Source organism: Python bivittatus, unplaced genomic scaffold (genome assembly GCF_059951505.1).
Source record: "Python bivittatus isolate LINGU-HERP-01145 unplaced genomic scaffold, Pbiv_v1 ctg000330_np1212, whole genome shotgun sequence".
NCBI classification, from domain to species: domain Eukaryota; kingdom Metazoa; phylum Chordata; class Lepidosauria; order Squamata; family Pythonidae; genus Python; species Python bivittatus.
In genome coordinates this window covers 53,140,891-53,201,838 of record NW_028277058.1, presented here as the reverse complement: position 1 = coordinate 53,201,838, position 60,948 = coordinate 53,140,891, and the positions used below count along the sequence as shown (strand labels likewise).

Below are 60,948 nucleotides of genomic sequence, written 5' to 3'. Positions count from 1 at the left end.
CCTGGGAAAGGCACATCTTCCTTCTGGAAATCCCAATGGGATTTTCCAGTGTGTAAATGTAGGGACATCCTTCTCATTTGCCTGCAGATAATGACTATATGTCAGAATCATAATTAGAATTAATTTATAATCCAGATAATTCCTGTCCGTTTTTTTCTGTAGCCGTTTTGGGTTCCCAGTGGCTTTCAAACTGGTGAATAATCTGTGTGCACGTAATAGTGGTGGATTCATCTTGCGCCTACAACTAAGCACAGTGCCAATGCGGAATTAAAGCAGCCACCCTATTATAACATGGATGCAAAAATAAAAATAAACGTGCTTCATTGTAAGGGAAACAATTTTGCAGATGTGGAGATTCACTCAGGTATGACACACCGGCCCTCCCCGCTGGCTAGCAATGATGGAAGTTGTACTCCGTCCAACCTCTCTGGAGGGCACGAAATTGGGGAAGGTGATTAATTTATGAAAACACACATTTCTTGGGGAAGGTTTATGCTACAGATTTCCATGCTTCTAGGTGTGGAAATGTGGGAACGTAAGAGAAAACAGCAGGGAAAACTCTACAACAATTAAAACTGGAGAGGCAGGTGAAAAATTACTAGAATTGTTTATATTTGTGACGAAGGTTGGGCATCCCTTCTTTATATATTTCTTTTCTTTTTCTTTGCTGTTTTCCTCCCTCCCTCCGTCCCCTTTCTTGATGTTTTTCCTATTTTTTCCCCCTTTGCACCTTTTACTCCTTTTTTCTCATTTTTCTATCTTTCATCTAGTTTCTATTCGTTTTTACTAGTGCAATGACATCTTTAATAACATTATTTGGGGGGGGGGGGACAATTAAAACCAGAGAGGGACGGCAAAGGTGAAGCTCCTCGATGCACCTGAGTTTTATGTTGTAGCATTTCAAGACCATATGGCGTGATTATATGCGCGCGCGCTCCAAATATCGATGCTGAGGAGAAGGCCGGTGCCCGCGCGGAGGAGGAAGGAGGCAAAAGGGGCGCGCGCGACGCCCGTCTCCAGCCACGCCGGCGCTGGGCGAGCCCCGGCGCTGCTTGGCCGGGGGAGGCAGCCCCTCGCGCGCCCGTTGTGACGTCGCAGAAGCCCTGCGGGCTGCCCGCTGGCGCCACAGAGGGCAGCCCCCTCCTCGCTTTCGACTGGCCGCAGCAAGAGGGGCAGGCGGGCAGGGGAGCCGCTGGGAAGGTCCGGGAGCGGGTGAGCCGGGCGGCGCGCTGGGAGCTGCTGAGACCATCGCAGTAAGGAACAGGCGCATGGGCCATGCGGAGGAGGCAGCGGCGGCACCATGGAGAATAAATATCCTTGGCTCGCGAGGAAAGGGGAGAGGACAGCTGGGGGGCGGCGCTGCGCGCAGCCCTGGAGGGCCCTTCCCCAACCCGGCGCCCTCCAGCCGGGCAGGGACTGCCCTCCCCAGATTCCCCATCTGCTTGGCCCTTGGTCGGACTGGCGAGGAATTCTGGGGGCGGCGGTCCCGGGCCGTGTGGTGGGCCCCAGGTTGAGCAAGGATGCACCAGGCATTCTTGGAAAGTAAATGTCCTCTCCCTCTTTCCTTATTATTAGTCGTAGCAGTAGTAATAATACTCGTAGTATTTTCTCCTGCTTTCTAACTGTCATCTTGGGGAGAATCTCAGAAATCTGTAAGTATCTTCGTGGAATGATGAAAAAAAAACCATCAGGGAATAAAATAGTGTAATTTATAGAGCAATAGTTGATCAGAATAGTAAGCACTTATCTATCTAGTCCAATGTTTCTCAACCTTGGGTAAGTTTCAGAATTCTCAGCCAAGAGTGTGCTGGATGGGGAATTCTGGGAACAGAAGGTTCCCCATCTGGATGCTACCAAGGTTGGGAAACACTGATCTGGCCACTAGAAGATGAACCTGGAGTAACAGCCCTTAGTAACTAACTCCTTGCAAAGAAAAAGACAACTCTATCTAGCTTTTTCTCCCAAAAACCTGCAGCTGAGAACTTTTCTCTGTTCTCTGCTTCCTTCACACTAAGGATCTTTCCTTCCCAGTCCAAAAGACACCCATTTCCAAGCTATCTTGAGTGCCTTCTGGATGGAAAGGTGGAATGTTACTGATTTTACATCAGTTTAGAAGCACCCAGTTCACATTCAGGTATATATCCCTGTGAAAAGGAAGAAGCAAAAATAAGAGTATTTTTATGCAGTTATCTCCCAGATCCACATAATCTTTGGCTATTGGATCTTCCTAATTAGGTCAACTGGGATGTCATCTGGAATAGGAAGCTCTTCATCTTTCCTGCTTTGCTAGGGGAGCAACTCGTTGTTGCTTGGACTTTGAAACTCTCTTCCAAGTAAACAGATGATATTCCAGTTGACCTAATTAGGAAGTAAAAGGAATTGAGGTCGGTTCTGGATCTTTGGAATAATTTCTCTGTAGAGATCAGACTGGCCCCCTCCCTGATGCCATTCTGGTAGGATGTTGAATAGCCCTCTGAAAATGCTCTAGCTAGTTATATTTGGCCATCTTCTTATCTTTTATTTTTCATATTTCTGTTCATCTAGATTTTTTATATGTTTTTTTGTTTTTACTCTGAATTTTAATGCTTACTGTGGATGTTTTAATGTTTTTCATACCTTATAAACTTAGATGGAAGCAGGATATAAATGGAATAAATGAATAAATAATTGTGGATTTTCTGCTGGAGGACTTTTTTTAATGGGCAATACATTAAGGAGTCCAGAACAAAGTCCTGCACTATACGGAACACCATTTTCTCTGGCCAATTATACATTTAACCCTCTTGCTGAGGATTCCCACTTTTTGTTTATTGTGTGATCTCTTCCAACAATTCTCCCATTTCTTTGCAACAAGGAAAGCTTCAGCTGAATATCATGGCTGTCTAACTCCTATATATATCTCTGCGTATACACTCGTTGTGTATGCCTGAACACTGGGAATTGGGCAACATATAAACTTAATATATTATTACCCTTAATACAGGGGAATTGTTTATTTATTTTTCTGTAAATGTCTTCAGGGAGGTTGGGGAAGTCACTTTTCCATGGGGAAAAAAACTCTCTGATAGTGATACTTCAGTTAGAATGTTACTCTACAAAATTATTTCAGTCTTCTAGAGCGGAGTCTAAATGAAATAGATGGATGCAAGTAATTTAAGTGCATTTGGTCATAGAAATCTTAATAGTAAAAATCATGGGATTGTCTCTTACATATTTTCTGGATTAAGATGGTCAATGTTGTTGAAAATTCCCTTAATTCGCTTTCCTGTACATGGTTCATGGACCTCATCTTTGATGAATTTAGGGGAGGCAAGATTAATATAGAAAAGACCTTAAAGTTGCTCAATAAATTTGAAGTCTCTTATGATTATGTTCATGTGAAAAAAGTGTTCAAGGTGAGAAAAATGTGATTTTATTCTTTTTAAATGTGTAGTAAAATTATGATCAAAACAGATTTATCAGGTGCTAAATGAACAAAACTTCTAGATTAAAGTTTTCTGTCAGTATGGAAATGTATTGCTGATGGGTAATGTCCCCATTTTACTATTTAGAAAACAATGTAGATGAAACCTGGTTAGGTTTGTACAGAGAAGCATTTGTTATACGTAGTTCAGGTTGAGGTATTTTTGATGCAATTGCGTTGTGTCATTCCTGCTCATTGTAATTTTCCTATGTTTTTCCACTGCATCTCTCCCTCTCTTCCTCTCCCCCACCCCTTGAAGAATTAATTCATTGAAATGCATCCTTAATCATGGCGAGCCCTGCCATCAAGAAATTCTTGCCTTGGCCTGGGACAATTAGGAAAAAAAAGAGGGATTGGGCAAGCTCTCTGTTTTTCATTAATTGTTTATATTAAGCCAGCAAATAAAATCTTTATTATGGTCATAGAGTAGCATAATTCTTATAGATTTGCTCTCCAGCTGTATGAGGTAAATGAAGCTAGGTCATTGGCAGTGTTATGAGTTTAAACACGTATCCTAATTATGTCAGTTCTTCTCATTTTCCTGCTTTCTTGCATATTTCGGCTTGACGTCAGATTCATGGTGGCTTATCTCCAAATGAAAGGCAGCTTCCCCAGAGTTATTCACCACACATGTTATTACTTAGACTTATTTGGAACCCTTTCTTTTTTTTTGTAGAAAAATGACAAACAGAAGTCTGGACTTATTACCATGGAGGATTTCAGAGCAATTTATCGAACACTCCTGCACAGACCTGAACTCATTGAACTCTTCAGCAGCTACTCGCCAAACAAAAAAGTTCTAAAACCAGCAAACCTAGCTGATTTTCTTAAAAAGGAACAATTTGAACTCAATGCTAATGAAGGAAGGGCTGTTTCACTCATTAATCAATATGAACCCATTGACGAAGGTACCCTAAAGTTCTAAAGTTATGATTTAATTAGTGCAACTTCATTTTCTGAGGAAGCTATGAATGTTGAAAATACAAATAGTACAAACAATTGTCATGCTTCTTTAAAAAAAGTACTATTGTGTTAGAAGAAGTCATTAATGGTCTGTGGTTGCAATTGTGCCTTTGGTATATACATTTATTTAATAGAAGATCAGAATTGTCATTTTTTGTAGCCACCACCTTTGAAGTGAAGTATAAACATTTAAAATATGTAAAGTCTTTAAAACAGTATCTATTGTATTTTAAACATGCTTTTATGAATTTAAATTGTATTAATTTATTAAATTGTTTATGTGCTAATTCACCATGTCCTGAAAAGATGAACAGAAAGCACAGCTTATAAATATGTTTTCTAATTCTCTATTGAAAAATAATTATTCTGTGTATAGGATGAGAAACCATTACAACTAATTTGGTCTTTTTTCAAATGTATTGACTTTGCATTTCTTCTTTTATCACTTTGTCTATTTTAAAGCAAAACACTGGTTTATTATACATTGTACTGTATGTATGCGTGCTTCATGTTAGTAAATGTTTCATTCAGATATCAAATGAAATCATACAGGTATCACCAAGTCATAGTAGATTATGAGATTAATCTTTTGAAATATTTTTCTGCAGCAGCCGAGACTGATAATTTTACAGTTCAGATTGCAATAGAGGCAAATGGTAAATTGGAAGCAAAAAACCCCCCACACACAATACACCTCAGTGTTTTTGATTAGTAGCACAATCTTATGTTTGTCTATTAAACTCAGTAGGACATACCTCTGAGTAGACATGCATATGAATGTACTTGAAACTATAATATTCTAGTAAACCTGTATGAAATACAGCTAATATCTTGTATAAATGATTTCTCTTTGCTCTCCTCAAGGAATGTACTGTCACCTAGTTAAAAATAACTACCTGATTTATAATAAATAAATAAAACAGTTTTTCTTGGTCAGGGCATTCCAGCTTTCCGTTATTACCAGAGAACCTGATTAATCGGAATAACATTTGGCCTTTCACCACACCTTAAGGAATGATGGCTTTGCAAAATAACCCTAACAGAGTCTAGATGAATGTTTCAATATTACTAAGCTGATCATCAATAAACACAAACAAAAATGGTGTAAAACATTCCTCGACCCTGTTTTGAGACTCAAACTGTTTTTCTCTGGTTTTTGTACATTAGGCCCTTTAAACTTTCTGCAAGATTTTGTGATTTGGCACATCGATAACTTGACTGTCTTCCAGTAATGCTTCATCTAAAAGTTAATCAGTAATTGTAATGTGACTATGTGTTAATTTAAAGCGTTAAGACCAAGTTATATAATCCTTGGATCTTTAAAAATATTCATTCTATTTTTTTATTATGGGTTGGCCTAATAATATCATTTTTAAAAAATTTTTTATCACCAGTGTCATAAAAAGTTTGGATTTTCATGTAATATGATTATTATTAGAAATATACACAAAATATTCACAATGCTGTTTTTTACAGTTTTTACAAAATTGCATGTAATTTTACGGAATTGTATTTATGTAATTGCATGAATTAACTGATTCCTGTTCCCTCTTTGGGGGCTTGTATATTTATGTCATCATAATGTATAGAAATGGTAATAATGAAATAAAGGTATAAACTGGTGTAAAGTTAACTCCTCCTTTACAACTAATTCTTGTTACTGTAATTTTCTGTGGCATTTTTAACTTGGTAAATGAGCACATTTTTTTTTTTTTTTGGCTATTTCTGTTACATTGGGTGGAAGTTTTAATCTATGTTTCTGTTATTCTAAACTCCTGCCAGTCCAATTCTCTTGTTGCACTGAATGTCATGTTCCCAACCTTTATCGTGGCTTAATAAAAAAAAGTCAATACGTAATCATTAGTGCCACTGGTTACCATAACTATTCTTGATGTAAAGATCTGTTGCAACACTAGGCTGTGACATCCAGATTAGTCCCAGAAACATGTCATAAAATCCGCACTTCATTCTTAGTTCTGGCTTTGGATAAGTGAACATTATCCTCAAAAGAACTCACACATTATCAGAATCAATTGTTAGATATAAGAAAGCAACAAGGAGGATTCGGGATAGCACTGTTTCATGTGTACATCTTGTATTTAAAATTAAGTTTGCTAGATTCCCTGTTAGAAATGGCATTCATGGCCATTCTCATATCCAGGTTTAGCAGCTATATCATGTTTTTTTAATGTACATGCTACAAGAAGCAGGCAGCAATCACAGTTGTCTTCGTTATATACAATGCTTTATACCTGCTGAATAAAACATGACTCAACTGATTATGAGGTATATCACAATTACACACTGGGTGCTCTTCTGCAAATTGTTACTTGGCCATACTTTTTCCAATGGAAATGAAAGTAGGTCAGAAGAATCAACTGTTGCAATGGAAAATGTTGAGTTTTTCATCAATAGGATTGTTTTACACAAATACCCATATGAAAACACAGTAAAATCATTTCGTTAGAGCTTAGGTAAATAAATAAATTAAAAAAAAACCTTATATGGTTTATAAAGCTGTTTTCAATTCATAATTAGAAGTCCAGACAACGATTGGATTTCTCACATTCATTGATTTTAGTGGGAGGATATACTTAGCTCTCTACCTGAAATCTCTATGACCTTTATGGCTTAAAAGTGGTTCTGCTTAGCTCTAGTTATGCTGAGCTTTTTCTGCTAATGATAAAGATTGAAAATGACTTCTGTCCATTTGAAAAATTAAGTTGCTTACTGGGAAAGCTCATAGAGATAAGAATAACAAGGGAACCTAGGAGGTTGAAGGCCATAGTTTATGGCCTTCAACCTCCTAGGTTCCCTTGTTATTCTTTCTTACCCAACAGAATATTGGAAGGAAATTATGCAAAGAACATGGGGCTTTTTTTTGTCCATCAGCAGGATAACTCTCTGCAAACATAGAACGGGACCAGATGTGGTGGAGGAAGCTGGAAAAAGGAAGACTGATTTTGAAAATGGTCCGGATGTGGCTGTGGAGAATAACATTCCAGAAAAAGAATTCCCCAATGCAGGGGCTTGGAATGTTGCTCTGTTTTAAGCCCTCTTCCTTCCCAATCACATTTGTAGGCTGCCCAGCACTTCCCAGTGCACAATAATCACACAAGCACAACATGCTGGTTACATACAGATACCTTCTATAGCCACTGCTAGTAAAAGGATTGGGACTGGGAAGAATTATGGAAGCCATACCTTTCATTCTTTCCCTACTTTGTTAAACTTCACAACAGTGCCTTCAGACATTGCAAGAGTTATATGAAAACCTACCAACCTAAAATGCCATCCTGGGCTTCTCTCCAAATATATAGCTATAGAAAGGTGGGGCAACATCAGTCTAGGACCAATAAGATCAGTCTTTCCCACCTAATTCTCACCTTGATTTTGGCTAGGTTACAATTTTAAGGGGAAGCTGTATTTATTACATTAACTCCTTCCAGCCATCCCATAGTACACCAAGCCCTTATATGTGTAGCATGAAGCCATGGATAAATGTAAATAGATAGGTAAAGTCCAAAGAACAGAAGAGACTAACACTAACTTCTTAATAATTTTATCACCAACAGGTGATAAAAAAAATCCAAAGGCTCTATGGGTACTGTATTTTGTTCCTCTGTGATGAATAGATCTAATATATAAATAAAAATAATAAATAAATAACATTCAAAAGTAAAATGAACAAGTACTTCCTAAACTAAAAAAAACACTGTACAGATAATCCCCAGGTCAAGAATGCCTGGTTTACAGATGACCCGTAGTTAAGAACAGAGCCTATTGTAGCAAAACTTGACTTAAATACACAATGGTTCAAGTTCATTACACGATACTACTTATACAATATTATACAATAATACTGTTCTGGCTTACATACAGATTCAGCTTAAGGACAGACCTTGGAAACAGAACTCATTCTTAAACTGGGGACTACCTGTACCTCCAAATGCCTTGCAAACCAACCTTCTCCAGTTTGGTAAACTGACTTAAGCTACCTTTTTAACTGTTTTATAGTGTATGCATTTATCATTGTACATCATCTACTGTTGTTGTGACTGAGGCGGCTTATAAATTAATTAAATAAGTAAATCCTGCAGTGCTGTCACCTATTGGTCATTTGGATTTATACAGCTCATGTATGGTAGTCCTTGGATTTCTTGATCTAATAAGTGTAAGGTATAGAGTAGGGTTCCTCCACCTCAGCAACTTTAAGATGGGTGGACCTCAACTCCCAGAATTGTTTCCCATGCTGGCTGGGGAATTCTGGGAGTTGAAATCCACCCATCTTAAAGTTGCTGAGGTTGAGGAACCCTTGTATAGAGGACTGTTTGTCAACCTTGGCAACTTTAAGATGGGTGGACTTGGGGAATTTTGGGAGTTGAAGTCCACCCATCTTAAAGTTGCCAAGGTTGACTAACACTGGTGTAGAGAGTCACAATTGTCTCCAGAGTTGAAACCCTGTCTATGGCCCTTAGTGGAAACTGAAAGATCTTCTAGTATAAAACAATTTAGAAGGTGGTTTAAGCCAATTTACCAAACTGGAGAAGGTTGGTTTACATGGCATTTGGAGATTCAGCTTGGAATATTGTATGTTTTGATGAAGTGCATATCGAAGCGAGAGAAAGAGAGAGGTAGAAACTTTTACTTAAGATTACTGACTAACTCTCTCTCTCTCTCTCTCTTGTAATTTGGCCAGAAAGTCTTATGCTAGACCCAATAATGAAAAAGTTAGAGCTTCTAGAAAGGTTAACAGAGATATTTCGCATAGTGAAATATTTCATGTTCACATGAGGTGTAAAACTTTACTTCTATAGCCAGAAAATCATATAACTTTCTTATTCCAGATATTGCAGACTCTGAGATGAGAATGATTATTTCCTTGGAGATTAGGTTAGGTTCTTTCCGCTGTATGTGCTGGAGATAGTTCTTCTCGTTCTATCACAAAATCACCTAGATCAGAGTTTTTCAACCAGAACTTGATGGGATTCATGAAAGAAAAAAAAGCAATCTCCCCACACCCCTAAAATTAACTCAGACACACCAGGCACATCCATAACATTTTTTTCTAAGATAGAGCAGAAAGGACAGTAATGAAGGCCATAATCTTCACCTACAAAAAACACCCTGGCTGTGCTGAGTTCTCCTGCAAAAAATACACCCCAGCTGCTATTTGGCCCCTGTCCTCCTTGCCTTCTGCAAATTCAGCCCTGCCTCCCTCTCTTTCCCTGGAGCAAGGCCAAATGGATGGATGGTTTGGGGTAGGCAGGGACTTCCCTCTTGGGTGGTGACTCCCAATCAGCCCTTTCATTATGGATAGACAGCAATTGACACCGTGGTTTTTTTGTTTTTTGTTTTGGTTATTGCTAATTTGCTATTGTGAGTTTTGCAATTTGAACAGGGGCTCTGGGGATTTTTTTTTTTTTTTTAAAGGAACAAGTTCCAGTGCCTGAAAAACTTTGAAAATCCCTGACCTAGATAACGGCCACATACAAAATAGAAATCCTTGATGAAGGCATAAATTGCTGACTCCAAATGTGCAAAAATCTTATTGAGATTAATTTCAACACTTTTCCCCCCACCCCTCACAACAGAGCATTTGGCATACTTTACCATTTGCTTTAGTCTGCTGCATTCACGTTTTCAAGTTTTATCAGCTCCAAAAGTGCTTATAATTGCTACTACTCAGGCTAGCAGTTACAAGCACTCCTAAAGTAGATACTTTTGTGTAGCCTTACCCAACCTAACAGACTCCAAATGGGTGGATTATACCCCTATAATTCCCAGCCATTACTTGTTTGCTGTACCTATTATGGGAATTGGTTTCGCCTGTATGGAAACTGGTAGGGTGGAGCATGGTAACCCATAAAGTTTCCTACTACACAATTTGCTACCCGTAGCAATATGATTCTTTCTTACCTGCATGCTGATAAGACTAACCATAATACCAGGATTATGGTGGCAGTGAAGAAAAATTCAGAAAGCCTTGTGGAGCTTAGAATGAAATGCAGGAAGAACGGAAGAAGGAAAAGAAAATGGAAGGGGTGGTGGTGGTAAATAAGAATATGGTATTTTACTATCTCAGTTGCACGCAGGCAATCAGATCTGGACTTCAAAAACCTGAATAACCATAGATGGTAGCAAAGTGGACAGAGAATGCTACGTCTTTGTTGCGATCTACTGATTGTCTGGATTTTTATGCAGACCAGATCTGGTAGCCATAATTAAAAATGTTTGGGATGATGAAGATGATGATGATGATGGTTTACCCAAATACTTCACCTGATTTCCTTTTGAAAGGCCTCACATATTATCAAGAGTGGAAAATCAAGTTAAGAGGTTTAAATGTTCTATAACTGCAAAGAAGTAAACTCACAGAGTAACCCTATTACTTTGGCTTTCAGATTGGAAGGGAAGGTAGAGAAACGTTGCCCCATTCTGTTTTTTCTTTTAAAGGACTTTTCTTCCATTGAAGCCGATGGGAGGAATTGATCTATATTAGCTTTAGGTGAAGTGTGGCTTCTTTATCAGCATGGGGATAGACTGGAGGCTATGGAATGCAGCCGGTTTTGGGATTTTAAGGGAAATTATTTTAAGGGATATTAAACTTTTAGGGAAAAAGGATCTAGGGAGAAAAAGATCTAGTTCTAAGGCTGACAGGTTGCTGAGAATAAGGTTGGGTACCTGTAACGTGTCAAACCACGTCTTTCTCTCTTTTTGCCTTAGCTTGCTATAGGGATCTAATAATTATGATTCGTCAGCTGTGATTTCTGATTCAGTATATTGTTTAGACACAAACAACTATGTTTTCTTCAGCGGTCCATGCTTATTCAAATCATGGCTTAGTGCAATGTGTGAATCTAGTTTCTGAAGTCTCACACCTTAATTGGAAATCTTGTTGATGTTTCCCAAGTTCCCCTAGCTGATCTGAAATCAGAAGTCTGGTAGTAGCTTTTCAGACTAATAATTTTTATTAAGAGGCATAAGCTTTGGAGAGCTACAGTTCACTTGATTAGATTGCAATGGAGTGGCTGAAACTAATGTAGGATTTAAATTGAGAGGAAGAGAGGAAGACAGGCTGGTTATGCAGATACAGGTTACATGTCAGAGAGATTATCAATTAAAAATTGTAATGTGTTAAAAATCCATTGTGTTCATTATTAGTCTGAAAAGGTGCTACTAGACTCCTGATTTTGGGCTATCATAGTCTAATACTGCTCTCTTTCTACAATGCCTACTTGTCAGCCTTGCATAGTACTGATAGTCCTCGACTTACGACGGCAATTGGGACCAGAATTTCAGTCGCTAAGCGATCCAGTCGTAAAGTGCAACTGCATCGATTAGTGATGGCAATCCCTGGAGTCCTGGTTCCATTGTTAACTGAATCCCACAATCGTTAGACAAGGCAACTTCCTGCCGGCTTCCCACAACTAAATCAGTGGGGAAGTTGGCAGGAAGTTGCAAGTCCCAGGCTCACAGGCAGATACGTGGCTGCTGCTGGGTGAGGGAGGAAGCAAGTGGGTGGGGGGAGGTGTGGGGGAAGGTTGGGAAGGGTATGCAAGAGGCACTGTGTGGGTCAGGGAGGGTGCACAGGAGTGCGCGAGAGGTGCTGCACGGGTTGGGGGTGCACAGGGGTGTGGCATGGGTCAGAGTGCACAGGGGTGCACAAGTGGCTGGCACAGTGCAAATGCAGAGGGGCTGGGGGAGGGTATGCAGGTAGGGGAGACTTACCCCAGCAACTTGTGATCTTTCCTGCTGGCTTTCCCTTTGACTTTCTGGGGAAGCTGGCATGGAAGGTTGCAAATGATGATCATGTGATTGTAGGGGTTCTGGGACAGCCACAACTTTGAGGACCGGTTGTAAATCTCCTTTTTCAAAACCGTCATAACTTCAAACAGTCACTGACTGAATGCTCACAAGTCGAGGACTACCTGTAGTCCAAACAAGAAGCACCCCCAGAAGTACTAGCTCTAACTTTATTGTAAGGTTACCTTAATAGAATCTTGCAAGTCTAAAAGTACATCTCTCCCACCTTGCCTTTACAGTCCAAGAAACTAGGGAGGGTCCCTTCTGAGATGTTTACCACACCCCCATTTCTTCTGCAGACTCAGCTGCCACTTGCATGACCGTTGTCTAGTCTGTGGCTCTTCCTTTTGTTTCCCAAGGTTATTCCCTCATACCATTACACTAATTGACCTAGAACAGGAGTTAAATTTAAAATAATCTAAGTGGGTTTGTACAATACTCTTAAAGTGGCTATTAAAATAACCACTTTTCTGGGTTCACACATTAGAACCAAATGGACGTAGCATGGATTTATACAACCCTGTGGGATGATACCCCCCAGAGATTCGTACTGCTTTTGACTTTCTGCAAATTGCTAAAGTCCTGGTTGTTCTTTGAGGCCTTGGGTTAGACTGGTGGTTAAGCCCCTTTGATTTGATTTTTGCTGTTTGACTTTTTGGTTCTGTCTTCTGGTCAACTGTCTTCTGTTTTCTTGATATGCTTTGTTTCCTTTTAATTTTTTATTTGTAAGCCACCCAGAGTTGCTATGGAGATGGACAGCCTTGACCTTGAAATAAATTTTAAAAAGCATGCTAGGCCACCCAAAAAGAAAATCAGTGTTAGATAAATCAAGCTTCACATGTTGTACAAATGCAGCTGTTACTGGGTGGCAGAGTTAGAATATTCTCTTTGCCCTAGAAGCTTTCTGACCACTATGGCCAATGGCAAGAGGGAGATTGTGAGATGGGTCTTTAGCAGTTGTCCTTGTGGCTGTATCTCATCTACCCTATTGTTAAGTGAGTCTTTGGGTTTAAGAAACTACAAGGAAAGTCCTCCTTCTCTCTCTTTCTTGTGCTTCCCTCTGTTCAAGATGTAGTTTAGGTAGGAGGACTTCTCCATGCTCTTTTATTTCAAATGCAATGAATGCCTATTAGCATTCATTGATAGCTGGGATGAGTCTGTACTGTGCGTCCAAGACAACTGTATTACAAGCATTTCCTTTTTAAGTGGATAAATAGTAGAGAAGACACGTGGTTCAAGGTTGCACTGTTGGATTCTTAGTGTTCTCTGAGTTGTGGTTGGGCTGTGGTTTCTTCTTTGATGGTTCCTTGATTAGAGTCTTGTTTCTTCCTTGATTGTTTCTTCTGCTTATCAGGACATTGGGTACTAGGGAGGTTGTGCTTCCAGACAAGCATGAAACAGCACCAGGAAAACAATGATGTTACCTAGCCTAGAAATGAACTCTCTGCAGGAAAACAACCAAGGTCAGAGAACTTAAATGGTGCTGCCTAATTACTTGGTAACCTTTTAGCACTCTGCATTTGCTCAGGAGCACATGTCTAATAAGAACTCCTGCTGATTTCAGATCTCCAACACTGGTCTTTAACTGGGCAGGCTATGCAAGTTCTGCAAGTGCAATGGATAAAAATGGACTCTAGGTAGCTTTCCATTTTAGGACTCCCATTCGCCTTGATCCCTGCACACACGATCGGCAGGAGACTTCATCAAGGATTCGGCCAGTTCTAGGATGGTTTTGCTAGGAAGATGGTAGTGGGATGCTACTGTAGGAGCAGATTGAGGTAAGTGTTAGAGCTGTGTAGTGCTTCAGATGCAGGGGTGTGAATGTAACACTATACACACATATTTACATTAGACTACCCTCTGGGAAAAGACAAAGCTGCTTTAAAGAGTTGCAGACAAATGCTACATTTGCATTTCCAGCAGACTTTGAAGCTCATTTTTGGACTTTTGAAGCAAATTCTTGAAGCACTGCACAGCCCTAATAACCTAGATATAAAAGATATATTTCTCCTTTGTTGTCTCGCTTTATTAAAATGTAGCAGGGAAGGATAGTTTTCATATCAGTATACATTTTCACTTGCGGCTTCTGAGCTGTCGGCTACATCAACCCTGATTCTAAAACGTGGGCTCAGTGTGACTCGTAAGCTGGGACAATTGTTTTCCAGCTGAGTAATAGGGTTTGGAGTGATTCTGCTTTCCTCGCTGTCTGAATTTTATTTATAGACAAAATAAATCACTGCAATTGGTGTAATGGGTGGAACCTTGGATGGTAGCCTTGAATAAGTCAATATTATGTGTCGCATACACTTTTATTATTACAAACTTAATGCAGAACCCAAAATATCCTAAGCTTTTTGCAAAAAAAATAAAATAAAATAAAATAAAAAATTGGATAAATGGTTCACAGCCAAAGAAGCTTCAAGAGACATGAATCAGAAGGAATTGAAGGCAATGAGGGTCATGAACGTAAGAGGGTACTTGGGTTTAAAAGACAATTCTGGCTTCCAATATAGTGTTGTAGCACAATTGTATAATGGAGGGAATCAATAAAATGTTTAAAAAGCAGGGGAGGGACGGAGATGGGGAAGAGAAGCTTTCCCATAATGGATGTATTCCATGGTGTTGAGAGTATCTTGGCTTTTGAAGCTATTCTGTCACTTGCAGTCACAAACTATTTTCATGGAGGGATGCATAAGAAGGGAATACATTTTGAAATGTATCTCAGTAAGAGGGAAAAACATACTAAGTTGGTTCAAGGAGGTGAAGGTGGAAAGGGTAGTGATAAAAAACATCTTGAGCATAACAGATAAAAGAATAGTCCAGATTGGAATTTGGAAAGAAATGGCTAGGAACAGAAAGTATTTACAGCCACAACATTTTCTTTTCATACTTTTACTTATCTCAGTACTTTTCATCCTTTTCTTCTTTCTGTTCCTAGCATTGGTAAAAAGAGCTTTAGACAGGAGCAATGCAATGGTGACTGATGAAAAATATTTATCATAGAAACACTTCCTATCTGTTTAGCTAATCCAATTAAGCATTTGTCTTATATTAATTGTTAAAAATAATTGTAAAGTTGTTATGACGCTATTGGCACACAACCCCATAGAGAGGTCTCCATTCAGGTTTAAAGGTGGGGGAAAAAAGAGACTAGGAAACTATTCAGTGATATCCATGGGAGAGGTGGTCAAAAAAGGCAAAAAGCCACATGTACAGAAGGGGCAGGCTTTCATCATGATGACACACCCACCATCTTGTCTCTTTTGCCCCCTCCACCCCCTGCAGAAGCTGCTCTTTGTTAAGCCCATGTAGCTGGGCAAGAAGCTAGAAGTACAGAGACTTCAGAAAGGTCTCTTTAATGCTGTTCAGGGGTAAATAGAAAATCTTGGAAATTGCATGAAGAATATCCCAGCCTCATTTATACCGAGTTAATTAAGGCAGAATGTCTTTGAATGATTGGAAACGCTTCTTCTCACTTGGGCTAAGTTCCCATTTGCGAGCTAAGCTGCCAACTGACTCACCTTTAATCAGCTGATTATTTATCTCTACTCTCGCTTCCATTCCTTCCCAGCCTCCTCACAATCTCTTAGAAGTGTAACCCAGCAGAACTGAAGTAGTGAGGATGTCACCTTTATCCTCATTAGAATAACTGTTTTCACATTCTGTGCTCTATGACAGCCCCGTCCTGTGGTTGCCAACAACCTCTCGCCTCTCCTAGAGCACCATCTATAACCTGGTCCTGTCTGGATGCACTGGGCCAACATTTCGGCACTCTGATCCTCCCCGGATCACTAAGGCACTAAGTTGTTGGAAAGTTGTCTTTGAACTGCAGGGAATTTAAGGGGCACATTCCTAAATGTGCAAAAGATTCACACATTGCAGGGAAAAACAGTTTCTTGTGTGTTTAGCAACATGCTGCAGAAGCTGAGAGTACAGGGGTGTCCTCAGGGTCCGGCTTGCTTCAGAGCTTCACTTGCACCATTGTGACCACCATTTGGATTTTTTTTTTTTACCATACCCTGTGGACATTGTGGAACAAACCTGAGCAAAATAGTGAATCATCTATCACATTCTTTGCACAATGTGGGGAGTTGGGCAGGGCAAGTCCAATGAATGAATGAATGAATGAATGAATGAATGAATGAATGAATGAATGTTCTAGGATAACCTACATCTAGAATTCAAATAAGTATCTGAGTCAGTATGGATGAAGAAGGGTAAATAGGCTCCATTAGAAAAGAAGGAAAATGAGACAGAGAAAACCTTTTTTATGTTGGCCCTGATAAACCATGTCCACTGCCCTGAGAATGCTATACCAGAAGACCCCAACTGATGCCCAGCAACATTTCTGTGTGTTTCTGCATTGCAAGAGACAGTTATTAATGGTGGAACAACTAAACTGGTTCACCCAACAAGCTAAACAACTCCAAATTATCAAACGCAACTGCTGTGTTCACCAGCAGTATCCACAGGGCGGGCAAATGATGGAACCAGGCTCACACCATTGCAATGTAGTGTAAATGTGTCATGATGTCACACTCAAGTATGAAAAAGGCAGAGCTGTGTCACAACAGTGAGATGCTCTTTTCCTTGTTGTGACAAAAGCTTTGGATCCTGTGGACATCTCTGTTGTTTGGGTCACATGATATGCCCAAATGATTATGGTTTAATGTGAGGGCTTGCTTCAGACAAGATGCTAACAGAGTGACTGGATTTCCCATAACGGGCAGAATCAAAATTATCCAGGGTCAATTTAATTTTAGAGATATACTGTATATCAAGTGACCCCCAGTACTGCAGAGAAAGGTTATATTAACTAATAGAAAACTTTCCTCAAAGCTTCAGAGAAACTATTGTGGTTGCCCCAAATAAAGTATATTGTTTTACAACACTATTACAAGCCTATGAGAGAGTTAGGCCTGGCTTCTAGCTTCCATGGCCATATCTGGTCAAACTAGCTGGGAATTCTGCAGATTTCCTGATTGAAGAAGGCTGGCCTAAGGTTTAATGACATGAAATAAAGTAAGTCTCAGTGTGCAGTTTAAGATCTGGTAAAATGACATGTGGACTATTTCCAGTCTGCTTAGTTCCAGGTGGAACATGAAACTCAGCTTGTTTCTTTTCATTCCCCCACCCCCACCCCTTTAGCAAGAAGCCAAAAGGAGATGACCATTGAAGGCTTTATACGATACATGGTGTCAGAAGAGTGCAGTATATTCCAAATGGAGAACAAAAAGATTTACCAAGATATGAGTTTTCCACTGTGCGATTACTTCATATCATCTTCACACAACACTTACCTTATCCAGGACCAACTTATAGGGCCAAGTCATCTGTGGGGCTATGCCAAGTATGTACTTCTCTTGGGGGAGGCAGAGAGAGGGGATGGTGGATGGATGTGTAAAAGAAAGCTGTTCAAAAATAATAGCTAAAGCAAAACCCAAAATCCCAATTAGAAAAATCAAAATGATTGCCCGTTTTATTCAATGTTCCTTTCCTCTATTCTAACCATGACAGAACCTTGATTTATGCAGTTATACAACCATTTATGAACTTGTTATATTAGTGGGCTCTTTATTTGATACCTTGCCATAATATTTAATGCTGTTATTTGAAATAATATACTTAATGGAGTTCTTAAGACTTTCTTAACTATTCCTTTGATTTTATTAAGTTGGAGCCAGACTAAGGTAGTCACATTTTTCCCCATTGAAATCAATGGGACAAGTAAGTCATAACTAACAAGTAAGTCAATTCTAATCTGCTTGATTTATTTCTGACCTGTTTGAATATTTCCTATATTGGGTAATTTTTGATTTATTGGTTAATATTATATCCTTCTCATTGAATTGTTGGTTTTAGAATACTGTTTTGATCTAGCAGTTGTAAATTTCTTTGCCTTGTGATTGTTATTGAAATGTTTAATTATATTTTGAAGCATTTAATATATTGTTACTGTTTTTCAAGATGAATGCATCACTGGTTTATTACTATGAAATATATCTATATCTATATCTATATACTGTACTATTATATTTTTGTGAGTTGTTTAACAATACACACACAGGATTGTTATTGGGAATTAATTCCTTTTGCTGCTGATTGTTTTTGGTCTTATGATATTTTTGTCAGCTATTATATAAACATTTTTGACTGTGATACATCTGTAAATGTATATATAAATAAAATTGGCACTGCAACTCTTCCTGCATCAGATATGCTGCAATGTTGTGATTCACTTTGAAACGTGGAGGTTTATTTTTAAATATTTATCTGTAAAATTTATCTGACCACCTGAAATGAGCCATACTCTAGGCTGCTTCTAAAGTTTAAGAATAGAAATAGGATCAAAATCAGGAAAATTAAAATTAAAAGCCAAACAGGAGACTGAAAAAATACTCAGCTTGCTGAATTGTTTCAATCATTTTCTTGCTGTTATTGACTGTAGCAAACTGCTTTATTTTGATTATGAATATACATGACATCATCATCGCAGATGTATCATAAGATGATACTGACCAGATCACTGGATTTGTCACAGCAATTGATTAATGCAATTCCTTCAAGGAGTGTGTGTTCCTGAGCCCCATGGCAGGACTTTTTCTTTGCAAGAAGCAACAGTTAGATGAATGCTGTCAGCTTGCACGAGGAAGGATCTATTCTTGCTTTAGCAAGATAAACAATTCAGGTTGGACCTACTGATCAAGTAAAGTAACATGAATTAAGCTAGTGACTTTAGAATGTCAAAGAAACTGTCCTGAAACATGATTTCCATCATCAAAAAAGATTGCATGTGATGAAGAAAAACAAACATGGGTTCCACAGGCAATGGATCGCTAGTAAGCAGACTTCAGACCATGCCTTCTGAGGGCGGTGGTTAGTCAATTATTGCAGTCATGCTTTTTGTGTAGCCTTGGGTTACTAGGCAATGGGATTTGCTGATGCATGGGGAAGATGCTTGGACTTTTCTGATCCTAGACAAATGTTTATTTCTTCATGGTTTGGAGAATGGACTAAGAAAACTGGTGGATCTATATGGAAAAGTCTAGAGAGGAGAACTGATCAATCAATCAATATATTTATTATGGTTGTACACCAAGAGTGGGGTACTGTTTTTTGCTAAAACACAGGAGCACTTAAGGATATTACCTCCAAAGATTTCTGGTCTGAAGACATGGGAGAAAACATCTGAAAGGTCTTAGCGTGCCCTTATTTTGAAATCTGATTTTTTTTCTGAAGCTTAAACTTTTTATAGACAATCAGGAAATGGGCACTCTCAGTTTAAGAATGTCATAAAACAGACTATAGTACTGTTCTGAAACTTTGTGTCTCTGGATACGTTGAAAAAGATGGCCCACCAATTGGAATTCTATGAGTTGTAGTTACAAAACATCTGGAAGACACAAAGTTGGGAAAAATTTACAGTCAGTAGTATCATCACAAAACTCACAAAGGGCACTGAATTACTTTATCTCTGGGAGTCAGTCTGATCTGCAGACTTTAATTCCCAAATTCCCAGAATTTAGAGCTAGTACAGCCATTATTGAAAATTGAGGGAGTTGAAATCCATACATATGGAAGTTACCAGCTTCAGGAAGATGGGATTCTCCATTCAAATCTTTCCTGGGCCACAACGTTCACTGAATTACTTTGGTCAAGTCACTGTTGTGACTTTTATCTTCTGATGTGAGGATAAAATGGTGTAATATAGCCTTCAATTATTTTGAGGAAAGGCTATATATGAGATTGGTGCATCAAGGCCATTTCATGCTTCATAGCTCACAAATAGGAGCAATCCTCAACTAGTAGGAATTGTCAAATGCATCCTGCTTTGAAAATAAAGATGTAGAAACTCAGCAACATACAGATCTACATGTACGGACAGTTGTGACGAGTTTTGGCTTCCATGTGAAGATGAGCTCTCCCATAATAAGGAACTGTTGGGAAAAAACCCCCCTGCAAATTATAAAGCAAATTCTGATTTAATGCCCAAAGATTTGTAAATCATCCAGCCACATTCTGGTTTCTGACCAATTACAAACAGCATCAAAACAAGAGCAAAAACAAAAAAACTCCACAATGAGTTCTAAGGAATAGGATGCTAAAATAGAATGTTTGGTTTTGTTGTACTACTTAAAGTCCCCAAATGCATATTTTTTCTTTTAAAAGTTCCCTTAGAAGGGGATGTCGCTGCGTGGAAATTGACTGCTGGGATGGGCCAAATAATGAGCCAGTGGTTTATCACGGACACACTCTGACAAGCAAAATAACCTTCCAGAATGTCATCAATGTTATACACAAACATGCATTTGAGGTAGGTGATGTCTATGGTTAACCAAAGCAGAAGCAACTGTCCATAAGTGATAGAGATGGATGAACATGGACGGCTTCCTATTGCATATATGTAACTGTCCCCTTACATGTTACTGTCAGATGATGGAAGGAAGCCTCAAGCAGATGGACTTTAGACGTGATTATAGGCAAGGACTGGAAAGGGACATAAAAAGACTTGCTCTTTGGGTCCTGTCAGGGACAACAAACCACCCCGCCACCAGCACTGTATTGCTTGCTTTATTAATGATATTTATATAGCACCTCATAACAGCTCTGAGAAGATAGCCACACTAGGTAATAAAGCAAGTAAAAAAAGCCATTAATAGCATTAGACAACAGCAAATTATTGGACAGTCATAGAAAATGAAGACTAAGAAAGATCAGGAAGAATAGTAAAACATCTTTGCCTGGTCTAAAACAACATTTAGTATAGCATGTGCCAGCAAACCTTCACATATATTGGATCCCTACTAAGTGATTAAAGATCTAGGGCAGAACTAGGGCTGGTTTTTATTTTGTATGTGTATGTGCTATATTTGTCTAGTTATTTACTTAAACAATGTATAGGGCTGCCCATCTCACGACTATGGGCAGCTATAGTACCTAAAAAATCAACACAGAAGTCTCCCCTCCCCCCCAAATTAAAAAGAACCCTAACCCTAATTAAAATGAAATTAAATGAAACAAAGTCATTAAAACAATATGGAACATACAATGTGTCAAGGCCCACTAAAAACAACATTTGGGCTCACTTAATACAGTATCCTGGCCCTAATGCCTTGAAACATTTCATCTGTATTGCTTTAAAATTCTTCCGACATACACAAAAACTCATAGACTTATAAACTTCTCCAAGGAAATTTCTCAAGCAAAGCTGGGAGATGATGAAAATGCAAATTATGAAGGATTGGATTTAGGGAATTATATATCACTAAGTATGTGCTTGGCTGCAACCTAATCAATGACAGGACCATATCTATTAGCATTAATGGATATTCAGTACACATAAATATTACACAAGAATATGATCCTGCTGCATACGCAATGGTGGAAGACACTGAAGAATTCTACTGCAAATTGTAGGAGATGCTAGACGATACCATCCAGAAAGGACATAAGGAAGGGATCGGAAGCACCTGGAATTATCTGGACAGGGTAAACACAATAATTCAGGAGAGCACTTAACCGAGTTTTGCAAGATAATTCCCTGTCACTGCCAACACCTGCTTCAGGCAACTTAAACACAGACTCTGTACCTGTGCATCACTGGACAGAAAAAAAGGAATTATATAATACTTATATAAAACTATAGAATTATATAAAACTATATAACAGGAAGCAGAAGAACAGAAAATGGAAAAGTACAGCTTGGTCAACCAAGACACCTCCAGGGACAGAATGTGGAACAGATCATCGATTGGCATCAAATACATGGGCTAAATTTAGAAAGTTAAAGAGAGCACGTGGGTTTGGAGGATGTACAGTTACAGATCCTCAACATATAGTCATAAGCACATTTATGCTTAACTTAGGCAAAAGAGAACCCAAAGAGCTGTGGAAAGAGTTAACAAACACTGTGAAAATGGACGCAGAAAAAATACTTTCAGAGAGGAGAAGATCTAGGTGGTTTGCTAAACAAAGTATCAGAATTGTCAGGGAAAGGCAGAACATGCAGTCCTTGAAAAAAATGAATGATGACTGAATGCAGATGGCAGTATCAACCCAGAAAGGACATGGAAAGAGATCTCAATCAGGAATGTCAGAAAATAACCAGAAAGGGAAAAATAAGATATTTTGCTAAGCAGATCAGAGAAATCGTAGGAGAGTTTACAGCTAGGTAGGAATACTCAAAAGTAATGGTAGAAGACAAATAGAGACAAAGGAAGTAGGAAGATGTATTGTCGAAGGCTTTCACGGCCGGCATACGATGGCTGGCGTGGGTCTTCCGGGCTGTGTGGCCGTGTTCTTGAAGTTTTGTTTCCTAATGTTTCGCCAGCACCTGTGACCGGCATCTTCAGAGTGCAGGAGCACAGACAGGAGCAGTTCTCTCTGTGCCCAGGGTGAAGTGACCCTTCTGTGGGTATTTATAGAGATCTGGGGGGGGAGGGGGGGAGGGGTGTGTGTGTGTGGGGGGGTGGGACTCTGTGGAACCCCTTTAGGAATCAGATTATAGAATGACAGAAACATTTGTGAAAAGAGAATGCATTCATGAAATGAATCCACTAGAAAGTGTGGGATGAAATGTAACAGTGCGTGTACATGCCTTTGAATCAGTGCTGACTCCTGGCAACTGTATGGACAAGTCTTTGCAGTTTTCTTCACAACATTTTTGGAAGTGGTTGGCCATTGCTTGCTTCTTCTTAGGGCTGAGAGAGAGGGACTGACCCAAGGTCACCCAGCTGGCCTCATGTCTAAGGTGGGACTAGAACTCAGAGTCTCCTGGTTTCTAGCCCTGTGCCTTGACCACTGCATCAAACTGACTCTCGTGTATCAGTAAAAGAGAATATCTGTAGCTCAGGGTTGAACTGTGGAGTCCTTATTGCTCTCTGAACTTGGTTGTTTGATTGCCGATGTTTCATTACCCAACTAGGTAACATAATCAGTGCTAGTGAGTGTGGGGTTTTCTCCCTGTTTATATACAGTAGCTATATACAACAGCTTGCCCTGCCAGTGTTGGTGAGGGTGTGGTTTTCTCCTTGGTAATTCCTTGATTAGGGTATTGTTTTCTGCTTGATGTCTGGTGTTAATCCCTATTTATCTGGGTGTAAGGCTGCTGGAGAGGATGTGTTCTGGTCTTTTGGTTTCCTTCTTAGCTTTCTTATCTCTTTTGAATGGTGTATAAATGGGGTTTATCTCTATCTGTCTATTGATGGCTGATGTGTCTGAGTACCAAACTTCCAGGAATTCCCTAGCATTTTTGGAATTAGCTTGGTCTAGGATGCTGACAGTTTCCCAGTTGAAGCTATGGTTGAGTCTGTCCATGTGTTGTGAAGTTAAGGAGTTTTCATTGGGTCTTCTGACTGCTAGCTGGTGTTCATGGATGCGCTCTGCTAGTCCTCTGCCTGTCTGTCCTATACATAGTGGTTGTTACAGTCCTTACACTGTATGTTGTAGATGACTCCTGTTTTTTCTTTTTGGGCTACTGGGTCTTTTGGTTTGCTTAAGATGTTTTGGAGGGCTTTAGCTGGTTTGTATGCTATGGAGATGCCATGTGGTTATAATAGTCTGTTGGTAGTTTCTGAGATGTTTCTGATGTATGGCAGTATTATCCTTTTCATAGCTTGTGTAGGTTGTGTTGTAGTAGGTTGAGTGGCCAGGCACTTTTTGATAAAGTTGCATGGGTATCAATTTCGTTGGATGATATGTTGTATAGGCGATCTGTTTCCTTTTTCTGATGTTCTGGGTTGCTGCAGTGCATTTGTGCTTGTCTGAATAATGTTGTTACACAGCTCCTCTTGTGGGGGGTTGGGTTGTTTCTTTAGTAATGGAGTACTTGGTTAGTGTGGGTTGTTTTTGGATAGACTTGTGTTTCTAATTTGCCATCATTTCCTCTGCTGATCAAGGAAGGGTAATGTGTTGTTGTTTTCTTCTTCCCTTGTGAATTTTATTCCTTTGAAGATGTTGATTGTTTCATATGTCTTCTCTAGTTGTTCCTTTTTTAGTATGATGAAGGCGTCATCTACATACCAGATCCACACTTTTGGATGTACGCATGGGAGTGCTATAGTTTCTAGACACTGCATTACAGTCTCTGCTATGAGTCCTGAGAATGGCGATCCTTGAGTGTTCCTCTGATTTGTTGTTATATTTGTCCATCAAACTGAAAGTAGGTAGTGAGGCAGAGGTTTACGAGGTCCATGGTTCTGGGTATTTCAATCTTAGTATATTCAGTTAGGTTGGGTGTGTTGTGTAATATTGCTGCCATGGATTATTTCACTAGTTCTGGGTCTATGGATGTAAAGAGTGCTGTGACATCGAATGAAACCATAATTTCATCTTCATCTATTTTAGGTCTTTGATTTTCTGGAGGCACTGTACTGGGAGTTGGTAGAATATTTGCTCCCCTCTGTGAGGTGTCCAAGCTTTTTTCTGAGTTCTTTTGCTATGTTGTATGTTGGGGTCCCTGGTAATGACACAATTGGACGAAGAGGTATGTTGGGCTTGTGTATTTTGGGGCATCCATAGAGGTGAGGGAGGATGGGTCCCCTGCTTTTCATTTGCCACTGTTCTTCTTTTGTGATTTGACCTTTCTTGGGTAGGTCATTAAGGATTCTCTTGATCTGATTGTCCAGTTTCTGTATTGGGTTGGTGTTTACTGGGATGTAGGTTTCTTTGTCCTCCAGGAATTTTTTGTATGTATTGTGATCTGTCTGCAATCAAACAACCAAGCTCAGAGAGCACCAAGAACTCCACATGGCTGTCATGTAACTGACAAGCAGGGAAACATGCAAATTAAATATTCCTTGAACTATTTAAAGCTGTGGAAGAAGAAATAGTTAAAGTGCTAATAGCTGTACATTAACAACTGTGGAACTAGACTGTGTGGCCTACTAATTGGAAGACTCCATCCATCCATCCTGAGGAAGGGAAATGCAAGATAACAGCGGCATACAGTTTTGACACCCCCGCCCCTTTCCTCTGCAAGGCAGCATGCTATTAATTGTACCACTGCACTAATCCCTTACACAAGCAGTTTTGCTTAAGATTATATAAAGAAAAATGAAGCCATACATGGAGGAAATGTCAAATGAAAAGGCAGGTTTCAGGAAAGTCATTTATTGTAATCACCTCTTTTTTTTTTTTTAAATTTGAGAGCACTACATACATTTAAATCAGTGTTTTTCATACATGGCATCTTAAAGTTGCCAAGTTTGAAAAACACTGATTTAAATAATATATAATATAATAAAATACAATATTAGGTAATATAAGTAGGACATAAGATCAGATAGCTAACGTAATAGCAAAATAATGTAACAAGAACATTTAACTTTGCTTCTTGGGTAACAGCAAGGCCTTTGTGTAAATTGCATATATTAAAACTAATTAGTGTGACATAACACCTGATTACACGTGTAAGGGATCTTTTAAAGAACAAGAAAGTTGTGTAAAAACTGCGTTTGGAAAAACAGGGTGATTCAAAATAGGGAAGTACATTGTCCTGGTATTTATTTAAGTCATGCAGCAAATTAATTATAGCAGGGTAAAAAGCAATAACGGCTGGCATCCGATATACAGACAATGGCAAAGAAGACTTAGACAAACTCGTTCAGAAAGTAAAAAATGAAAAATGAAACATCTGAGTTCATATTTCACATTAAGAAGACATCTACACGACCATCTGCATCTTGTGAACTTGCAACTGACTGTGTAGATAGAATTATTTCTTTATCTTTATAGATAAAGAAGGGCAGTGTGCTGAAGTAGCAAGGAGATTAATCCTAGGGGGGAAAGCAATGATAAACGTAGACAAGGTGATGAAGGATAAGGATATTATTATGACAAGTGAGTTCGCCATAAATAAAGCAAGGGTCTTTCGAGTGGTGATGTATGGCAGTGAGACATTTAGAAAGAGCAGGAGAAAGAAGATTGATGTGTTCAATTTATGGATGTGGAGATGAATACTATGGAATGCAGGAAGAACCAGCCGGTTGGTCCTGGACGAAGGAAAGGCTGACGGCTTTCTTGAGATGATGGTGAGTTAGCAGAAATTCATGTAATTCAGGCATGTGAGAGATGGGTTAAAACAACTCCGCATGGCAAGATTGAGGTAAGTGAAAAAAATATAAAAGTAACAGAGTGGATAGACAGGAGTAAGAATTTGTTTGGAAGAGCTACAGATAGTTTCCAGTGTCAAGTCAAAATGGCAGGCATTTGTGGGCACAATGGCTGCCAGTCAGACCCAATTTGCACCTAGCTAAGTTGTGCCATTATCATACCAGTAATCTTAATTGAGCTTTTATATTTCATCCCACTTTAAAATCTGGAATCTTAGGTTGACTATTCAGTCCTGTAGTCCATAAACCAATACTCTTGCAAGCAAAATATCCTGTTGCATCCTTCCCCATCTTGAATAATTCTAGATATAATTTCACAAAGGTCAGTCTGCTGCCAATACCTCATGGAGGATTACAGAGTTGTAAACTACCTGGTTAGGGGATAGGATGAACTTCCTTATTTTTTTAATATATAATTTTATTAAAAAAAATTAAAAAGGAAGATAAGAACTAATACAAACTAATATAAAGTAAGAAAAAGAAAAGAAGAAGAAAGAAATCAAAAAGAAAGCTAAAAGTGCAAGAAAGGGGGAAAAAAGTAAGAGAAAAATAGAAAAAAAATGATAAAAGATAAAAAGAAGTGGCTTCCGAACTTTGTTACAGCAGTTATAAGTACAATTATAAATTTACCTCTTACTCTATTGTTACAACATGATTCTCTTCTTTCTATAATCTATCCTATCTAATCATCAAAACCATAAATCATAAGTTTATTTTTTTCTGTTTCATGCAAAAAGTCCATAAGGGTTTCCAGTCAGCAATAAACACAGATATCTTTTCTCTGATCAAAGAAATCAATTTAGTCATCTCTGAAAGTTCCATCATCTTCACCAGCCATTCCTCTATTGTGGTTAATGCCAAATCTTTCCATCTTTGTGCATACAATAACCTTGCTGCAGTTGTCATATACAAAAACAAAGCTCCATGACTTTTTCCCAACTGTTTGTCCATCAATCCCAAAAGAAAAGCCTCTGGTCTCAATTGTATATCTGTCAAAATATCAGTCTTTAAAATCTTCTACATCAGTGTGTGTATTTGAATCCAACATTTTCTAGCTTTTTTACATGTCCACCAAGCATGATAAAATGTCTCTTCTAGTTGTTCACGTTTCCAATATAAATTTGAAGTGCCATTATACATTCTAGACAATTGGTGACATATACCAACGGTACATCATGTTATAAAAATTCTCTTTAAGATTATGACATAGTGTAAATTTCAATCCTTTCAACCACATATTTTCCCATTCTTCCGTCTGTATATTATATCTAAAATTTTAGCCCACTTTAGCATACATTCATTCACTTGTTCTTCTTCTGTTTCAAACTTCAGTAAAAGTGTATACATTTTAGCAGTTACATGTACATAATTTGTACACAATTCTTTTTCAAACTTAATCTTATAATTATAATTATAAGACTTATAATTCAAAACCACAAACTCTTTTATCTACTTTAAATCTTTCTAATAACTGTAAATAAGAAAACCATTGACAACTATATCCCTCTGCCACCAGTTCTTCTCTTGATTTTATTTTGTATTCCCCTTGACAAAATTCTAGTATGTCATAATAAGTTAGCCATTTATATTCACCTATTATTTCTTGTCTATAAAATGCTTCTTGTGCTGGGAGCCACAAAGGTGTTTATGGGCACAACCTGGGTTTGTAATCTATTCCATATTCTCAACATGGCAGGATAAATTTCTTTATTTTTAGAAATAAATCAATGTAAACTTCTCCTTATATGTTTTAGTAGTAATATCTTTATTTTGGTCTGACTTACATAACACCCACAGATAAAATCACAACTGTCCCATTGTAATAGTAGTCTAATCTATATACTATCAGAAATGCCTCAGATTTAAATCACTAGCCCAAACTATAAAATTGTGATACCATTAAGATGTTAAAATTAAGGTTATAAAGGGAAGAGTGAGTACAGGAGAAATGTATACCATTTGGATAAAACAGTGGGATAATAACTAAATATAATTTAAAATAGCTAATACGGAGCATAAAATGAATATATCACTCAATCTGTATTTCATTTCAATATTGTAACTGTGAGAACTAGAATAGTGTGGTGTAAAATAAAATGGCTTATAAAAAGAAATGGCAATAACATAGAAGACTAGAGAGCTAAAAATAACCAGTGTGTGAACATTTTATGGGTGTAGTCTTTGTCAGTCCCTATATGTTTTGATTATGTGGCACATCCTATATAACTGTTGAATTTATTTTCAGACTTCAGATTACCCCATTATTTTGTCACTGGAAAACCACTGCAGCCCTCCCCAGCAGGAGAGAATGGCAGCGCATATGCTCGACATCCTCCGTGATAGTTTGTGCACTACAACCATTGACAATTCTGTGCCAACGGAGTTACCGTCCCCAGAGGTAAAATCACATGCTCCCCCTTCCTTAGGAAAAGCAAAACTTGGGGATGAAAGATATTTCTTGGGTAGATCTGCTAAAGTTTCTTTTTTCCCTAATAAAAATTGAGTTTGAGACAAACTGAGCTGGGAAAAGAGAGATGCTGGCAGTCATTTTGCTTCTGATCAATGCAAATCTTATTCCAAGTACAGCTAGTCCTCGCTTAATGATCACAATTATCCTCGCTTAATGGGACTGGCAATTCCATCCCTAAGCAACTTGGTCATTAAGCAAGACATCATGAGACCCCGTCTTGGGATTTTACTGCTGGCTTCTCCATTGACTCTGCTTGTTGGAAGCCAGCTGTGAAATATGCAAATGGAAATCCTGTGACAGTGGGATGCTGTGATGGTCGTAAACACCAGCTGGTTGCGAAGTGCCTGAATCTCAATCACTTGACCACAGGGACACTGTGATGGTCATAAGTGCAAGAACCAGTGCTAAAGTTATTTTTTCAGTGTTGTAACTTTGAACAGTCGCTAAACAGTGCAGTTGTTAAGCGAGGTCTACCTGTATCTCCCTTCTCCTCCCACCACATCTTTTCATTATTAACTTCCATTTCATCCTGGCATCTATATTGTCAAGACTATGAGAAGACCAACACTTCTAGCATGGTCTAATGGTAATAGTGCTGGAGTAGGGCTGGAGAAATACATTCAAAATCCCCCACTCAGTCGTGAAATTCACTGCCTGGCTTTGCACATTATCCTAAATGATAATTTGCTTTTTTTTTAAGTTTTGTTTGTTGTTTTACTCCAACCTCTTTGGTTTTTAAATCATGGTTTAGGACAGGATGAGCAGCCTTGCAGGCCACTACAGAACTCCATCTGCACCTCCCAGAACACCTCTGAAGTGGACAGAGCCAACTTTTTCAGCCCATTTGGTGGAAGGACTAGATATTTGGGGGATGAAACTGAGTAAAATGTTTTAATACCTGAAAAGGTTCTGGCATCCATTTCTCCTCTGAAACTGGGTCATTATTTTTTCCTTTTTGTTTTGGTGGAAGTAAGGGGTAAAATAGGTGACTGAAGCTTCCCTGAGAAAGTTGCCCATCCCTGTTCCTTCAAGCACCAGAAATGATTTAAAATAGATTGTTAATAGTCAATTTCAAACCATCCAGTCTAAGCCATGTACAGAGAAAAAGTCTCACTCAAGTCAAGGTCAACTGCTAGGATTCTATGGAAAGATCCATATTGTTTTTGAGGCAACAATTTTGAAGTAGTTTGTTACTGTCTTCTCTCAAAATCCTTTTTCAACTTCCCAATCTAGTCCACAGCCCTGGAATGTCCTGGTGGTCTCTTCTACAAATGCTAAGTTCAACTCTGTTTAGCTTTTCTGAGATCTAGGTCGGCTAGATGTTGCCACTTGCTTTACAGACTTTTCTGATACGTCGTGGAGCTCACATATATGGTTTGATAGCTCAGGGATGGAGATGCATTGTGTCAGAGATTATATGATGGTCATGATCACTGGTGTTGCAACAGCATTATTTAAGGTTACTGACATATGCACTCCGTGACAGGTATGTGTGAATTGGGGCAGAGCCATGGTATCTTCACTTGCCTGGCTGCCTTGGGAGTGATTCAATGAATATTTGAGTCATCAGAGCAGTCCCTGGCTTGAATGCCAACATGTGAATGGCTTTTGGAGTCTGAAAAAATGGGTCTGGGTGACGTACAATCCCTATCATGATGAAACATGCACAGACCAGATTCACATCTTGTACTAAGCCAGAATGTGGTTTTGTCTGCTACTTAATATGATCTGTGAACCCACTTAGTATTTGCTTTATTAAGTATTTTCCTAGCATGGAAGGTAAGAAACTTAACCGTCATTGCCATTTAGTTTTATGGCTTACCATGCTGAACTGGTGCACCTTCCCCCCCCCCCATAGCAATTGAAATTGAAGATCCTGATCAAGAATAAGAAAGTTGGAACACTAGAAGAAACTCTTCGACGAAGGGGTGAGAGATATCAGGGCCTTGTAGAAGAAACTGAGGATACCATGGAGTCAGAAGATGACCTTGATGATGATACTAATGCACGTCTGTTAAAGAAAGCACTCACTAAGAAGACAAGCAAAAAAGATAAGGGCAAGGTAAGCCAAGGGCCATCCCGCACACCAATGCTGTTGTGATATTCTCAAAATAATAAAACAGAAATAGGGGTTTTCTCAACAATTTGCAGGCCCATTAAGCTTCTCTTGACTAGGTGGGCAAGAAACTTCAAGAATTGACTTCCAAAGACATTGAAGTCCTGATGAGTAGATTTATTGAAGAAAAACTAATAAAGCCATTATGAAAGAATTCCAGCAACCATAAGCCATATTTGTAGTGAAATTAAGGTTCAGATTTTTGACCCTCCTTCTCCCATCAGTGCAGTATAATGAGCTAGAAGCCACAATCGTTTGAATGGACAGTTGTTTGAATTTCTTGTTTTGGTAATGGACTGGTCTGGCATCAGGCTGTTTATTATGGCCACATGAGAACTGGTTCTTACAAGACCATCTTGACACCAGCAACTGAATATCTTTTCTTCATACAAATCTAAGCAACCTTTTTTGAACTGGTTGCCACACTTGATCTTTAAGTGTAATACTGAGAGGCATTGCCTAAAAGAGAGTGAGGCCAAGGAAAAACTGTATTTAGCTTAATGTAACTTTGAGATAATCAAAATTCAATTAATTCCATATGGCTTAATTGACTACTTTTTACATGTTTACTAAGTTGTCTCTTTGATCACATTAAAGTGATAATTTGATGGTATCTTTTTGAGGGCACCAACACCCTGAGGGTGCAAATTTTATGCCATACTCTAATGTTTTGCTTTGACTGGTCAGTGCAAGTTTACTCACTAGGTAAACCACTGCTGCCAAATGTTCCTTTATCCAATGGAAGTAGAGGATGGTGTGGCCAGCCTTGTGCCTCTCCTCCCTCCCCTTTGCTCAGTGATGGCCTACATTAGTGCCATCTGCAGGGGTGGCAAATGGATGAAAGCAGCATTGTGCCATTGTGATGCAAGACTTCCCACTTTTGTACATGTATTGTGATGTCACATGCATTCACGAAAAGGGTGGAGGTGGTGGTGTGATGGCACGTGCAACACTTCTATCACAACAGCACAAAGCTGCTTTTGTTTTTAGCATCCCATCTAGCCCCCCACCACAGACACGTCTGCCACAATCCATCCTGCATAATTTCATCAAAATGTTCTCTGTAGAAAAAAATGTCTGAAGCACAAGGGTGTGGTCCAGAAAGTCAAGATGATGCCATGGTGGTGTGATCAAAGTTCTGCTTATTTTGTATGTGTAATGTAGAGCTTTGAGATTACATCGTCATGGCACCATCTTGAATTTTTGGACCACGCTGGTGCTAAAGCACACTCTCTTTTGTCAAAACTGAATGGGAAGAGATTGAAGAATGTCTTTGCCTGGCAGTACACTGTCTTCCAAAGGTTGTCTCCCCTGATGTATTTAACAACCTACTTGAACACCATACATTATTTTCACTTCTGAGAGTCATAACATTTGTCAATCTCTGTTCTTAGGGCCATAAAGTCAAAGTGGCTTTGCTCCTTTCTGAACTCGTGATTTATACTGCTTCTCGGAAGTTTGTCAGCTTTGAAGATTCCAGGGAGAAGCAGAAATGCTACCAAAATAATTCCATCGGGGAGGTGAAAGGTCAGAAACTCATCAAACGGAGAGGTAATGTAGATATTTCAACCATCAACCATTATTTAAGTGAGCTGCATATTTCTCTATTTGTTTCTGAGTTAGCATCATTTTCAGAATGCCCTCAGGAACAGGATGCCTTTGTTAATTTATGAAACTTTTCAATGTATTACAGGGATATAGAAAGACTCCCTTGAGCCAAATTTAATTCTGGGATTTCATGGACACTTCCGTGTAGCTGTTGTGGTAGCAATTCAGATGTGATTTTCCAATGCTTTCTTCTTCCTAGGGCTGAGAGAGAGTGACTGGCCCAAGGTCACCCAGATGGCTTCATGACTAAGGCAGGACTAGAATTCACGGTCTCCCGTTGCTAGCTTGGCGCCTTAATCACTACACAATTCTGGCTCTGGTGCTCGCTCTCTCCCTCCCCAGAGGCATTCAGGCATAAATACATATCGTGAATTTGTTGCCAGTACACACAATCTTCCTTTTCAAATATTTCCAACTTGTTATATTTGATATTTAAAAAATGCTTGTGGCCTTCCCCCACGTATTTTATTTTATTTTAAACATTTATATATTGCTTCCCATTGCAAAAAAAAAATTCAGTTGCAATAAAATCCAGACAGGAGGTTAAAACGGTTGAGAAAAGCATATTTTGAAACATTGCAAAAATATGCATAATAAAAGAAGCAATAAAAGAAGCAGTGAACCAGTAACAGAGTAACAGCAGCAGTAAAAAAAAAAAAAAAGTTAGGCATATTTCTCTGCAATAATATTTTGAACATTTCTCTTCGCAGCTCCTGACTTTGTCTCTCACACAATCCGCTTCCTTACAAGAATCTACCCCAAAGGAACCAGGACAGACTCTTCAAATTATGATCCTCAAGAATTCTGGAATGTTGGATGCCAGCTAGGTAGGTCACTTAGATTCTGATCATATCTGCTATTTCTGTGCATGAGGTACAGCCAGGTTTATACTGGGCAAGTGATTATTGGGGCCAAAATAGATTGTAATACAAGGCTTCCAGAAAGAACTGTAGGGCTGAGAAGGACAGTGAACCAGCATGGTGGGCTCCATTCATTGACCAAAGAAACATGGGTCACCAAGGCTATTTTCCACCACTATTTTTTGGTAGGACATGGAATATAAATGTAATAAAAAAAATAACAGCCAATAAAGGAAGCCTGACTGAACTGGATACAAATTTACCCATTTACATTTCTCTGCTTCATTCGAAAGCCTTGATGAGGACGAGGATTGGCACTGACTCATAGCCACCACACAGATTTTTTTTTTTTCATGAAGAAGTTAATTCTAAATTCTGAATTTAGAGAACCAAATTTCCCCGTTATGGTTCCCCTCTATGCAACATTCCTTTTTGGTTGTCTGGCCTTTTCATTTTGAAAGCATGATGGCAGTTTTGGAGGTCCAAATCCAGTGCCACTGACTCTTCAGTACCTCATGATCTACTGGCCAAAAGGGGGAAGTAGAATTAAGGATTTGTCCCGTGTCCCTTTTTCACTTATCACTCTTGTTCTTTGTCTAAGACAGCATTTCCCAACATGGACAACTTTGTGATGTGTGGACTTCAACTTCCAAAATTCTTAGCAATAGCCATATTGGCTGGGGATTCTGGGAGGTGAAGTCCACACACATCATGAAGGTACCCAGGTTAGGAAATGCTGGTCTAAGAGATTGATAATTTGAGGTCACTTTCTTCTGCTTTAATTCCCAAACTCAAATGCTCTTTGACTCTCCTCCTGGTAGGATGTAGTTAGCAAGGTGGGAGGCCTTACTTATGTCTATAATGTATTTCCAGTAAGCAAATCTTTCTGTTTTAGTTATCAAGCCTACTTGGCTAATCATTGCTCAAGTCAGATTTCTGCTCCTAGGAATGTGTTCTCTCTCTCTCTCTCTCTCTCTCTCTCTCTCTCTCTCTCTCTCTCACACACACACACACACACACATACATACACACACACATACACATACACACACACACACACATACACATACACATACACACAAACACACTCACAGAATGCTTCAACTTTCAACAGGCAGGGCCTCTATTTTTGATTTGTGCCACTTTGGGAGACAATAATTGTTTGATAAGTAGGCAGAAATATAGGAAAACGTTTAGGCTACAGCTGTGAGCTACTGCTAAGAAGACCAGAAAGTTCACAGGGACAGAGGAGCCAGAATACCTTAGTTCACAGATCCCTCTAAGCTATGATTTATTTATTCAATTAGCTACAATTGGCTGAGTTCACATGAAATATGTATCCAGCTATGGTGAGAATGGATCTAGAGCAGCTGGGAGGGGCAGAGATCAGACAAATCTCATTATGTACGTGAACAACTTAATATTCGTTCTTATGCTGAATCTCAGTTTAAGCTGTGATGTACATTGCCAGCTATGAAAAGCTGCCTGTGAGGACAAGGACATAACTACACTGGACCCAGGGGTGTCTGCAAGGGGGCCAGGGGGGAAAATGAAGAAATGGACATGACACCCATCATCACATCACAAATTCTGCAATCTACATACTTGTATTGACCATTGGAATGCAAATAAGTAAAGGTGGTATTTCTGACTTCATTTGGGTTGACTGCAGATGCCACTGATGGAGACCATACAGATATAATGAAAAACCCTCTCCTTTTCTAAGTACCAGAGAAAGAAATTGGAAGTACCCACTTTCAACTTTCGTGTTTTCCAAGCTAACCTGGAATTCTGGGAAATGAAGTCCTCTCTCCCAGAAGTGCGTCAGGGTGGGAAAGCTTGACCCAGGAATTATTCTGATTATAGTAAACGTACTGCTGGGAGAAAATTGAAGTCTCCCCAAGTCAACTTTCTGCAATAGTAGTTCTGAGACAGTAATTCTAGAGTGCTGGTCTTCTAAGTAACTGTGCTTGTCCTCTTTCTTGAGCCTGGTATTCCTTGTCTTTGCCCCTTCGTAACAAAGGGAAGGAGAGCCAGTTTGGTGTAGTGGTTAAGGTACCAGATCAGAAACCAGGAGACTGTGAGTTCTAGTCCCACCTTATGCATGAAGCCATCTGGGTGACCTTGGGCAGGTCACTCTCCCTCAGCCCTAGATAGAAGGCAAGGGCAAACCACTTCCCAAATGTTGCCAAGAAAACTGCAGGGATTTGTCCAAGCAGTTGCCAGGAGTCAACGCTGACCTGAAGGCAAAAACTGCCAAAACAACAAGCTTATTGTGTGGAATCAGATGAGTGTTTGGATCTACAGCAGCTCATGGGAGTCTTGCAGAAGATGGGGGTGACAGGAAAATGCCACCTTTTCCTGCTGCATTCAACAGTTGTTGCTTTATTTTCACTCTTGGCGTAATGTATAACAAAAGACAAATGGATCTATTTTATGATACGAACTCCTCGGCACCAAAAGCTTTGACGAGGTGCACTGTATACTAGTGCACATTTTCCTAGCATGAAAGGAACATTAACTGCATGTTGCTCAGCATTGGGGAAACCTGCCTTGCAGAAAATTGGATGCTTTTGAAATATCAACAGAGGCATCCAAACAAAAATAGTGATATCTAGAGAAGGAGTGACTTTACTTTTATGAATCGAAAAGAAGGATCTCAATCAGAGAGTGGTTTCTTTTGGAGGTATGATGATTTGACAGTAACCTCCTATTATCAGTCTGAATTTTGGCAGAAATGGGTAACTGGTGGGGACTCCCATCAACGTTGACAGAATCTGGCAGTTGTCATTCAGCAATATTTGGAACAATGCAAGTCTCTTCTTTGATAAATAAAGGGGACATACAAATAATAAATCAGAAGAGTGACTTGGATAACTTTCTTATCTTGGATTTACAAAACAATACATGTTAAATTTAGGAGGGACTTTCTGAAAAAAAATATTTGTTTATTCTACATCTCCATGGAGGTGGCTCTTGGACTGCTGGGGTGAGAATGCAGCACCTGAACGGAAACAATGTTCCCCCAGTAGGTTACTTCTGTTTGATGGTGGGCTTCATGGTGACTTTCCCACTGATGTCCCTGACCATTCCAGCACTTCTAATCCCTATACTGCCCAGTAATCTGAAGAGGAGGTGCTTAGATACATAGTTGGGCTTGGATACGTTCAGCCATTGAAGTGCGCTGATTTCCTGCTCTGGTTTTGTGGGAAATCAGTAACCTTATGTGTTTCCAGCCAGGCATGGAGTTTGGGTGGAACCATTGTTGCTGATTCTTCTTTGACCCCTCAATGGTGGCAGCAACTGCCACCCTTGAATGAGGGCACCAGTTCTACTGGCTTTGTTCCTGGGGCATGGTAAAAGTGGGGGAAGTGGCTTTCAAAATGACATACCTTCCTCTCATCTCAAGGACCGAAGGAAATTCCCCATGCTGGCTGGGGAATTCTGGGAGTTGAAGTTCACATGTATTAAAGTTGCCAAGGTTGAGAAACACTAGTCTCAAGACTGCCTCAGGGTGTGCAAAATCTGTTGAGGTTTGTTATCCCATTACTTTGGAGGAAAGTCAGGGGATTGGCAGTGACTGGAAATAAAGACTGGACATTGATTGGTATTGGGGATAGCAAATTTCATGCCAGTATAATTTTCTGCCAGCTCAAAGATGGATACAGTGTACTGTTAGGATACTAGGGAAAAGCTCCCCAAAGCATAGGGCTCACATTGCAGTGTTGAACAAAACCTTGCAATGCTTGTGATCAGAAGTATTTTTTTTTTGCCCACAGTGGCCTTAAATTTCCAAACATCGGGGGTGCAGATGGACTTACTCATTGGAAAATTTTTGGACAATGGAGGCTGTGGTTACGTTTTGAAACCAGAATACTTGAGAAGAAGAGACTCTGCTTTTGACCCATTTAACGTTGCTGAAAGGTATAATCCCATTACTCTAACAATAAAGGTAAGATGGTTTCATTGAATCTTCAACTTATCTAAGAAATAATTCCTTTGTATCATGAACTGAATTACTATCACAGCATTTGGCTACGAGAGACTGAGAGAGTTATATCTCTACATCCAGGCTATCATTATCCTTGGCCTATGCTGGGTTCTAAGGTACATTGGAGACCTCTGGTTTTCTCTTCTCCTGAGTAGACATTTATTGTCAAGTAGACAACTGATACTTAAGCCTTTTGGAAACTAGAGGTATAGTCTTTAGTCTTTAGTCAGCAGATCTGGCCTCACCATGCTGTAGAAGGACATCAGTGTCAAGAATTAAAAGACTTGGAGAACTGGTCACTCAGTGGGTTTTATTAAAACAAAGGCTTCACATTGAAAGGCAATATATTCCTAATATAGAAGACCAGAGATTGATGTCAGCCTTACAAGGTAGACCAGACAGGAAACATGACCAGATGAGCTAATTCTACTTTATTGTAAGGTTGCATTAACAGAATCTTGCAAGTCTGAAAGTACTTCTCTCCTCCCGTCCCCTTTACAGCCCCCAAACCAGGGAGGGTCAAGCCTCTTGCTCTATCCACATTCCTGCTGTGGGCTGAGCTACCTTTTATCTGGCCGTTCCCTTGGTTGTGTCTCGTTGCCCTGTCTCCCAAGGTCATTCCCACATATGGTCATTCCCACATATCATCACACCCACCAAGCTCTCTCTTGCAGAAAGCAGGGGGAGTAAGGAATTTTTCACCAGCTGAATTCTGGGTTCACTTTACGATCACATGGCGAGTTGGGAGGGAATCTCCATCCATGTGTGAAAAGATCCGGGTTACAAAAGTTATCTGTAATTGGATAATTAGTTGTGCACTGGTACAATCCAGCACTACTGTAAGGAGGCACAATGGATGCATACTGACATAAATGTATTTTCTGTAGGTTATTAGTGGTTATCAGCTGCCTCCAAGTAATCTGTCCAAAAGCAACAAGGCTGATCCTTTAGTCAAAATAGAAATTCATGGTGTTTCAGCAGATATGTCAAAACGGCAAACTTCTGTCATAAAGAATAATGGTAAGTTGAAAGGGATAGGAAGTTCTGTAAGTTAATTCAATAACTTATAAAGCCTATCAGAGTTAAGGATGGATGGAACAACCAAAATTTTGTCAGTTGCAACTTATAAATGTTTTACACAAAACTTTCTCTAATACATACTATTTTGAATGCATGGCTGTTATAGGCAAAATGCATGGCTATTATTAATACTTATTTTTGTATGCAACTTTCAGCAACAGGACTGATTTTAAACCAGTTACAACTATTTCTGCCTTTTGATACATAATGTTCACAAATGGAAGACTTTTTTGTGTGTATCATTCCCAATCATATCCCCATTTTTAATTTAGATGATGTGCAGAGGACAACAGACACAACATCCATGAATTATAGTTGTTCGGTTATTTTAGTTGGTCATGACCTTTTGGAATAGAAGGGATCCATTTTTTCCAAAAAAGTGCCTGATCAAAGTAGCTATTTGTTGATGTGCCAAAAAGTTGCAGTCTTAGTGGATAATAGAACAATGAGCCACGAGGTACAGATTATTTTATATTATCATGGATTACTCCTTTAAGCTATGCACACACTGAAACCAGTTTAACACTGAGACCTGCAATTTTTGAAAACTGGCAAAGCAATTTGTATCCCAGACATACCTAGATTAGGGGGAAATGTCCACAAAAAGTAATTCATTAAGGTGATGCTCATACACAAAAAGGATATGCTCAAGAAAATGCAGTCAAGATGTGTATATTAGATGTGTACAAAATTGTGTAAAACTGTACTGCATTAGGAATGAAAATGTACAATACGGTATGCATATATTAAGAAAATATCATATATACAGTATATGCAGGAAAAAGAACAGACATACACACAAACATGAACTTTTTTGCTAAATTTAAAAAAAAATTAAACTGGTACAGAATGGGGTAGTATGAATGTTCAGTTTTATTTGTACATGGCTGAGTATGATCTTGATGAATATATATTGGCTGTAAGCCACTAGAATTGTTTTAAGATGGGTGGCTCTATAAATGTTGAAAATAAATAAATAAAATATAGATGTGATTAGACAAAAAGAATCTCAGTAGAATCAACTGTGGGGTGTTCTACCTTCATAATCTTGAGCTCCTGTATACTGATAAAATGTGAATACAACTATATATACCTCACCTAAATTTTGCTTCCTTATGGCACTTAATCACTTTTGCATCAATACAGTCATATAAAATTTTGCATTAAAAAAACAGAACAATGCAAATATTCCAGTGAGTTAATTCCCCTTGGAGACAGGATCAGGAACTTTAGGTAAAGTTCCATTACCTAAAAATCTCTTGAATTTAACTTACTCTTTTCTTTTACATTTCAAGTGTAACAAAAATCTATTAGAGAACCATAAAGGTTCCAGAATAGGGACTAAGGAAAAAAGGTTTTTTTTTGGTGTTTTCAAAACTCAGAACACCTCTCATGATGAAGGTTAAAACGATTAACAAGGGTTTTCTTCCCTGTTTACTTCAGCTTTGAACCCTAGATGGAATGAGACATTCACCTTTAATATCCAAGTTCCAGATCTTGCCTTAATACGCTTTGTAGTAGAAGATCAGATGGCACTTACTGCCAATGACTTCCTTGGCCAATTTACTTTGCCACTTTTGAGCATGAATAAAGGTAAGACCATTATATCCTGACTAATAGAAGATAACAAGCATTTGCCTGTCCTTTAAAAAGCCAAGGAACAATAAAAAGTTGAAGAGAATTACAGTCTGTAGCACAATATTTGGCAGCATGACGTTTGATTTAAAAGTCCTATTGTTAGCTTTATCATCTTCCTCTTCCACATTCTGTCAAACTGGTCCTCTGGCAAATTTTATTGCCTTCAAGGATTTAAACTATAGTGTGAAATATCTGATTTTTTACTCTTTTAATGGGGCTAGCGCCTTGTTGGAATATGGAATTCTGCTCTTTAGAAGAACAAGCAATCTTTTCTTATTTTCTCCCATACAAATTTAAGTGAGGAAGTCTATAACCCATGAGTTGTGCCTCCACTACAGTTCCAGGCAGTTTCAGTCATTATGTCCAATGGTGAGGGATACTGGAAGTTGTCATCCAACATGGATGAATTGCCATGTTTTGCCCATCCTAACTTAAAACATTATTTTTAATGCACGTGTTGGTGTCACAGATTTCAGTTCATAGATAAGAAACTTCATGTTGTGAGATTGTGGTCTAGCAACAGGTTTTCTGAAACTCTTATGTGCTTGGGCTTACGATGTAGCCAAGCAATGAAAGAGCTAGAAAAGTTGCGAAGGATACTAGGTCTAGATTCTACATACTTATCAGTGTGGAAACCTGCCAGTTGTGGCTCTTGTTTATGATCATGCACACTGTAGTGTAACGGACTATTATTGATCAATTAAGCATGCTAGTGATCTTGTATTGTTACCCAGTTACTTGGGCTGCCTATATATGCTATAATTCTTATAGATTCACTGGTGTTCAATCCTCTAGAAGTACCAGTAAAGCAAGCAGCAGAAAACTTGTCTTTAGTTCATCAGTACAAAAAATATAACACATATACTCCCCCCCCCCCAAACTATGGAACTGTATCTGAGTCTAGGGAGTAGGAAAATGCCAGACTATATTTAACATACAAAAACTGTTCCAGTGGAGCCTTCTGAAGTCAAACCACTCTCAGCTCCAGTTTCCAGCCATCAACCTATCTAGAAATGATCCTCAAGGAGGTACAGGAAAACAGTGTGTCTCCCTTTACAAATTCAGGTTGTAAAATATTACTTTGAATTTAATATTACATACACAGTCCAATAAAATAGCCATTGAAATAGTCAGTTATATTTCATGCAAGCTTTTGAGGCCCTTAACCATAATAAAAATAAAAGTTGACAGTGCATAGAACAAAGATAAGTCACCAGTAAAAAGGAGTAAGAATAATTTGAACATTTTTAAATTTGCAAAAGGAAGGTACTCCCTTTGCTACCTTCAGTGCCTGGATGGAAGACCCTTCTTGATCTCCCTGGAACTCCAGTTATATGGAGAATTCCCCATGCTGTCTGGGGAATTCTGGGAGCTGAAGTCCACACATCTTAAAGTTGCTAAGATTGAGATACACTGATTTAGATTAACCAAATTAGATATAGATAAGAGCAGATATTTTATCTAAGAGTGTTTTAAATGGATTTAAGTTTGTGTCATGGAAATCAGTCGTATTCTCTAGTTCATTTTTTCTGCCATAACAAACTTACAAAAAGCATAATGTTCCATTTGTAAAATATTATTCTGGGTTTAATATTGCGTACACAACATCATAAAATATCCATAGAAATATTAAGCTGTATTTCACACTGCATGAACCATCATGAAATATTTAGACTCTAATGAGATGAAAAAGTTGGTGTGCTGTCAGAGTACATCTAGCAGTGTTATTATGGAAGGGGAAAACATCTATTTATCAATAACAGAGCACCTAACATCGGTGATAAAATATACACTCATACATGTCCATATGAAGTTAGCCAGACGAAATAGAAAGAGGTTGATTTTCTGGAAAATCTATATCAAATTGATCTCTATTCTCTTTGTGAACAGCACAAAAAGGAACAATTTGTTAATATTTTGTAAAAGTAAATGGTTCTTTCTGTGGAAGTGTTCTTTCTGTATATGCCATAATGTGCATGTAGGCCATTATGATTCAGTGATGATTCAGATATCCTTAACGGTACTGATTTTAAATAGCTTAAAGATTAAAAGCTGGATTGTGGGCATTCCAATCTATTCATTTACACACATACCATACCCTTCATGTTATATCCTTTCAGGCTAAGAGATACTATGCAAAGTTTAGGAAAAAACTAAGAAATAGTAAGCAGTATAAAAAGGAGATAATAAGAAAAAGAAATGGAAATACAGGTAGTCCTCGTTTAGCAACTGCCTCATACAGCAACTGTTCACAGTTATGACGGTGATGAAAAAATAACTTTGCAACCCTCACATTTATGACCTTTGCAGGTCTGTAAAGTAAAGGAAAGCTGAAGTAAGGTTGTAAGAACAGTCACAGTTTCACTTAGCAACTGCTTTGCTTAACAGCTGGTTGCCAGTCCCAATTGTGGTCACTAAATGAGGACTACCTGTATAATTGAACCTAGCTTATATCAAGACCATATCTCTCCAAACCTTTCTATCCTTGCAAACCATCCTTGATTCCACCACTTCCATCTATTGATTATATATTACCTTTTCTTCATTAAACTTCTCACCTCTTTCTTTTTAAGGATCTTACCAGCACCCTCCATCTTTGACTTTCTCGGTCTTCTGCTTCCTCTCCACCCATTCACTCTTCCTTCTTATATGAAGAAAAGCCACCCTTTCTGTTACAATGAAAGTGACATCTCATTTAAATGACTATATATCAGAACCTCTGCAAGTCAGGGATACTTCCATTCCCTGAGTTGGGGGGATGTTTCATTTCTGGGGTCATGCAGTTCTGCAGTTTTATAGCACATTTCATATTATACTGTTTGATCTGATTGTTGGGTCTCTGCAGGCTTCTTTCTCTTCTCCACCTCTATGCAGCAATGCTAGGGAAGATATTTTCTGTTCATCTTGCTTGGCTGGATAATCCTTCTTCTTTGGTGTGAGAGGTGTGGATGCTCTAATTGCCAGTCTAGAAGTAAATGCTAAACAGAGAACATTAGGAAGTTGCTAGAGTCAGAAAGTTGATCCATCTAATTCAGTATGTCATTGTTGACCAGTAGGTTTTTCCATAGCTGTTTTTGGCTTGATATGCTTGAATTGTTGTCTTGTTGGTCTACTTTCAGGTTATCGCCATGTTCCACTGGTCTCCAAACTCGGAGTTACCCTAAAGCCTGCCTCTCTGTTTGTCTACATATGGTACTTTCCACAGTAATATCATCGCCCGCTCTTCCAGCTGCGTGTTTTAATAAAGCAACCATGATCCAAGCAGGTGATATCCTTCTACTTCCTAATAGAAGAACTAAGTGTTTCCAGTACTTGCAGTGCTGAATGATATTACTTCTATGGAATAGGCATTCTGGCAAGTATTTGGTTTTGGTGTGTTTTTTTAAAAAAAAACGGTTGTGGAAGGGAAGTTTTACAGTACCTCCCTCCCCCACAAACTGCCTCGTCAGTTGGAGCCATTTGCAGAATGGTGCCTTCTTTTCTTTCCAAAGAAACACCAGCTCCAAAAATGGCGTCATACAAGTATGAGGAATGATGTTTTGCAATTCTGTTGAATGGATGGAATCTGTAGAAGAATGTGGCATAGGAACATAAGAATAACCCTGGTTGAACCCATGTCTGGAGGCTATTCGGGTCTGGATGGGGTGGAACAAACTTTGACTCAATCCTGACAAGTTTGAGTGGATGTAGCTGTTTGGTCCCTGGGGGTCAGGGATGTTACTTCTCTGTTGGATGGGGTTGAACTTCTCCATTCAAGACTAGTGCGCAGGTTGAGGGTCCTTTTGGATTTGGATCTACTGCTAGAAGAGCAGGTGGCAGCTGTGGCCAGGAGGACCTTTGTACAGGTTCATTTGGTCTGCCAGTTTTGCTCTTTCCTCATTTGGGAGGCCCTTCAGACAGTTACTCATGCTCTGGTCACCTCATGACTGGATTACTGCAACGCACTCTACATGGGGCTGCCCTTGAAGATCACCTGGAAGATACAGCTGGTTTAAAATGCAGCAGCATGAGCAGTAATGGGCACCTTTCAGTATACCCATGTGTCACCACTGCAGCATGAGCTTTGTTGGCTACTAGTCAGCTTCTGAGTGGAATTCAAGGTGCTGGTTATTACCTATAAAACCCTATGTGGCATAGGGCCAGGATATCTGAGGGACTGCTTATCTCCAGCCCCTTGTCTCCACTCCAGCAGAGTGGGTGCACTTCAGGTCCTCTCTATTAAATGTTGCCATCTGGTAGGACCAAGGAAGCATGCCTTGTCTGTCGTGGCCCCCACCCTCTGGAACAGCATCCCCCCCCCCCCGAGATAAGGAGGACACCTTCTCCCCTAGGGTTTCAGAAATCTCTTAAAACTGGACTTTGGTCCCCATCCTGGGATTAATGTATTATTGTATTTTGGGGATCCCTGTTTTTTTTTTTTTAATTTGTGTTGCTTTTAAGATCTTTTTAGTCCAGGATGTCTGTGTGGTTTTATGTTTTATCTGTTTTTAAGGATGTTTTGGTTTTGTATACTGCCCAGAGTCCACCGGAGTTGGGCGGCTATAACAAATAATAAATAAATGAATAAACTAAACAACACGCTAAGAAACAAAGCAAAACTGAGCCAAACAAGTCCTAACATCTTAACCAAGAAAAATTAACTCAGCTTACTAAGTTGCATGAATGTTTTTCTTCCCTAAAAGCACTTAATGGTAAAATATATAAGTACATTTCAGAGAACTCATTTAACTAAATAACTGACTCTGGTTGTGCAGCTGTAAAGATCTAAGCTGAGGCAGTGTTAATGTCTCTGCACACATGACACATACATTTGTTTTGTTTCTCCTTTGTTTAATAAAATAAAGAATAAAGTTTGGCAGTGTTGATGTTTTGACCTGAATTAATAAAAAATTCTGACTTTAGATTATGTAATCCTCTCCCTGTGAGGATTGCTTTTATAGGTACATGTTACCACCTAATATAGGTGAAATATAATATAAAGTGCAGTGAGGAAAAATCATTGCAACTGTTTGCTTATTTGGGTGTGCAATTTCCATTCAGTTCCCTACAACACAACAGCGTTCAAGTATAACTTGAAAAGGATTGTCAGTTGTTTTATCCATCGATCTCCAGGATAAGTTTAGGGCGCAATTTTTTCAAAAAAGTATTTGGAGAAGCACGGGTGTTTGGTGGGGGGGGGGGTCAAAAAAAGTCATGAGGGCCGTTGCAACCATCTGAATGAAGCCTCACCCTTTTTTATATGGACTCTCCTGCAGAGTTTTATTTATTCATTTAGCTTAACAAAGAGGAAATCTGAAAAACAGCCAAAGTGGGAGATCAAGTGTATTTTATTTTCAAAAAAACAAAGGAATTTTTAAAATTATAATGGTTGACTAAAATAACAAATAAGGCATGACAATCTCCAAAATGTGGAGGTGCAGGAAGGTCTATTTAGTCACTCTCCTCACCAACTGAGTTAATTTCTCCAGCCTATAGGGCAGTTTTGCGCTCAGATGGAGTCCAAGAATATTGAGTTATTTTGTTAGGTGACTCTTGAGTGGAACTCCATTTCCTCTCCTAAACCAAGATTGTCTCACAGCGCCATCAATTGCTGCACCGTCCAAGACAAGCCAACTGCCAACTCTTTGCCTTTGATAACTCTCTATGTAGCTCATAATGGCTTAGTTATTGCTTTTTCCTCTAATGGCAAACTTGGTAACATAGCCAAAGTGTGTGGATCTCCTTACGGGAGGCAAGGCGGGCGGGGGGTAGTACATCTTATATAATTCTTTAAGTAAGCAGACAAATAGTATTTTTTTTCTTCCACTTTTTAAAAAGGAAGTCTAAAAAAAAATCCAACATGCATATACACCGATCACACTATTCCTTTTGGGGGTACACAATGTTAAGAAAAAAGCAGAAATAATTAGCCATAGACATTAAAGCAGGAAATAAGAGTAAAGGAAAGGAAATCTAACTACATCTGATTTACACCAGCATCATTCACTCTAGATCTCCATGCCTTTCTCTTCTTATACACAGTTCCATCATATCCATATATTGACTCACACATTACTTTTTTTGGTGTTTTAAACTTCTCCATTCCACTTTTTTTTTTTTTTTTGAGCTTCTCATTAACTCCATCCAACCAGATTTATCAAACTTCCCCCTTCCTTTTTTCTTCATATCTCTCTCTCTCTCTCTCTTTTTTACAATTCAATCCTCATTTATTCTCTCTATACTGAAATTGAATTGAATAGTCCCTCTATATGGTCAGACTGGTTCAAGGTAACTGTATTTGAACTGGTCATTTACTTTTGTGTTCAGTCCAAAATAATTCAGAACCTATTCATTCTTGATCCTCTCTCTTGTTTGATCACACATGCTTCTTAAATAAGCTCCTCCTATTACACACACAGAGAAAACATCCCTTTCACAAGACATGTTAATTTGACCTATAACAAAGTACAACTAAAATAATCAAAGCATTAGAAGACCTTTAGGAGAAGAGTTGAATGGTGAGAGTCCTTTTAGCTTAGAAAAATGATAAGTCAAGATAAAACTCACACTGAGCCCACAGCTGCAGGAAGAATAGATAGGTTTAGATTGTTTTGATAGTTGAATCCCCACCACTGGTTGCACCTCATCTCTCTTGAATTACAGGTAGTTCTCCCTTAACAACTGCCCTGTTTAGCAACTGTTCAAAGTTATGACAGCACTGAAAAAGTAACTTTACAACTGGTCCTTGCACTTAGATCCATCACCAAGTCCCCGTGGTCATGTAATTGAGATTTGGGCACTTTGCAACTGGTGGGCATTTACAATGGCTGCAGTGTCCCACAGTCACATGACCACCGTTTACATGTTTCACAGCTGGCTTCAACAAACGAAATCAACGGAGAAGCTGGAGGTCACATGATATCTCGCTTAATGACCATGACTGTGTTGCAGTCATGTGGTGTCTTGCTTAATGAGTGCATCACTTAGTGATGGAGTTACCAGTCCTAGTTGTGGTTGTTAAGCGAGGACTACCTGTACCACACAGATACACACACAAACAATTTTTATATCAAGGCTATCAAATCAAATCAAAACATTCTTATGGTCATTGACCCAAAAAATACATAATACTTAGACCTTAATAAGCAATTAAACATTCAATAATGTTCATGAAGTTAGGGAAGGTTATGTCTGCAGATTGTCATTCTGTCCTGTGATGATTACTTTTTCACGGTATATTTGTAAGTAGCAAATTGTTTGCCATTTAGAGCGACTTTAGAGTTTCAGTCAGCTATAAGTTAGCTTACAAAGAATTCTTCAGGAAGACCTTTTAGAAAATGACTGAGTGGCCATCATCTTAAATCAGAATAAAAGGCACAACTTCAGAAGACATGTGCCAGATTCAACTCATAGCAAGGGAATGCTAACAAATATAGAACTGAATTTTAAATTAATGTTGATGTACAGCAAAGCAGGTAAATGAAAGCAATGTCTCTTAACCTTGTCTGATAGTTGGCTGATGTTGCTGACAGCAAGAATCCTGTCACTTGCAGGGAGAATAATACAGCACCAATAAAACACTGAAAACAAAAAGGAAAAATGCAATTCAAGGTATTGGCCCAAGTTGGCTCCCTATTCAGATGTGTCTGATACAGATTTATCAGCTCTTTCACAGTACTCAAATTCAAATACCTTGTCTGATTGCCTCCTTCTTTTTCAGTGGTTATAGAAGTCCAGAGTGGAGGCAGGATTTCTGGAATGACTTAGAATAGATGGAGCACAGGAAGAACAACCCTGAGCTATTCCATAGAGTCATAGAATCAGAGTTAGAATTGCGTGTTTAGCCCATCTGATTTAGTACAGGAATCCAAATGAAAATAGCCCTGAAAGATGTCTCTCTGGCTTCTAAAAACTTCTAGCAAAGAGGAGTCCACCACTTCTCCAGGTCATTGGTTCCACTATCAAATGGTTCTTAAGCCAAAACTGATTTCATGCCCTGAATTTCAGATCTTCTCCGGTATCTCTGGTATCCTTTTAGGGGACAAAAAATCCAAGTTGGCAAAACAAGGAAGCAGTTAAGCACCCCTGCTACATGTCTGTCCTCAATTGCCCACAGCTGAAGATGTTTCGATTATTAAAAAAACGGGACTGAAACAGTGTTAACCACATTAGCCTGTAATGTGTACCTAGCCCTTTTACCTCCACAGCAATTGCACAGTGAAAAATAAATAGATTGGCCTTTTATGCCCCCGTGCTAATGGGAACATTTGCACATAGAGGGTAGTCGTTGCATGAAGATAACTAAATGACAATGGACCATGAAAAAGCCATTATAATTTCCTCATGATTAGCAACTTGTTATGTGCAGTTAGCAACCTCTCATATGCGCCTATTCTCCAAGGCAAATGCTTCAGTTAATGTGGCAAAAGAGCTCACTTGGGGAAATAAGGAGGGGGAGAGACATCCTAATGAACAAATAATTCAATTGCCTCTGACAATGTTCAAATTACATCCTTCTCCAGCGGGCAGCACTTTTCTGCATTTAGCTGGATGTTGTTTTGTCGAACACTCAGCATCATTGGAACTCTGCAAAAAGCAATGTGCCGATTTTCATAGTCAGACGCAGAGGAGATTCTTGGAGCTATGGACTGCACCATATACAGCTTCTAAACAGGAATTGCAGTGAACACAGAAGGACAAAATGAATACTGCTAACAGAAGGCTTCATATTTTGATACATTAAAAAAAAAATCCACATATGTAGTGAGGTATATCAAGTGAGGCTGTTTTTATTCATACAAAGAATTGTACACAGGTGTGGTGCACCAACATTTCACCACCATCATGGTAGACAGAAGATGCAAAATGCTGTGTGAATCAAAGCTCAAAACTACCTTTATGCCTTCTGTTCTTGACCATGAGGTCTGGTTTGCCTTAAAGACCAAAATAGTACTATGGAGATACCAACATTACTGTGGTGTTTTCACTATGCATCATTGTTCTGTTTAGAGCCATAATTGCTACCAATCATGTCATTGATCTGGGTGACAGTGGGAGAAACCCCAAATAATTATTGGCAATGGAGTGGACACTGAGTAGACAGGTACTGGATAGATAACCAAATCTTTTTCCTCAGTGGACAAAAGTGGCCACAGTTGCCAATGGTGATCTGAAAAAAAATGTCTGAGGTCCTCATCAATGATCAATGATCATCACTGAGGACCTGATGCTGGGCCTGTAACTTTGACAATGCCTAGTTAATAGCAGAACTGAAGTTTGAGGTAAAGCAGATGAAAAGAAATGGGATGGTAACCAAGATTAGCAAAATATGAGGTTTGTCGTGTGTAGTCATGTACTGAATTATTACAAGTGAATTCAACTAAAAATTACATAATAATATCAATACAGGCCAGATATTTCATTGGTCCATTTCATCTGCCCATCCAATTGCTGATAAGATATTGAGGATATGTGAAACTGCTCATCTAAGAACCAGAACAGAGCCTGCCAAAGATATTCTACAAATTGTGAGCCTTGGTCAAAAAGCAACTGTTCAGGCAGTCCATAAAAGTGGAAATCTTATGCTATGAACCACTAAGTCTGTTTTGCTGACAAGATCAATACAAGAAAGAAACTCCACTGTGACATTTCTTATCACAGGGATAAATCATAATGAATCCAATGAAGCTGATCATCAAGGACCAAGGGAGTTTGTAGAAGAAAACCAAGTGGTTTTGTTGTTGTTGTTGTTCAGTCGTTAAGTTGTGTCCGACTGTTCATGACCCCATGAACCGTATTGCGCCAGGCCTTCCTATCCTTCACTGCCTCCCTGAGTTTGCTCAGTTTCATGCTCGTTGCTTCAGTGATGCTATCTAACCATCTCATCCTCTGCCGTCCCGTTCTCCTTTTGCCTTCAATCTTTCCCAGCATCAGGGCCTTTTCCAAAGAGTCCTCTCTTCGCATTAGGTGGCCAAAGTATCTGAGCTTGAGCTCAGTAGTTTTAATAGTGGTTTTAACAGTGAATATAGCTTTCGTTTTGTTCTAGATATAATGTACACATCTGCACGGACTTGTTGCTACCAGAATTCCTGGAAAACAGATGCACAAATTTTGCATGGTCCAAATGCTTCACTGATAGAGCTAAGCAGAACATATAACAAATCTTGGTTGCCAAACAAGCAAACAAACAAAAAAACAAACCCCTAACCAAAATCCCAGGGGCCAAAGTATAACAGGTGATTTCCTCATCAGAAGATGTTTGGAATTGCTCAACATGTGGATCTGATTAAAGCTGAAATCTTGTCCAATAAGGATACAGGCTGTTTGGTAGCTGTGAAGTTTTCTGATAAAAGTTGAAGGAAAGGAGGGCTTCATCCCGGTCCTTGGTTTTGAGAAAGGGCATCACCTTGTTTAATGAAGAAAGAAGGAACATAAGATATTGTAAAGTTGAACTTAAAGACAAAAAAGGTTCTGGTTTCTGTGACTTGTAAATACTCTCGGTTTGATTATAGTACCTAGTGATGATTGAATGAGTCCCTTTCAAGATGATGCCAGGTCCCAAAAGTGATTTAATGACCAGAAGCTTTCTCCCAACTACTGTAATTTTATGTAATCAGTTTGAGTTTTCTGAACTGAAAAATGCAAGGGGGTCCTTTCTAGATGACTATATGAACACCTTACCAATTGCCTAGACAGAGGCATCTGCATTCACCACAGAGACCTTTTCTGGATCCTGGTAACATAGAATTGGCTGGGAGATAAAGGTTTGTTTCAGAAGCTGGAACAGCTGGAGAGCTTCTATCTCATGGAACTGTAATTAAATTTGCAGCAAATTGGAAACAGCTGCATCTTCTTGGAAAAGTTGGGAATGATGCACTTGTAACAATTGGCAAAGACTAAAAGATTCTGTATATCTTTTACACACCTGTATTTGGTTACCACATAAGTACCATCTCTTTTTTGAAGGGATTTTTCTGGATGCCAACTGCCAAGGTGCAATATCCCAGTCTATTGTGGACAGACTTTTCCACCTTGGCAAACATGATGAGCCTGGAGGGGCTATAACATTATTCAGACATGCTGCTCATGATCTAATAGACCAGTGGAATTTATCAGTCGTTCACACAACTGGACAATTAATCAACAATCCAGAGAGTTCTGAAAAAAACATGAATAAGGAGATTCTCCTAAGGCGGAGGTCACAATCTTAGGAATGTCTCAGTCATTAGCTCCTTGTCCCCATAAGTTTCATGGTGACAAGATCTCCTTCACCCTTCCAATCATCCACTGATGTGCAAGTACAACAACATAGGTCTTGTTAAGAGATGACTGGGCCCTGACAAATTCATGTGAAATCTCAACATGCAATGTGTCCTGAAATTGATCTGTAAGGGCTAATTCATTCCAAATTAAACTCCCTGATAGAAGCTAAATGTCATCAATGTATTCTTCTGCAAGCTGATTTCCCTGTCTCAGATGCTTTATTTTCCAGTTTGCTGAAGCTGCTTCTAAAGCATCTTCATACATTCACTTTAGTTGGGCTATAAAATTCAATGTGTTATTCAGAACTAGACTTTGCTGAAATCAGTCACTCTGCAAATGGATGGCCATAAAAATTGAACGAATAAATGAGGAGAACTTACTTAGCATTAACCACTGTCATCAAACTGATAAGAAACATTGCTTGTGTTGGGATCAAAAGGAAGATCTTTCATACGCAACAAATTCTGGCTCAGAAAGCCAGTAAAACGTCTGCTCACTTCTGATTATTATTATTATTATTTTTTGTAGAAGAGCAGTTGGAGTCTTCCAATGAGGGGCGGAATTTGCTGAAAGCTCTATTTCCCCAACAGCTACAGATACCATGAGCTAAATCAGCTGCGTGCATAGCATCTCATTTTGTTATCATAACTCCTCTATTTTATTGCCAAGAGTGATTAGAATGTTGCTTGCAATCTGTCCTGTTTTACAGCCATAATTGCTATCAATCACTCTTAAGTAATTGGCATAGCTGGTCTAATGCAGAGGAAAAACAGCAAAGCAAAACAAAAGATACTGATTAGAAAATCTGAGAGTAATAAGTTCTTACAGGTAGCGTAGTCTGCTCTTTGTAGTCACATTTTTCTTAATTCGGTAGTAGACAAGGAGACAAAGTCATGAATCAGTCAAAGGGTCCTGATACATAGGTCTGGATTCAAGAGATCCATGAGATATTCAGGGTTGAATGAGAATTGTAAAGGACACTGAAGAAGGCCAGAGGGCAGGTTTAAATCTGCAGAGCAGGGCTTTCCCCCTTGATGTGACCTAATAGCTTTGTTGGTGAAATTCTTATTGTGCCTGCTCTTGCTATGTCTTTGCACTAGTAGCTTCAATTGCTTTTGCTCTCTTGGACCTGGAAGGACACTGGATTCCATAAATCATCATCTCCAGCTGGGTTCTCTTTAGGAGAAGTCGTTGTTTCAAGCTCTTCTCTAACAGCTGGCTGGGATGTCATTGCCTCCTGCAAGATCTTGAGGATTCTTCAGAGGTAAACATGATAATCATCTAGCAGAAGAGGCACTTCACAGTTTAATGAAGGAACATCTACCAGTACCTTTGTAGGCCAAGAGTGTCTACAACATCCCCAAATTTAATTTTTTCATCGGACTCCAAAGGATCACTAGGTTATCATAAAATGAGGTTACCAAACTCATAAAATCTGGCAAACCTGAAAAATGTTGGCCAATTTCATTATTTGTTTATGCTTTTTAAAAGGATGCCTGCACCACTGAGCAAAAATGCATGGTAATACCTTTACTGTTTACTCACAGAAGTCATGTTCTCTAGTAATATTTCCAAGAAGAATCCAGCAATCTACACTTATACTTGGGAAAATAACACGGATAATCAATTTCACAGCATTTTTTCTATAGTAATGTCCTTCACAGAAATACTTGAAAAAATCAGCCTGAGACTGCAAGGTTTGTACAGAATGAGTAATTAGAATGGTAATAGATAGCCTAAAATAAGTATTTAAATGTCTAAAATAAAAACAAACAGATCCCAGCCACTTTACTTAATATATTGAAATGAGTATGAATTAGGACCTAAGACTGAGAAAGAGATGTGATTAAAATGTTGATGACCCTTTCTTACTGTGTTTCTTTCTTAACAAAAGTGAGGAATGGCAGGACATATTACGAATGTATTCGCTTCCTCGTCAAGTTGTAGTGTTCTTATGAATTTTCTCAGGTTTTAACATTTGAATATGTATATTGGCCTATCATTTTAGAATTAACCCTGGTTATGACACTTAAGCATTTTTTTTTTCCCAAGAAGAAAGCAAAGAACTGACATCTAGCAAATCTCATGACTATATTGATCTAACAGTCTCCTCTAGTGTTTTGCATTGCAGTTTCAAAAGATCTAAATTATCCTCTTTTGCATTATTTATTTGATTTCTATCCTACCCCTCATTCAAGGGTTAGGGTTAGGGTTAAGGTTACATATTTCCCATCACTCTTTCAACCTTGAAATGACCCTGCAGATAAAATCCTTTAAAACTTCTTGAGTGCAAGATTAAATCAGAAATGTGAAAACCCATTTCTCATAGTTTGCATGACACAGAGCATAATATTGTGAGATCATTTCACATTGTTGGAAACTGCAAGCATGAAAATGGTGCTAAAATGTTCCTTCAGCAATCATTCCATACACATCTCTTAAAATGGGAAGGTTGTTTTCTTGATATGAAGGTTCAGTGATTATTTTGATGGCAGCCTTGAATTTTTCTAGCGGTGATGGGTGTCTGTGCACATATCAAGCAGCAAGTTCATTTGCACAATCATCTTTGCGACAAATATTCTCTTTGTAGAAACTGTAGGCAGATTGTGCATATATGACAACATACAAAAATAATTCATTTTCCAGGCAGACATCTTTAGTCAAAGTTGTTTTTTGCATTCAAATAAGAAATGAAAAAGAGAGTTAGAAAAGGACAAATTGCTAAGCACTTAGTTTGGGTTCGATTTGATGGCCCAGAACGTACAGATATTCTTCATATTGTATAGGGAGTCCTCAGCTTACGTCCATTCATTCAGTGACTGTTCGAACTTGTGACCTTGCTGAATGAGGGGGATCTACGACTGGCCCTTGGAGTTCCAGCCATCACAGTGTTCCCGCAGCCACGTGATCATGATTTCCAATGTTCCCTGCCGGCTTCCCACAAGCAAAGTCAATGGAGAAGCCAGCAGGAAGTCAGAAGTTGCAGTCACATGAGGTCCTCACTTAATGATCCATGTGGTCCTTGCTTAATGATGGCAACTGGGACGGCTGGAACAGCCATCACTAAGTGGCACAGTCGTGACAGCAGCAAGAGCAAGAAGAAGGTAGACGGTGAAGGTCAACTGGGGTGTCAGAGCACAGGACGACAGGAGCCACAGAGTGCAGGGTGGCGAGGCAGACTGCGGATGGGACTGGGCTGGGTTGGCTTTGCACTGCACTGCACTGCTGGACTGGGCTGGGGTAGCTGAGGCTTCCAGGGGTGGCTGCCGCTTCACTCTATGCTGTGGCTAAGGGATTTCTTGCAGCCCCAGAGCCACGACCCTCCAAGAAGCCCCTGAGCTGCAGTATGGCAAGCAGCCCCATACTATACAGTTCTGGGGCTACTTGCTGCCCCGCAAGGCAAGGTGCATGGTGGCCAAAAGGGCAGAGATGGGGGGTGGAATAGGCAGTTGGGTGAATTGAAGGGGAGGCAGTCCCTTACCTTATCAAGGCTCTGGCCTGGGACGGAGCAAGCCGGGAATGGCTTGGATTGGGGTAGGTCCTTGGCTAACTACCGTGTGTCTTCGGGTTATGCCAGCAACCAAGACTGCCTGGGATTGCTGTCACTAAGCGATGTGGTCATGTGACATCACACTTTACTACTGTATTGCTTAGTGATGGAAATTCCAGTCCCAATTGTCGTCATAAGTTGAGGACTGCCTGAATCGAACATCTCACCATCTCCAGCTTAGTTACCATCTATGATCCTACTTCCAGTGGCAATGGGCGCACATTGGGAGACTTGAAAGAACAGGTTAGGGATAGATTGTCATGGAGAAAATCTATCTATGTGGTCACTAGGAGTTGAAAATGACTTGATGGCACATAATCAATCAATCAATCAATCAATCAATCAATCAGTGCTCCTACTGGACAGATACTCCAAAATCCCTTGGTGGTTCAGAGGAGATTGAAATTATTGCCTATGTAGTACTGCTTCATTGTATCTATAGGGACATACAGAATTCTCTCATTTCACCTCTTTTGAGACAGTCTCCAAGACGAACAAGACTTTATTATCTAAAGTTCCTACCTTCTGATTCCAGGGCTAACATAACTAGTACTGTGACTAAATTCAGTATTCCTGTGATTAAAATACACCATCAAATAGTGTGTCCCTGACTGTTAAGTGTTTGGTTTTATGTTTTTATGTGGATTATTGATTTTAATAACAATAAAGGGAAAGAATGTTGGGAAACTCAATTTTATTCCTCAGCTTAATGTCCAACACATATACATCACTCTATGAACGAAACCACTGTGTGTATTTTCAAGCTGTACCAAAAGCAACATTTCAGTCAAAGCTATTTACTGTAGCAGCTTAAGTAGTTAGAAGAAATCCCCTGTTATTGTTGGCATCAAAAGCCAGTTGGAGCCAGCTAGGATTTATTTATCATATTTATATAGCCGCCCATCTCACACAAGGTGACTCTGGGTGGCGTACAACAATTAAAAAATAAATACATAAAAACAGCTACATATAAAAAACAGTAAAAACACACAAAACAGGAGGGGATAAAATTAATAAGGGAGCCATCGTAAAATCTCCCCAGTCCCTTGGGAACCCCAGGCCTGATCCCATAGACAGGTCTTGAGGGATTTAGGAATGTTAAGAGGGACGGAGCTAATCTCACTTCTGGGGGGAGGAGATTCCACAAGGCGGGGCCACAGCAGAGAAGGCCCGCTTCCTGGGACCTGCCAGATGTAATTCTCTAACAGACGGGATCTGCAGCATGCCTTCTCTGCCAGATCTGATGGGACGGGCAGATGTAATCAGGAAGAGGCCATCCCTCAGGTAACCCGGCCCATGCCGTGACGGGCTTTAAAGGTCAAAAACAGCACCTTGAATTGGATCCGGAAGCAAACTGGCAACTAGTACAGCTTGCGAAGTGTACCACCCTAGGGGCATACAGAACTGCCCCTGCTGCTGCATTTTGCACCAGTTGAAGCTTCTGGATACTTTTCAAGGGCAGCTCCATGTACAGCACATTACAGAAATCCAAACGGGAGGTGACCAGGACATGAGTGACAGTGATTAGGTCTCTCTGATCTAGGAATGGGCATAACTGGCACACAACACAAAGCTATACAAAGGCCCTTCTAGCCACAAGTGCCACCTGCTCTTTGGGCAGGAGTCATGAGTCCAGGAGGACCCCCAAATTGCACACAGGGTCTGTCTGGGGCAGTGCAACCCCATTCAGTACCAAAGATGACATAACTCTAGCACCAGAAGACCCCAGAACCCACAGCCACTCAGTCTTGCCAGGGTTCAGTTGAAGCCTGTTGTTCCCCATCCAGACCCTCACCGCCTCCAGGCACTGGGATTTGCCAGGGGAAGAGATGTATAATTTGGTATCATCAGCATGCTGTATCCCATGGCGATGTATGAACTCACTCAGCGGCCTCATGTACATGTTAAATAGGAGGGGAGAGAGCACCGAACCCTGTGGCACCCCACATAAGAGGGGCCGAGGGTGGGATCTCTCCTTCCCAACCACCACTGACTGGAATCAGCCCTGGAGGAAGGAGGTGAACCAGCACAACACAGTGCAGCCCACCCCCAATCCTCTGAGCTGATCCAGAAGGATACCATGGTCAATGGTATCGAAAGCTGCTGATAGGTCAAGTAGGGCAAGGATGGATGCACAACCCTCATCTTGCCCTCGCCAGAGATCATCCCAAAGTGCGACCAATGCTGTTTCCGTCCCATACCCAGGCCTGAATCCCGACTGAAAGGGATCCAGATAATCTGCTTCATCCAAGGTCCTCTGAAGCTGTTGTGCAACCACCTTCTCAAACACCTTCCCCAAAAAGGGGAGGTTAGATACTGGAAAAAAATTGTCCAGTATAGTGGGGTCTATCGATAACCTCTTAAGGAGGGGGAGAACTAAGTCCTCCTTAAGAGGTGAGGGAACAACCCCCTCACTCAAAGATGCATTAACCATTGCTAGAACCCACTCACTCAACACCCCCCGTGCTGCTTTCACAAGCCAGGAGGGGCATGGATCTAAAGAGCAGGTGGCTGAGCTGACAGCTCCAAGGACCCTGTCCACTTCCTCAGGTTCAACAGGTTCAAACCATTCCCAGATAACAGGGCGAGACTCCTCCCTAGGCACCTCCACTGGACCTGCAGTAAAGCCAGCATCCAACTGAGAACGAATCCGAGCGATTTTATCCAATAGATGCCAAGAAAATTCCTCCGCACGTCCCTGCAGAAGGTTCTCCAAGCCATCCTTATCCAGGAGGGTTCGTGTCACCCAAAACAGGGCTGCGGGGCGGCTATCTGCGGACGCAATAAGAGCAGAGGAGTAATGACGCTTCGCTGACCTTATCACCGCTAAGTAGGCATGAATAGCCGCTCTAACCCGTGTTCGGTCGAGTTCGTCCCTCATTGAGAGCCAGCAACGCTCTAGATGTCTCTTCTCTCACTTCCTCTCCCTTAGCTCTTCCATAAACCACAGAGAGTGCCGGGATCCCTGAGAGGAGAGAGGTCGCATGGGTACGATCCGATCCAAAGCCTTAGCCACCCCTTTATTCCAAGCGGCTACCAAGGCTTCAGATGGACCGTGCAGCAGACCAACAGGAAGAACCCCCAGCTCCCTCTGGAACCCATCCAGGTCCATTAGTCAATGGGGGCAACTAATTAATATATGCTTACTATAGTCTTAGCAATCAAAATGATTGCAGACTTAGAGTAACCACAATTTCCATTTTGAGATGTGTATTTTAATAATAAAAAAGGGCAAAGGTATATAGAATGTGGCATGCACTTTGGATCTGGGGATGTTATACATTCACAGAGTCCATCCATTTTTTTCTCTGCCTGCCTGCCTGCCTGCCTGCCTTCCTTTCTTTCTTTCTTTCTTTCTTTCTTTCTTTCTTTCTTTCTTTCTTTCTTTCTTTCTTTCTTTCTTTCTTTCTTTCTTTCTTTCTTTCTTTCTTTCCTTTCCTTTCCTTTCCTTTCCTTTCCTTTCCTTTCCTTTCCTTTCCTTTCCTTTCCTTCCTTTCCTTCCTTTCTTTCCTTTCTTTCCTTCCTTTCCTTCCTTTCCTTCCTTTCCTTCCTTCCTTCCTTCCTTCCTTCCTTCCTTCCTTCCTTCCTTCCTTCCCTCCCTTCCTTCCCTCCCTCCCTCCCTCCCTCCCTTCCTTCCTTCCTTCCTTCCTTCCTTCCTTCCTTCCTTCCTTCCTTCCGAGGGGGTGGGTCAGGCTACAGGATAACGATTCTTCCTTACAATTCATGCCCAAGAAAATGAGCAAGGTTGTACATCATCCATAATCATTTTTGTGTCTCCCATATAGCTTCCTCACTCCTACCCACCACTGCTAACTTTGTGGGATCTGTTTTTATTAAGTGAAAAAGGAATAAGCTCTGAAGCATAGAACTATATGTTAGTGGAAACAGACATGACAAACATCTTATAAATACTTCTGATATGAAAGAAAAAAAATTAATATGGGACAATATGGAGTATAAAATTGTTGGGGAGAAGAAACGCGAGTACTTCTGCACTCACTGTGGAAGGGCACGCTCTCTAAATTTTCACTTTGACTTCTCCCATAGCAGGAACTAAATCTAAATCTCTCACTCCTTAATGACACACAATCTCATTCCATGAAGTTGGTACCACCTCTAAGCAAGCCCTGTTCCTTCTGAGCTTTATTTGGTAGAGGTATCAAGATCAGGCCTGTTGGAGTAGAATGGAGCATACTACAGGTAGTCCTCAATTAATGACCCTAATTGGGACTAGCAACTCCATCGCTAAGTGAAATATCATGTTTCACTTAGTGACGGCAGTTCCAGCAATCTCAGTTGCTGTAATTGAGCGAGTCCCATGCAGTTGTTAGGCGAGGACTCATCTGGATCCAAGCCATTCTTGGAAGAAGGTAAGGGACTGCCTCCACTTCAACTCCCCCATCCACCTATCTCCCCCCATCTCTATCCTTTTGGCTGCCCACCTACACGCTGCCACTGCTCCCCAGCCCTGCCCACCACATTGCCCACTGCACTGCACTGCATGCCATTACCAGATGGGGCTTTCTTTAGCACTGCCTTCTTTCACGCTGGTGGAGCCGGGGCCTTCTTTTGCCCAGCAGCCAGGTCCTTGTTTTGCACGCCAAAAGAACCTGTCCAGCATGAAAGAACCTGGCTGGTGCATGAAAGATAGATTTATTTATTTATTTAGCATATGGCATACATGCCAGGGAGTCTACAATGTTTTTTACACATGGTAGATGTTCTGGTACCACCAATTGCTAGTTCTTTTATTGCACGGGTACATCACAAGAGGGCAAGCTAGCTTTGCACCAGCTGGCCATGAAAGAAGGATTTGGCTGGTAGTGGTGCATGGCACGTAGCACAGCACACACCCACTTGCCTGTAGCTCTCACCCACCTACCTGTGGGATGTTCCCACAATGCTCCTCCTACATGTGGCCAGGATGGTGAGCCCAGTGGAGGGGAGGCAAGTGAAGACAAGAATGAAGGTCAGCTGGGGGGTGGCAGCAGCAGGGAGGGCAATTATAAACGTGGGTGGGCTCGAATTTTGTTCATGAGATTGTGAGGATACTGCAACAGCCAGAACTTCGAGGTCTGGTTGTAAGTCCCTTCATTCAGCACTGTCGTAGCTTTGAATGGTCACTGAACAAATGGACGTTAAGCAAGGATTACCTGTAGAAAGTTGCATGCATGGGAGAAGGTAGACCTTAAGATACTTTGCTTCTCTTATGACTTTTAAGGAGTAAATCAGCACCTTGAATTGGATCTTGAAAAGTATGAATAATACCAGCTAAAAAGTTCTGCTCATCTGCTCCCAATGTAATGGTATGTAGGAATGGCCTTGGGAGGCAGAAGGAAGAGCTGCAGACTAAACAGTCACCATGCAAAAGGTATCACAGCCCACAGAAGGAAAAGAGGTGTGGGAAGCATCTCAGAAGGGATCTTCCCTCATTTTCTGGAAAGTAAAAGTAAAGGAGGGAAGAAGCTTTCAGACTTGCAAGACCATAATCTTACAATACAGGTAGCATTAGTATTCATGGTTTGTGTTTCTTCTCTGGACTACCTCAAAGGGCTGACATCCAGCCAGCAAGTTCTCTGTGCATTTTATATCAGTTGATATTTCTCACCAGTTTTCTAGCACACAGCCCAGGAGAACATGATGCACGTATCCATGTGTAAGTCCACACATATGTATCTGACTGTCATGCTTTGTCTTGGTTTTATAGCAATGACGCTTGAAGAAATTGTTGACACGCACATACATCATGGTTACAGATGTACTAGTTAGGAATGCAGTTTTCTTGGTTGGCAAAGGCTTAATGTCCTACTCCAGGTATTCAAAATTACAGCACTAACCTTTGCTGCTAGTTTAGTCCTAAGAGAGTGCTATTCAGAGGCCAGTCCAATATTTGTTTTGCCCAATCTAGTATTTGCTTTACAATCAATGAATGAAGCTCCAATTAGAGTTCCAGCAGGCAAAGGATCATTGGATTGTACAAATATTTATTCATGAAACCAAAGCTACATTTCTCACTTATTTTCTTCTTAGAGAATCATTAAGAGAATCAGA

At 39.8% G+C, this 60,948-nt stretch overlaps 1 protein-coding gene and 1 pseudogene across 1 annotated transcript; one reads left to right on the top strand and one right to left on the bottom strand.

Annotated features, from left to right (window-relative positions):
* Nucleotides 1-3,266: 3,266 nt before the first annotated feature.
* On the top strand, nucleotides 3,267-43,314 carry LOC103061230 (1-phosphatidylinositol 4,5-bisphosphate phosphodiesterase zeta-1-like). The gene is made up of 12 exons (XM_007441070.2): nucleotides 3,267-3,395; nucleotides 4,140-4,371; nucleotides 17,381-17,582; nucleotides 20,402-20,546; nucleotides 28,589-28,741; nucleotides 30,672-30,875; nucleotides 32,324-32,480; nucleotides 33,248-33,364; nucleotides 37,177-37,349; nucleotides 38,276-38,408; nucleotides 39,912-40,061; nucleotides 43,226-43,314. The coding sequence occupies exons 1-12, from the start codon at nucleotides 3,279-3,281 to the stop codon at nucleotides 43,312-43,314; spliced, it is 1,872 nt and encodes a 623-aa protein (XP_007441132.2). The 5' UTR covers nucleotides 3,267-3,278.
* Nucleotides 43,315-52,452: 9,138 nt separating this feature from the next.
* LOC148215975 (uncharacterized) lies at nucleotides 52,453-58,009 on the bottom strand (annotated as a pseudogene).
* Nucleotides 58,010-60,948: the final 2,939 nt, after the last annotated feature.

Bases quoted from the DNA above. Each gene is read 5' to 3' on its own strand.
- LOC103061230 (XM_007441070.2), top strand. From the start codon at position 3,279: ATGGACCTCATCTTTGATGAATTTAGGGGAGGCAAGATTAATATAGAA. The intron at 4,372-17,380 runs GTACCCTAAAGT...CCACCCCTTTAG, and splicing joins ATATGAACCCATTGACGAAG to CAAGAAGCCAAAAGGAGATG. The intron at 38,409-39,911 runs GTAAGTTGAAAG...TGTTTACTTCAG, and splicing joins TTCTGTCATAAAGAATAATG to CTTTGAACCCTAGATGGAAT.